General features: G+C 27.2%; 4 protein-coding genes across 4 annotated transcripts; 3 read left to right on the forward strand and 1 right to left on the reverse strand.

Moving 5' to 3' along the window:
• Positions 1 to 6641: 6641 nt before the first annotated feature.
• LOC145842172 (uncharacterized) lies at positions 6642 to 11900 on the forward strand. The gene is made up of 6 exons (XM_082949571.1): positions 6642 to 7024; positions 7259 to 7566; positions 8726 to 8998; positions 9324 to 9452; positions 9727 to 9980; positions 10323 to 11900. The coding sequence occupies exons 1-6, from the start codon at positions 6642 to 6644 to the stop codon at positions 10662 to 10664; spliced, it is 1689 nt and encodes a 562-aa protein (XP_082805697.1). The 3' UTR covers positions 10665 to 11900.
• A 917-nt stretch (positions 11901 to 12817) lies between these two features.
• LOC145842647 (uncharacterized) lies at positions 12818 to 15294 on the forward strand. Its single transcript, XM_082950120.1, has 3 exons — positions 12818 to 13127; positions 13469 to 13606; positions 14273 to 15294. Exons 1-3 carry the CDS (start codon positions 12885 to 12887, stop codon positions 14702 to 14704), a joined length of 813 nt encoding a protein of 270 aa, XP_082806246.1. The 5' UTR covers positions 12818 to 12884; the 3' UTR covers positions 14705 to 15294.
• An 8601-nt stretch (positions 15295 to 23895) lies between these two features.
• On the forward strand, positions 23896 to 34786 carry LOC145842547 (uncharacterized). The gene is made up of 13 exons (XM_082950006.1): positions 23896 to 24223; positions 24764 to 24879; positions 25489 to 25559; positions 25887 to 25990; positions 26245 to 26399; positions 27510 to 27672; positions 28059 to 28213; positions 31543 to 31687; positions 32544 to 32741; positions 33130 to 33332; positions 33641 to 33754; positions 34195 to 34335; positions 34680 to 34786. Exons 1-13 carry the CDS (start codon positions 23923 to 23925, stop codon positions 34776 to 34778), a joined length of 1965 nt encoding a protein of 654 aa, XP_082806132.1. The 5' UTR covers positions 23896 to 23922; the 3' UTR covers positions 34779 to 34786.
• Positions 28417 to 30071, reverse strand: LOC145842548 (SH3 domain-binding glutamic acid-rich-like protein 3). The gene is made up of 3 exons (XM_082950007.1): positions 29986 to 30071; positions 29213 to 29380; positions 28417 to 28542 (listed from the first exon to the last, which is right to left on the reverse strand). Exons 1-3 carry the CDS (start codon positions 30049 to 30051, stop codon positions 28480 to 28482), a joined length of 297 nt encoding a protein of 98 aa, XP_082806133.1. The 5' UTR covers positions 30052 to 30071; the 3' UTR covers positions 28417 to 28479.
• Positions 34787 to 72089: the final 37303 nt, after the last annotated feature.

The following is a 72089-nucleotide window of genomic DNA, read 5'->3' on the forward strand; positions in this document are numbered from 1 at the left end:
CTAAATAAAATATTCTGCGATGATTAGGGATTTTTTCAAATTACTGTTTTAAAGCAAAGTAGTTTAAAAATTAACATAAATTATTTTACTAGAACATAAGAACTCGTAATGCATTTGGGACGGTTTTTTAGTCAAGTAAATTTTATACATACTCTAGTCGTATTAAATTTACAGTTTATACTCTAAATTTATAAAAACTTCTGTAGTTGTGATGGTTGAATATAGCAATGCTTAGGATCACAAAGTAATGCTAACTGTTATAAGTTTCTCCATTGAGTTACATTCAAGTGAGTTTAAGAGTTTTAAGTGTTTTCTTTTGCAGTTGCTTTAATTGCAGTGGTTTTTTCCTGCAAGTTTGTGCAAACTCAATTACTGAAAAAACTGTTGTTCTAACTAACAGGTTTGCACTCTCTTTTATTTGTATTGTTTTAAAAAAAAATTTTTTTAAATGGTAGAACAAAATCAGAAGAACTCACTCTTCCCTCTGCAATGATAAATTTTCTGAAGGTTAAGGGAGTGAGTTTGAGCTCATCTTGTGTTATTCCACCTGCCCTATCTTTAAATTTACTAAGAAAATGTTTACCTTTTAATTAAAAATAAAACTAAATCTGTCTATAAACTAAAAACAATTTTCAACTAACCAAAAAAAAAACTATAAAAAAACTAATCCTAACCCTTTATTGAAAAACCCTTGGTGACACGTCATTTGGCAAACACTAACAAGGTTAAAATCTCAACACCAAAAACCACAAAGTGTGGGAAAACGATAAAGCTCAAATCCCCAAGTAAGTATCCGCAATAGCTGCAACAAAAAATATATCAACAATTCAATCATGTGATCATTGCTACCAGTGTGAGCTCACAATCAGCTGTTGCAAACTCAAATAAATCAATATCTAATAAAAAGTATTTAGTTCTATAAAAAACGAACTAGAATATTGAAATACTGTAAGTATATACTGTTTGTATTTGAAAAAAAAATCAACACTAAAATTAAGAAAATAATAAGTATTTTATAAACTTTTTAGTATTAAGGGCATAGGGGGGAGGGGTCCACCTTGATTTTTACAAGTTGATCTTATTTTAAAGAGTTTTATCTGAGCTATCAGTCATTTTTAACCGCTTGAAAAAATTCAAAGTATTTTTTGAGATATGAGCAAACAAAGTTGGTGACCTCAATAGGTTCCTAATGGAAGTTGCAAATAAAAAATGCAAAAAAAGACCATTTCACTAAAAATCTATCTCCTCTTTCATTTTTAAAGCAATCTTCTTCAAATTTTCACAGAAAGTGTATTATTAATTTAAAAAGATTGAATGCAGGATTTTTTTTAATTTTGAAAAACAAAATTTTTATTAAAAACAAAAACCATCAATTTTTTCTGTTTTTTTATCTAAAATTTTTATATTTTAATATTTTCAAAATTTCAACATTCAAAGTCTTCCAAATTACAAAAGTAACCTAAATATTTGAGGTCTCTAGCTCAAAAAATGAAGGAGAAGATAGGTTTTTAGTGATTTTTAAAATTTTTGAGAAAATTGACGTTAAAAAATTTGCGGTCCATATGTTTGTATCGGAAGCTTTTTATAAAAATTACAATATCCCAAAAGTTAAATAAGATTTTTTAATTCTATAAAAACTTGCTTGTAGTTTGTACTTTAAGCTTTCATATAAAATACAATGTTATTTTTAGTAAAAAAAATGTCAAACCCCCCCCCCCCCCCCCTATGCCCTTAACTTGACATAAATCTCAAAAAATAATAAAATATAACAAATATGTATCAACTTTATACTTTTACATCTAATTTCTAATATAAAAATTAAATAAATAAAATGAACTATTTTAAATCTAACACAGTAAGAAAATAAGAACAAAAAAAAGAACAATAAACAAAATTTATTTCAATAATTTATAATAATCACTCTTTCATTACCAGGACATTCATAAAATAAAAGACCCACACATCACAATCTAATGCCCATATAACATGAATCAAATTTCAACACAAGCAAAACATGCATGCAGAAGCACTCTAGATCTACGCCTTGTAGTTATTTAACAAAAATTTTTTATATCTAAATTTAAGACAATCTTTTTTTCAAGTTTTTAAAAGTTTTAGGGACACTAGACCAAAGCTTGGGACCTAAATACATAAAGCAGTTTAGGCCAAGTCTTGTTCTAGGTCTTTCAGTTATAAAAATCATTTTCTTTGAAAATCTTGTGTTTTGTGAGTGAACAGAGTTAGCAAGTGTAAATCTATTGTGCTCTACATCAAACCCTGTTATAGTATCACGCATCAATTTACACATCATTAAATTTTAGCACATAATTCTTAAACAAAGGGTTTGTTGTGGCACTTGTTCTTTTTGTATTTTGAATATATAACATCTTACTTCATCTTTACCACCTTCTGTAATTGAAGTCTTGTTTTGCTTTAATTTTAGAAAATTAGAGTTTTAATTTTTAAATATTTTTAAATATTCAGTAGACATGCCACAATTGATTCTATAACAAGTAAATGCCTAATATGCAGTTTTAAAGTTTTTTTTTTTGAAAGCTGAATTAAAACAACCCTTGAAACTTGAGCTGATATTTTTGTTGGATGATTGTTGGTTAAGATAAGAGTAATTTTTTTTTTGTTTTAAATAAACAAATGTTGGTAAAATTTAATGTTTGTTTTTGTTAAAATATATAAGTAATTACCATTTATTTATATTTTGAAACTACTAATGATATAAATAAATTTGACATTATCTGATACAGTTTAAATGTGGTTTATATAAAATTGCTTGCTTAAGAAACAATTTTATAAAAATTAGTTATGAATTAACTTTTAGATAGTTTTAAAAAAAAATATTAATACCACAATTTTATGCAATTTACTATTTTTCTCTATTTTCTTTAAACATTTTTCATGTAAGGTGTTTGTTGATAAGGATAAGTTGTCATGAAAAGGTATTTTATTTTGTTACTTTAGCTTTTGCTATAAATAACATCAAGTCTTTTTGAAATCTCAATTTAGAAAAATTACACAAAAAATGTATGTAAATAATTAATTTGTTACATTTTAAAAACTTTTATGTTATGTTTATGTACTATTTAACACTGTTTTTTACCTTAAAGTTAATTTTAAGCTTAAAATCCAAAAATCCAAAGACAAATACTTTTAAAACCCGGAAGAAATTTTGATAACCTCGAAAAAAATTGCCATTAATCAGTGGCCACTCTGTTTTTTTATTTGATTATAGGTACAACTTTTTACAGTAGTTTGCAAACTTTTTGAACATTATTCACATTGAATAACTCAAAAAGTAACTTCTCTTAACTCTAAAGTAATAAGTATTAAAAAAAAAATATTTAAAGGAGTAATGATGTTATAAAAAGATGAAAAGCAAATTTGTTGTTCCAATTAATTCTGTAGTTCATAATTTTATGTATCATTTTAAACTTGAGAATTTTTGTTAAGTTAAAAAAAAGTTGAGTTTTCTAAACAGTTATGAAGATAAATCTTTTAGTATTTGTCAGTCATATACTTTTTTAGTAGAAACTTATGTTTTGTGTTGTAAAACTTCAAAAAGAAACCTGCCAGGTTTACTAGGTAAAATATTTGGCTGGCAGTTGTAGTACTGTAAAATTTATTCAAAATCAAAAGATTTTTCCAAATAAAACTTTTACTAAATTTAATAATCTTTTAATTTTTGGAAAATCTTTTGTTAGTTGGAAGAAGTTTTTAAGTTTGTCTATTTTTCATTAGTTATTTACAAAATAAAAGCTAGAAACTTCTGATTGATTCACAATTATCCAAACCCCTGACTCAGGTAAAAGGAAAAAAAAAAAATACAACTAAAAAAAGTTAAGAAAAAACTCAAAATCCCTGTTTTCAATCATAATGTTGTTGCAACTGTTAGAGATATCATTATTTAGCTCTTTGGCTTAATAAAAAGAACAACCTCTGGATAATATAAATTTTGTAACTAGACAAAATTACATGTAAACAATCTTTACTGTCAATAAAACATTTTAATTTGATACAAAAAATACATTAATTTTATAATTATTGATAATTTTCAATATAGTTTTAGATTAAAAAAATAAAAAACAAATAGTTGTCTCATTATTAAACTCAAATCGACTATAAAAAGATGATAAAGTTTATTAACAATAATTACAAGTTGATTTCTGTCAATCAGTCAAAATTATTATCATTTCCTAAAATTTAAAATGGTAATTTTTAAATGAATATTAAAGCAATAAAACAAACAAAAAAATTTCTAGAATTACTTTTAATAAGTAAGAACATTTATTTTTATTGTTCAAAGATTTTATTTAGACTTTTTGAACTTAAAGTTTATTTAGTTTTCTTTGATATACAGCAAGTTACAACTTTTTATTTTGAATAGTTCTGCTTATTTTTTATTTTAATTTTTGTTTAAGTCTTTAAAAAAGTCATAGGAAGTATAAATATTAGATCTAACTTAGATACAAGATTTTTATTAATAAAATGGTAGTTTTGTCGTAAGATTTTATTTAAAGGCTTATATTTTTAGTAATTTTCATAAAAAAAAGTTTCATAAAAGAAATTTCTACCATTATTATTCTAAATTTTTCACTAATAGGGGGTTATGTTAAAAAAAAAAATTTTTACCTTCTAAAACGGTTCCAAATTGTATTTTAGCTCACAAAAAAATTTTGGTAGAGTTGTTGCACTCCAAAAGCTAGCTACCAAAGATTTTGGATTGGAGAATTGTCAAAAATTTTTAGGTCAAAATTTGCTGAGTGAGCAAATTTTTTAATTATTTTTATGTTATTTTTAATTTTAACACTAAAACTTATTTTTTTGTTATACTTTTGGGTAAGTTGGGATAGGGATAAGGGCATAGGTTTCAAAAAACTTGAAAATAACGATTTTTATTTATTTTTTTAAAACTTTGCTGACTTAGTATTTTGCAAGTTGGCAACTTTACATGCAGGTTTTTCAAGCTATCCCTAAAACCCATTATAGTAATTGTATTTTGTTTCCATTCTTGAAAGAATTTTCTAGTAAAATTTCACTCTCTGTAATGGTATGTTTAAACTTAATATAAAGCAAATAAAGGCTAGTCAATACCAATAGAAATGAAATACTTGGGAAACCTGTAGGGTGTAAAAATGGTTGATGAAGACTTATAATTTCAAAAATATGTCTGTTTCCACGAATAGGATATTGCTCATCATTTGTTCATAGAAAATGGAAAATATCAAAAGAAAAGTTTAAAAATCTAATAACCATATGTTATAAACACTTTGCCAGAATCTTGTAATACTAACAGACTAGATTCATATGTAGAAGCAATAGTTATTTGCTCAATTACTAAACAAATGATGATAAGTAACAACTCAACTATTGTATACTTCAATAATGGATCTGGAATAAGTGGAGTTGGCAATTTTGTGATTCAATTTGTCACAATTAATAGAAAGCAACGGACTTTACTAACCATGAGAATTTTTATAGAGTCTTGTGAAAGCTTAGCTGAGTTGGAGAAATCAAAAATAGAAATATTATCAGCTGCTACAGGCTACAAATATTTTGCAAAAGTCATAGTTGAAAAAGTTTATTCTGTAATGACTGATAGCACTGCCCATAATCTGAAAGTGTTTGACTCTGTTTGCCAAGATCTGGGAGCTCGGAGCTTTGTGTATATATTGCTGACTTTGGACAACTTTTGCCCAATAGAAGGACCCCTGGTGGCTAGCTTTTGAGGTAAGTAAACCCAACCAAGCTTTTTTTGTGACTTTTAAACATAATTTACAATACAAAGAGTAAGTTTTCCATTAGAAAATACTTTAAAGAATGGAAACAAAATACAGTTACTACAGCTGGTATCAGGGGTAGCTTGGAAAATCTGCAAATAAAATTGCAAACCTGTAAAATGCTGAGTCAGCAAAGTTAAAAAAAAAGGAAAACATTTTTTAAACTTTTTTTTTATGTATGGCCTTATCCCTAACCCCCCTTTTCCAAAAATATAACAAAAAAAATGTTTCAGTGTTAAAAATAAAATGAAAAAACAATTAAAAATTTTGCTCACTCAGCAAATTCTGACCCAAAAGTTTTTGACAATTCTCGAATCCAAAATCTTTGGTGGCTAGCTTTTGGATAGAGACAACTCAACCTATTTTTGTGAGCTTAAAACACAATCTGGAACCGTTTCAGGAGGTAACTAAAGTTTTACTCAAAAAAATCAAAAATAACACACCCCCCTGTTACTAAACAATACTTTTTTGAATTTTGTGTTTTTATGAAATTTATGATAAAGAGTTATAAATAAAAAATAGGGTTCTAAATGGTCAACTTTTGAAAAAATTTTCCACTTACTTTGTTCAAACTATGCTTGAACTTTTGTACAGTAAATTACCTATATAGCTTTTAGTTAACTTACAATAGATATAAATATTTGTATAAAAAATGATTCCTTGTAAATTATTTTTTTACCAAACATTTAAAACAAAGACTCTTTTTCTCTATACTTATCAAAAAACATCATAAACTTTAACACAGTTTACTTGCTTTGCATACAAGACTGATGTCAATTGACTCACAAACATAAAAACAAATATCTTTAAACAAGCAAATATTTTTCCAGACCAATAGTTTTGATAAGAATGATAACAATAGAAACGGACGAGGACCGAAGCAGCCTGATTAATTTAGAAAAGGACATCCAAGTAGGAGGACCGTTTGCATCATGCAACTTTCTCATCAGATTCCTGTACGAGTTTGCCCTCTTGCTGATAAGGCCCTCGTGGTGGGCTTTGATAAACATCATTGCCTCTTTCACTGGCTCACCACCCACTAAAAACGGAGTTCCTGATGTTCCTTCAAAGTTTGAAAGTTTCCTGAAAGTTGTGAAGCTAGGGCTGTTGATCATCTTATTCCTTGCATTGTTGCCGTTTGCCCTCCTTGCCGGGCTGATTCTTCTTCCCCTGCAGATGTCAAGGCCTAGAGCTTACTCTTATGTGGCCCCTCACAGCTCACGCTCAAGCAGGTTAGTAAAAAAAAAATTAAACTTTTTTATATAAAAATTAATTGAACCAAAAATTGTAGTTTTTGAAACATAAAGTTCTTTCAATGGTCTTACAAAAGTAATCTACAGAAGAAGTTTTAAACTTTAAAGAATTTTGGCAGCTACATCAAATTACTTTGCAATGTAGATTTAACAAAAAACTAGCAAATGTATGTTAATATATGTTTATAATTTAAGACACTTTTTTTTAAACAGATCAGGCAGCTACGTGCAGTTTGGCAGTACTGGCTTCCCTCACAACCAGGGTTTTCCCCTCTTACAAAACTCTGGGAGCAGGGGCAGCAGCGTGAACTCGCTGATGACAGGCTCAAATGTCAACCTGTTGACCACCAACTTGTACCAGCCCCACATAAAATTTAAAGTTGTCAGCGGCAACCTGTGCTTGGGTCCCAAGTTCATGTCCTATGCTAATAAGTTGAACACAAGCGATGAGAGGATTGGGAAAATTTGCCAGTTTTTCACTAGTGATAGTAAAGACAGCAGAGATCACGTTTATTCTTTGGGTTTGTTTGAAAGTTTTAGAATTTTTTTTATCAATTAAATTGTGTTGACTATTTAACTACGTACTGGTTAGTTTTCTAATTAATTTCAACTTTTTATTATTAGTTTGCTGGAAATGAATTGTGTTGTAAATTGCGCTTTTACTAATTTGTCTAGTTCCTATGACTTTAAATAATATTATATGAAAAAATAAAATGATGATATATAATCTCATAAGTCTTTTGCTAAATGTGTTGTTCTAGAAGTATTATTGTTTTATTTTCTAGTCTCATGAAATGATTTGGTTTGTATTGATTAAAATAGATATCTTTTTCAACATTTTTAAGATTCTGCCTCTAAGGTTTCTAATTAGTTAATTAACATTTACTCGTTGGGTTTGTTTGAGTTTTTTAAAAATACAGTTGTTGATTTAAAGTTATGTCTACTTAACCTAGTATATTATTTAATGTAGTTATTTTTTATTTCTTGCTTAGTATTTTAAATATACAAGTCTCAGTCTATTCGTAAATGTTTAGTTGTAAATTATTTTTGAGTTAAAAAGTGTAAGTATGACTTATTGTTTATAAGAAAAAGTTGAGAAAACTTTAGTTTTAATTAGTTATTCATAATTTTTAATATTTAGATTTCAGAAGTTTTGCTCATAAAAGGTTATATAATTGTTTTCTTACTACTTATATAAATAGCAGTATTTTTATGTTACCTAAATTAGGCGTTCTTTTCAACATATTGAAAATTTGTCTCTTAGGTTTATCCAATTTTTTTACAAACTTTGACTAATTAGAATTTTTGTAAAATAATGTTGTTTAAAAATATATAACTTGTCTCATGAAATGGAGAGCTGTAAAGCTAATTAATAATTTACTTAATGTTTTATATAAAATACATGTGTTTAATTTGTTTTTAATTTAAGTTATTTTCCTAAACTCATTAAGCAAAATTTAAAAAATGTTCCCTATATAAGTAGGTGATTAGTTACGCATATGTATTTATATCTTATTTGCGTGCTAAAGAACATCATAGAAATTTTCAAGTTTTGTTTTAATTGAAACAAATAACAAAAGTGTCAAAATAAATGATATAATTTTCTAAACAATAATTAAAAAGTCATCTTTAACCTGCTTATTCACTTATCTGACAATATGAACTTTTCTTCCCACACAGGTCTGGACAACGAGAACCACAACTCCAACGTGTCGGGGCTCGAAGCGTCGCATCACGACGGAGGATCCGTTTCGACGCTGTGGAGCGTGGCGAGCAAGGAGAAAGTCATCAGCAACCACTCGAGCGTGACCTCCGACTTCATCTGTTTGCAAGAGGTTTTCTGCCGCAAAGCTGCTCAGAAGCTGATTGATTCGCTGAAGGGAAAGTACCCTTACATAGTGCATGACGTGTCGTGGCCGGTGCACGACAAGAGGGTGTCCTTTCTCAATTCAGGTTCGCTTGTGTTTTTATTGTGATTGGAGCGTACAGTTGTATTAGTTTAAGATATTATTAGAAACGTTATATTTAAACTTTGACCTAATAATAAAATAAGATAGTGCTTAAAACGTAGATGAATAAGTTGTAAAAGCATTGTCAAGCACATGTAAGTTGTAGAGTTATTATTTTTTTATATTTGTCTGTTTTATTAACAGATAATTGATCATTATTGATGTTAAAAAAACTCTATCCGTTAGAAAGTACATTGTGCTCATTAAGCAGTAATTAAAGAAAACAAATGTCTTTTAGCCTAAATAAATTTGCAAGTAAAAAATTTCAGGTCTGTTCATGGCTTCCAAGTATCCCCTGATAGACGTCTGTTTCAGATCTTACAAGGACGGGCAGACTGAAGACAAGCTGGCATGCAAGGGAGTGCTCATGGCAAAGGTCTTCCTCGGAATTCACAAAGGTTGGGTTTAAAAATAGCTTTAAAGTTTTATGGATTAATTAATTAAAGTTGTGAACTTTTGGTCAGTACAGAATACAGATTATTGTGATAAAAAGTCAGGTTAATTTATTAGAAATATTTTCGCTAAACTATAAAAAATCAATGTTTGAGCTAATAAAACAAGTTTTGGGCAATATATTGTTTAGGCCTAAGAGAAATTAGTTCAACCCATGAAATTAAAATTTTAATTAAGTCCCTTTATTTGAGTATTTTATAACATCCATTTATTAACAAGGCAAAGACATGGTGGGCATTCTGTCAACAACCCACCTGCAGGCGTGGTCCAATCAGAAGGCTTCGAAGTCCAGGTGCAAGCAGCTCTCGTGCGCCCACCGGTGGATAGAAGAATTCAGACGGAGGAGTAGGAGGAGGCAGCGGAACGTGCAGGAGCGGGTGGTGTTCGACGTCGTGACGGGGGATTTCAACTTCGACAGGACGAGCTACTACGACAAGCACGAGCAAGACTGCGAACTGTTGAAAAACTATCAGGTTCGCAAGTTTTTTTGTATACAACACATTTGGTTGGTTTGTGTTAATTTTGTTGTAAAAACCACCCAAAACTAGTTTGCAAACTTTTCTGTAGTTGCCAGTTGTCTTTGTAAGTGGTTTTTGGGATGCAGTTGTTGCTTATTGTTCCTAAGATTGATAAAATACAATGTGTTGAATACTTGTAAGGTGTACATGTTAAACTTGAAGCATTTAAGTTTCAGGACCCAAGCATCTGGTAAAACGGTAGTAATTATTAAACACAATAAAAAATTATTCATAAATAAGGAAATGTTTCATGAAAGTACAAATAACAATTTACATGCAAAAAATTTTCCGCCACAGGATCCTTGTATGGACGAAAGCGGTCGTTTGCAAAACTGGGCCATCGGAACAGAGCTGGTGCAAGAAAAGATGCACGATGAGCTCATCGCCACACCTTCGAGCTTTCAAAAGATGCTGGTCAGTGAACTGGAACGGGGACAGTTCCTCGCTTCGACCAGATCTACGAAAGAGGAGAGGAATCAGTCGGAGGACGGGAAAAGGAAGATTGATTATATTTTGTACAGGGAAAACCCCCAAATAAGGACTCACGTGCAGGGGTTCAGGTTTTACGCCTCATTGGCGGGTTTATCGGACCACATACCGATATCGACCACTTTCCTCTGCCAAATAGTAGACACTTGAGACTGGTTTAATGACAATAATAAAAATATTTTAATGTTATTTTGTTCTTATTTTTTGTAGTTTTATTCCATTTTAATTTAGACTTCACAACTATTGGCTTAGGGACGCAATTTTTTATTTGGATGTTTTAAAATTAGGGTAAAAATATACTAGTCAAACATACTAAAGGTCTTTAAACATTTAACATCTTTTGTTATAACATTTAGTTTAATTTAGTTTTAATACTTTACTACTTTTTAATTTATGATTTATATAATTGGCATAAGTACTTCTTTACTTGAATGTTTTTGAAAATTCTGGTTAAAGAAGTCTAACGACCAATGGTTTTAAACGTAGAAAAAGGTCTTTGATAAATTTAATATACTTTTGCAATACTTCTTTATTTTATTTTGTTTTCATTTATTATTGTAGACAGCCGATAACTACATCCTTCTCTTATCAAGTTATTAATTTATTTGGCTCATAATATAAAGTTCATAAATAGTTCGTCCAAAAGAGCTTATAAAACTAACCTAAAACATTCTTTAAACTGAAAACTACTTTAGTTACTGCGTTAATTAGAAGGGTTGCATATAAAGCATCTATTAATTTCCATTAGTTTCTTAAAAACAATTTTTTCTAAAATGAATTACACAGAATTTTTCACGTTTAAGGTAATTTATGTTTTTAAAGGTTAATATGGTTCCTTTTTTAGTTTAAATACTTTATTGGAACTATTGTAAACTTTGAATTAAAGGATATTTATAAACTAAGCTTAATATAAGACTTATAGAAATATACGATACAGTTATTGAATAGAACGAGTATTTTGTAAAAATTGTTTAAATTATTAACAGAAGGTTATGAATATTTCAAATAATAGTAAAGAACATCCTCAATTTTGAATGACATTTTACCAGTTTTTATTTATTGACCATCAACATTAATGTTTCTGCTTTGCTGCCTACTTAATTTTTATTTCTACTGTATTACAGTACATATTTAACTTATACTTTTCATATTTAAAAGATCAATGTAGAATTTAAATGTGAAATTCCTAGTTGCACCCATGAAGATTTAGTACAAGTTCTATTTTCGATTAACTTTCTCATTTACTACATTACGCTTAATTAAAGCTGCTTTTTGTTTTAGCTAAAAAAAATACCTTACAACCAACTAAAGTCTTCATTTTATGCATTTTTTATTCTTACATGCGTTGTATACGGTTCTAACTTTATTACAGTTACTTGTGACTTTTCAAACATCAGGCTAGCTGGTTATTTGCAACCTTTTTAGTTGAAACTTTTATAGAAAAATTAAAACAATAACTTTTGTTTAGTCAAGTTTGCATTTTAATTGAATTTCAATTTATTAAATTTCTGTATTAATTGTAAACATGACTTGATTATAAAGTTTTTAGATTGCCTTTTTCATATTAAAATAATAAAATAGTTTTTAGACATGTTACTTTGAATTACTTAATATAATAAATTTACAAAATATTTTCAATTTTATACTATTGTTCTTTTTTTAATATATTTCTGTATAGTTATCAACATCTTTAATTTTTTTTTTATGAACTTTAACATACTTATGTAGTTTAATAAAAAACAATAGTTTAATAAAAAACAACTATTTTATACTAACTTTTCAACTCTGTAAAAATTTTGTAACTTTTTGGTGCAATTTACACTTACAAAAAATACTTACCTTACATCTGTAAATTTTTCTAGTATTACTATTTAAAGTTATTTATACGTATCTTAGTACTTATTTGTTGCTCTTTCTATTGCAAAAGACATTTTTCTCAGATAAAAATACTTATAAATTATATATATATATGTATCTGATTACAACAAACATTTGTTGCTACTTAAAAAAGAAAGTAAAAGTCAAAATGTTTCAATAAACTTAACTTATTACTCATTTAAAGTATTCTACTGATACTCATAAAAAAATATTGAAAATGTTTGGTGATCTTACAATATTTTGTTTTAAGAGAATAACAGTCAAATTTTATAGGTCTTAAGGAGATTGGTTTAAAATAAGACAATGTATATAATTGATCATTCGACTTTAAATAAACAACTATTGTAATGAGCATCAAATAAATTCAATATAAATTTTTATATATATTGTTACTTTAATTTTTTGACATACGTTTTTTCAGAAGCCCGATATTATATAAACGTAAAACAACAAACCAGAGACTTATAAACGAGAGAGTTAAAAACGAGAGAGATGTCGAGTAACAGACCGAAGCGAAGTTGCCAGCAGATCTACATGCTGATGACGAACCAAAAGGACGATTGCGATTGGCTGGAGGACGAGCAGTTGAGAAGGGCGTTGAGTTTGTCGCTGAAGGAAAAGCAAGTCAGAGAGGAGAAGAATGGAAAGAGGAAGAAAGTAATAAATAAGAAGGAAGAAAAAGGTGATGACAAAGAAGTGAATGAGGTGATGACAAAAAAAAGCAAGTCTGAAGAGGTAAGTATTTTATGTTAATGTAGTAATTATGAAGTTAAGGGGAAAAATAACTGTGAACAGTTGGTTACTGGACAAGGTCCTGTCTATTATATCTGAAGAAGTCTAAGCACACTGTGTCTTTAATCGTACATAAAAAAAGAAGACTGCTTTTATTAAAATTTAGTTGTTTTAATTGTTCCAAAATTTAAAAATTAACTATTGAAAGATTTAGTAATATATTTTCTTCACAGAAAAGTATAAGAATACTAGTTTAATGTTGTTATTTGTAAAGAGTAAATATAATTTTTTCATTTTGATGCTCTAAAAAATGTAAGTTTTGTTAAATTTATGTCTGGTTGAAGGATAAGAAGATTTGTGAAGTTGAAAAATCTTCAAATAACAAAAAAGTAGATGCCAAGGATAAAAAAGTATGTAAGAAAGACGAAAAAAGTGAAATTGAAACATGTAAACAGAAAAAACCAAGAAGAAAATCAAAAGAGGTGTGTACATTTATTTTCTTTTATATTCACTATCAATAATCAGCATCGCTTGTAGAAGACAGTAAAATTTTTAAAATTTGTTTTGTGTAATGTTTTATTTATACAAAAAATTACAAAAAAAATTTTTCATAAAAAAAAGTTATTGTATAATTTATTAAATTTTTATTAGAAATATGCAAAAAAAAAAATTCTTGGTAGTTTTTACAAACACATCAGACAGTTTTTTATTTTTAAAAGTAATGTGATAAACTTAAATTAAATTATCAAGAAATTAGTAATTGTCATTTATTTGTACACTTATTTATCAAAAACTGATTACTACTAAGCAGTTTCATCACTTCAGCTTTAACTGAATTTTAAAATCTAAATCGAAAAATTAAGTTTTGGGTACTTAATAATTAACATTGTATTGCTTCCTCAACGTCAAAAAAACTTTTGAAAGTTTTATAGGAAACGCAAATTGTATTTTTGACTGACTATGCAACAAAAATTTGATAAACTAATTTAACTTTTAAGATTAAACAAAAAAAAAAATGAATTAGAGCAAATTCTTACATTACTAACAGCTCCAATTAGTTTGTCAAGCAGAATATAACTTTTGTATAAATAAAAAAATCAGCCGTTAGAGGTTTTGGAAATATTTCAAAATAAAACTTAATTTCACAGAAACAGGTGGATACTGACGGTTACGTGCCTCGGCTAACCAGACTTCAAAAACAGCTCGTCAGCAACTACGAGCAGGAGCAACAAAAATCCTCTGAACTGGAAGTCGCAAATACCAAAGTTGCAGAAAGTAGTGACGTTACAGCAGACAAAAAATGTAGTGACGTCATAAAGGAACGCAAGCTTAAGTTCAGAGCGCAGAGGAAGTTCGCGGAAAGCTCCTTGCTGTCCAGCAGACCTAATCAGGTCAAAAAGCGGCAAAAGTCCCTGGTAGCTCCGAAGGCGGCTCCCAAATTGAAAAAGCCCAGAAAAGTTTCGTTTTACCCGCGCAAAAGCGCACCGAAGAACATTATTTGTAGCGGCACTGTGGACGCGACCACTTTCGCCGATTTTCTCTGCTACCGGGGCACCGAGTTCGAGCCCCAGTTGCCCTGAAGCTGTTGACGGGGTCCGTTGTAAATATTTGGTTGCTATGACGATTATTTTTTACTTTTTTTTTTGTTGCTAGCGCCCGCGCCAACGGACGTTTTAGTTTCAAAGGTCTTTTTGAAAAAAGCGCGTCTTTCAGACTAAGGCCTTATGACGACACAAAGTTGTAAAATTAGAATTAAGGATCTGTTAGCTTGATATATATATGAGCAAGGTAAGGTTTTTTAATATTTTTTTTGACTTTTTTAAAGATTTTCATAACACAGTATTATTTAAACAGATAACTTTACCAAGTTGTAACAAAATTCCTGTTATTAGTTTAAAATGTTTTTTTTTTTCAATCGAAAACATTTTTTTTTGTTTTGAATATTTGTGCCTTTAAATGCTATTAATTTAATTCTAAATTTAGTACTTTAAAGATTACCTGTACATGACATTTTAAATGTATAATACACAATTAAATAGTACTTACACCTGATTCAAAATACAATATGTTTTTTTTTTTGAGTTTTCTTTTTAACTGTTTCATTTTAACTACTACAAAACAAAAAGTTATTATTGCTTATCAGATATAAATAAGAAATTTTTAGCTAAATCCTGACTGAATTAAATTAATCATGTTTTTATTAAATTATATTTAGACCAAAACTTAAATAAAAAAATATAATATTTTTTTATGTTAAAAAATAAAAACAGTTGAAGTTTTTTGGCCGAATGAAATTTAACAACTTATTTTGCTGCTTAAATTTTGTTGCTTAATCATGTTTCTTTACAATAAATCATGTAAAATTAAATTAATTTGTTGTTTAATTTGTATATCAACTTATCTGAACCTATATATAAATATGCGTAAAAATATTTCTTAAAAAAAATCTTGTAAGTTTAAACATTGTTTTTAAGTGTATATTTTATTGACTTATCCGAACTTATATATTTATGGGATATAATGAATTATCAATAAATTAATTTGTTTAATATCATGTAAGAATGCTTGTACATATAAATTTTTATGTTAAATTTTTAAATAAGTTCTATTTTAATTTTCTATTATTTAGTTTAAATAATAATTCAATTATTATGTGTTTACTGAAATTGTTATAATTTACATTTCTTTCTACAAAATAGGAAAAAGTACACGTTTGTTAGAGAGTTAGTTAATATTAAAGTAGCTGTATAGTTTTTGTCTACTCAACAAAAACGTGATATTTTGATTGAATGAAAACAAAAAAATAGGCAGTCAGCTAAATTACTCATAGGATGTGTCAGTATACTCTCATTTAAGTAAAAACAAACTTTGATAAACTAAATGTTTTCACAAATTTAATTGAAACTTTTTTATTATAAGTTGGTTTCAGCCAACTTCCATATGTATTTTAAACTGATAGTATCTAACGATTAAACATTTTTATTTAGGAGGTAAGTTAATTTTTTCCTTATTAAGATGATTGAATCTTTAAACTTACCAAAATAGTTTCAAAATGCATACTGAGAGGCAGCAATCTGCTTGCATAAGAAAAACAGGCTTGAGTTGTATATACATGTTGAAAAATAATGTAGTTTTAATTAAAGTTTTAAATTTATTGAAGTTGATCATAACAATAAACCAGAAGTGTTTTTACAACTCTTGCATACTTAACTTTTGATCTTGATGCCATTGATATGGGTACACAAAAATTCAAACTATAAGTTGTTGTAAACTTTTATTTTGATACATTTATGATTTAATTTTATTACTACCTTAAATTTAGTTAGTAGACCTTCAAGAACATTTCTTATTATTATTTTGATAATTGCTTGAGATATGGCTAAAAATGATTTTAAACTTCATAAATTTGGTTATTTTTAGTTAAGTTACGAGCTTTCTTTTTTGATAAGAGTAAATTCTAGTTATCATTAACTATTTCTTGAAGAACATTTTAAAATTACTTTTTAAAATGCGGCCTTTATTTTTTTTATAAGAAGTTGAATTGTCATGAAAGCTTTAAATATAAGTCACAGCGTCCAAACAAATCTAACTTAGAATAATAAATATGTTTATTTCAAAATGTTTCCTTGATAAACAGTAGTTCATGTTAAATCAAATGAATTTTGTTATTGTAAATAATTTAGATAAAAAAAAAATTATTGTAAAAATTAAGAGTATTAATGCTGTTGGAAAAATGTTGATTATTTTTTTACTAATTTTAAACATTAAATAATGTAATGACAGTAAATAAAGTCATAAGTTTTATAATAATTTTTTCATAAAGATTTTACAAACATTTTAAGTATGTTTCAATTTATTGTTATATTTAGTTAATAATTCAAAGGTTGTTATAACTATAGTTTTAAGAGAATGTATATTTCAATTTGATAAAATGTCTTGCTTCTAGTTTAGAGTTTGTAATAAAATCCTTGGTTTAACTTTAACATTTTCGTTTACATAGTGCCTTAAAATGTTTTGTATTCTAATAAAAGTTATCTAAATTGAAGAATAAACTTACATATCCACTTATCTTAGTGTTTTCTGTTGAGTTAAACAATAAAAGCAACATTTTTTTACATGCAAGTGGGGTTAAATTTTTATGGGTACATCACGTTTAAATAAGTTATATTTGCTTCGCTTAACTTAGTTAAGTTTTCAATTTAGAAATAAAATATTGTATAGTTGAAATAAACAGTATCTAAACAATATTAAAAAAAAATATATATATTTTTATTTTTTAAAGATGAAAAATACCTGAAAACACACAAACAAAAAAATTTCAAGTTATCAATGCAATGCGTTAACTATTTATTTTAATTATTTAGAAATTTTATTTACTAACAATTACTCTAAATAAAATAGTTAATTATAGAAAAATTATCAAACTTAAAGTCATATTCAAGCTATTTTATTACTCATATAAATACAGAGGTTATTTTAATAGTTTTTCAAGCTATATTGAAATTAAACTAGCAACGCTCATCTAAAACGTTGTCGCACTTTGCATTACTAAAGTTCTAAGCTAAAAAACAGCAATTCAAATTGACGTAAAACGCTGTGACAATTACTTTGTGTTATAAAAAAGCATATAAAGGTATTGAAATAGTTGTCTTATTTTATGCAAGACTAATTTCAAGAGCCAGTTTTTAGGAAGAAGTTATTAAAAAACACTAACACACAAAGCCATTAAACCTTTGAGAACACCCAACAATCCTAAAAACGAATTTTATTTAGATTTGGAGCAAAGCTGCTATTTGACAGCGGATTTACAGCCAACTGATTTTTTTTCTAAAGTATTGTCATTATAAATTTCTAGCGATTTTAAAACATACAATTTTTGAATTTATTTGGTCAAGACTAGACCTATGAGGGTTGAAGTGTAGAATACTAAAGAAACAAAAACTGTTACAAAATTTTTATTTATGGCAATCATACCATGTTTGAGAAGTGATAACTCTGTTTCATCTGCTTTCATTCGAAGTTACTGTACTATGTACTGCAGTTGTCAGATTTGTTCTGAGCGTCTCGCTTCAAGTATGAACTTTTATCTTAGAACAAAATAATTTTTATGAACTTGTTATGAATTTGATATATATGAATATTCTTAAACTTTGGCAACCCTGTTGTGTACTTGTTTAGTATAAACAATTGATAAATTTATATTGGACAGCAACGCTACTGTACTATGTACATACAGATTATATAAACTCAACACAACTTAAAAAATTTTACTACACGTTCCCATCAAAATCTTAGCACTTTGGAATTGGTGTTAACAATTAAATATTTTATAGCACTTATTCTACTATGATTTGTTGCTTTGTAACTAGCTTACAACTTGTATTGGGTATTGTAATAAAGCTAGCTAATAGCTTTCAAAAGTGTACTTTATAAGTAAGTTCAGCTATCTATGATAAATTTAAAAATAGTTTAACTAACAATAGAACAAGTTTATATCTATGTATATACTTTATACGTTTTCCGTTTTGTATCTAAACTTTATTTAAAAAGTATAAAGCTAAACTAAAACTTGTCTTGATGAACGAAGATTTTTTGTCTGAGAATGAAAATAAACTCGAACCTTTCAATACATTTTACTCCTAATAAACCACTTAATAAACTAGCAACTGTGATAGATAAAACATTTGTTAGATTTGGATTAAAAAAAAAAATTAACAATGAGGTCAATACTGATTGCTGGTTTTAATATTACTATACTTGTTTTGATAAACGTTATTGTATAAGTTAATGTTCTATAATTTTTTCTTGGTATCGTGTAGATTGTAGTAAAGTAGTAATCATGACGATTGAACAAAATATATAAAGTTAAAAAATATGTACAAAATCTAGACTTTTACTATTTATTTATTTTGTAAAAGCACAGGTTGTTTTTAGTTTTTTTAGTCTTCATTACAGATTTTATTTCATACAAAAAAAAGCTTATTGTTTTTTTCTTAGTATAAAAAATCTCATTAAACAGATGCGTATTTTTACTAATCTTTCTCTTAATAAAAAAATCATAAAGTATTTTTTATTGGACACCATAGGTTCTAAACTTAAATAATTGTGATAACATTCAATTGATTTGTTTTTTCATAGAATTTTTATATGTACTTTTGTTTTATCAAAAGTACAAATTATATACATCGAGAAAGATTTTACCAAGTAGTTTAAAAGTTTTAAGTAAAAAGTTTAGAAAAAAATTACAGTCTTTGCATAAAAAACACAAAGTATTAGATACAAAGTGAAAAAACTAATTTGCTTTAACCAATCTTTACATGCATTTTATTTTTTATTTATCAACACACAAAAATTTTAAATAAGTTTTTGTGCTTTAAATATTCAGCTGAATTAAAAATCAGAAAAATGTTTAAATTATTTTATTTTTGAACTTTTTTACCTATCCAAACCTCTTACATCTTTAAATATAAAACTCTATACAATTATATAAAAACAAACACAGTATTTTAAATAACTTAGAAAATCTACTTATGTTAAATAAGATTATTATATTCTTTATACATTTAACAAAAAGGTTGATCATACCAATTCGATCATAAGACCACAAGCCTTCGGTAGACTGAAACCCGTTTCTTCCTTATTAGGACTCGTCAGTCAAACACAACCGAAAATTTCGGTAATATTTTGAATCAATAGTTTAACTGATCGATATTAAAGTATTTTTTGTATAAAGTTTTTGTTTTAGCTTCTGTTTTCTATACTCGATTGGTTATTTATATAAATATAATTGTTTACAACTTGTACTTTAATTAGCGGCAGTTTTAAGCTGAATGAAATAGGGTGGCTGATATAAAAACTAGTGTTTGATAGTAATATCATCTACCAAAATTTTATTAAAAAGGAATTTTGCAACAGTATCTGCAGCTAAACTAACTGTTGGTAAGATTTTTGAAAATTGGTAAGTTTTTTTTTCTATAATTAGTTATTTGAAACTAAAGATAAAAAAGTTTTTTAAAACTTATGTAGATGTTGCTCGATTTATTACATAAAAATGTAAATTACAAGTTGATTAAAAAAAAAACTACAAACTCTTTAAAAAGTTATGAAAATACTTCTTAGCTTAAAACTTAAAAAGGAATTTATTGCAAGACTAGAGTTAATTAAAAGTTTATAGAAGAGGCAACTGATTTTATACTGAATAAAACTACTGATTCAGAAATTTAAAGTACTTGCAAAAGTTTGTTACTGTATCTCAACAAACTGGCTTCGTCCAGATAACTATTTGAATAATTTTTATGAGTATAAGTATTTAACACAAAGTTGTCCTTTACAAATCTTTTTTATACTAAAATTTTTATAAATCAAAACGTTAAAATTTTCAACACCAGATGTTTGGTTTTAATTTTAATTTCAAATAAAAACTGATTTATTTGCCTAAATTAATCATTTTCAAGTAGAGTTTATTTTTAACTAAAACATTCCATTTTTAGAAAGCCACTCAGTCGTAGTTATAAACTTCTTTCCAGTAAAATAAAGCTTAAGCGCACTTAACTTTCACGCGAAAGCTATTTCCATTGTTTACAAACAATTGCCCGTTTTATTCAGCTTGTTTAGAAATTTTCTGTTAAATAAACGTAGGGTAAATTGGTAAGAACAGCTTTTACAGGTTTAGAAGTGGATTGTAAAGCTGTTAAGACGTTCAAAATACAACTAAACTAAGTGTTAGTTATTTTTTATTTGTTTTTATTTTTGATTTTGCTAGATTAATTTTAAAAGTTTTATGAAGTAGAATAATATAGTTTTATAGACTAGTTAATTGCAATTTTTTTTTTTACCACATAGAATAACTTAGTAATTTTAAAAAACACTTAAAACTAATAAAGTCTTTTCATAAAGGTTTTAGATTTTTAACAAAAGTCAAAATTTCAATAGATTAACATTTTTACTACTTAACTGGACTTGTGTACCATTGCATACTGTACAATAAAGTTTTATTAGTAATTTGATATTACTGATTTTAAGTTTTACACCTTAAAAAAGATCACATTAGCAAAATGTGTTCTAATAGCACAAATAAAGATCAAAATGTATTGTTTTTAAAGGTAAACGTTTAAGCTTTCTAGTATTTTATGAAACAATAAGTGTATTTTTGTACTCATTGAAACTTATTTAAATAGTACAGTTATTTTTATACCAATTAAAACTAAAGTGTTTATATACTACTGCAAGTTTCACTAAAAACACAACAAAAACGGAGATAAAATATATTTCTAAACCAAATACAACATTAAGTGGGTTTGGCTAATAACCACAACAAAGAACAAACTTCGTGTGAATGCTGAAAAGTCGCAGGTTAACATAAGAAATACTAGGAGAGAGAGTTGTTAATGCTGTTTGCTCACAGTGCAAACACAAAATTCACTCTTCCATGTTTACTGCTTTGATGTTTGTTAATCGCTTGTATAACATATTTGAAGTTGTCTTGTGAAGGTGTTGAAAAGTGTGAAAAACTTTATTTTATAAAATTTAAGTACTTTTTTTTGTACGAATTATTTGGTTTAGCTAGACAGAATGCATCACTGTTTAAAAATTTTCCTTTGATGTACACCTAAAGTTAACTTAATTTTTAGATGATTTTTTTTTGTTGAAGAACAAAGAAATACTGGGAGACTTATATCTAAAGCGAGAAGTGTTAAAAGTATTAAAGATTTAGGTTTTTAAAAATGGAGTTTGTTTTGTATTTTGAGTTTTTTACCTTTTTTTTTTGATGTTTGGTTAAAGTTATTTTAGTTGGTGATGTTTTTGCTTTAAAGTTGGGGCACTTAAACCAAAGTGTGATTTTTATCTAAACAATCTGTTTTGTGTTGATGTCTTCAAAATTGAAAGGTGTTACATATTCTTAAGTGCGGTGATGTTTGTGAAATGTTGTAGTAAAAGTATACAGAACTAGTTTGCTTAGTACAAGTATTAATCTTACATAAAGCCACTTGTGCTCAAGTACATCAATATGCATATAAAACGAAAAAAGCTTTTAAAAGTAGGTCATTCATAGTGATATTTAAGTGTTAAAAGGTTTATTAAACATTTTAAGTTAAAGTCATTTTTCTTTGACTTTTTCTGTGGTTAATAATTAAGTTTTTCTAGCACTTTAAAAATACTAGATATGTATAATTTTAAGCAAAAAAAAAAAACACTTTGTTTAATTTGTTTTGTAAAAAGAAGTTAAAATGGTTAGCACCAATCAATATTTATCTTCATAAGTATTTTTTAAAATTTCAAGCTATTAAAAAAAAAAGAAAACAAATAAAACTGATAATGAAGTGTAGCCTGAATAAAATTTATATAAGAAACTAAAAGTAGCGGTTTTAAAATTCTTATAAAAGCTCAAACGCTAACAAAGCAACAATGAATAGCAGCCAACAATGAAAAGTCTTTTGTGGGTTTTGTTTACTTTAGATATGCCTTGACAGGTGGATGTATAATGACATTGTAATTGTGCTTTAAATCAAGAATTAAAGAAATTTTGTACAACAACTGATTGTAATTGGGTTTCATATCGTACATTAACGAATGTTTTTGTAGTTATTTAGTTTTGTTGAAAGGTTTTGAGTAATGATACCATGCCAATTAAAATATAATGAAGTTTAATAAAAATATGTATTAAATTATAATTAACAGACAATATTGTCGTTTTGTTTTGTTCAAGATGACAACACATTGCCTTGAATATAAAATAAGCGACATTAAAAAGTTTATTTTTACTATAATAGGCGTCTACCAATGATAACTTGCCAATCAATATTAAAGTGTTAAACACAAACTGTTCGTCCGTTTACTTGGGGATTAAAAGCAATAAATTTCATGTTATTTGTTTTTCTATTGTCCAAGATGTCAGCACAGTTATTTATTCTCTTATGAAGTGATCAGCTTATTTTTATCGATGCTTGTGTATTACAATATTGACAACACAACAAAATTTTTTTGTTTAGTTTGACAGCTTAACCACAAATCAATGTAGATTTGTCATAATAAACTGTATTTTATCAATCTTTCTTTTTCTATCAGCCATTTTTAGTCTTGAACAAATAGATATTTTGTACGTAACAGCTTTATGATGGTTAATAGTAATATTTAAATTTTTTCAGTGCACAGTCTCATTGATGTTTGTGTAGTTAAGTTTCTTTATAGATACTTTTTTTTTGTACGCAGAAGTTGTTTTTTAAATAGAGATTGTGCTTTAAGAAAAACAAAGAAATTTTATTTTATAAAACATACTTTTTGTTTTTAAGTACCTATTTAAAACTTCATTACTTTTTTTGTATGGTAATAATTAGTTAAACTTTGTAGAATTAAAGAACAAAGCAATTTTAGTTTCACTTTTGATATCTTTAAAAACATCTTTACTGTTTTTATGAACTTGAAGTAAAGCAAAATTGTGTACTTGGTTACATTAAAGTTTCTGTAAGATTCAATAAACCATATTAATCAGCAATACTTTGTTATGTTTGGAACAGACTAAATTAAAAGAAATATACACAAGGATAGGTATAAACTTAGATTTTTATCCGAAAAAAAATCTAACTCTAACTAAGTATCTAAAATTTAGCCACTAAGTTTTATCGATGACCGAGAAGTCTTTTAGTGTATCCAGGTCCTTGGACCAAAAAATTTTGAGTAATTTTTCGTTTTAGCTCAATAAACCAATTAATCAAACTGAAAAGGCAAATCAAATTTTCTAAATCAAAACTTATCACTAAACTAACAGACTTCGAAATAATTTATTAAACTCCCATTCACAATGAGTGGCAGACGGAGATCTTCTCTGGTGAAGATCGCCCTCGAGGAACCGACGGCGCTCAACAGGAACAGCAGAATGAAGCAACAAGGAGGTGCGGGGAGCAGAAGATCCTCATTAATACCTCCTAACGAGCAGGGAGCAGGAGGGAGGAGATCTTCGCTGATCAGGGAGCAAAACCAGGGGCGGAGGTCCGCGCTGCTGCCTCCCAATCAAAGCAGGAGGAAGTCTCTGATGCCGGCTCAGATGGGGCAATTGGGGAGGAGAAGGTCCTCGAACGCCAGCAACAACCCTTTAGCTTACGGTGAGATTTGTTTTCAAATAATATATGTAAATATAAAGATAAAAGTATAAAGTTATATTTTACTGTTAAGAACGTTTTTAAGTACTAGCCTAAAATGAAATTTTTTAGTTACTTTGGTAAAAAAGTTTTCCGTCCTTACTGGTTTTTAAAAAACTCTTTTTTGTTAAAACAGCTTTTATTGCTCTAAAAATGTTCGTCAGGAAATATTAAAAGTTGATTTAATTTTAAACTTTATTAAGAAAATATTACTACTAATATTACTTATAAATTTAAGGTCTGTTTACTTTTACGATTAATTCATATTGTTTTAACATAACTATTTTTTTTGCATATGATTTTTGTTTAGCTTTTAGTTTAGCTTTTAGTTTAGGTAACGCTAAAGTAAACATATTATTTGTCAAACCTGGATAAATGTTAGTTTTCTCAAAAATTTAATTAAGGATAAGTTAATCTAAAAAAACTCAACGGTGCTGAAAAAAATTTCGAGCTTATAACTTTTTGTAATGTTATTTAACGCTGATACAACAAAACACTCATCAGGGCTGAAAAGTTTTTCACCCGCGGGATTTACCCCCGACCGGATGTCGAAAGGGAGGAGACAGTCGATGTTCTCAAGACCTAATCTGTTGAATGCAGTGAAACAAAGAAATATTCATGTATGTTATATACTGTAAATAATTTGCAGGCTAAAATAAAAATGTTATAAAATAAGAGAATTTTAACCTATAAAGACTAAACATTAGTTTATTAAAAAATTTTTAAGTCTCAGTTAATTTTATAAACAGGCTAACAGAAAAACTTAATTAAAAAATAAACTATCTTACTTTAAAGTATAAGCCATTACTTCAACAAGAAATATATTTTTTTTAGTTTTGTATCTTTTTTATTTGTACTAGTTTAACTATGTTTTGAACTTAAAGTAATAATTATGAGCTCGATTTTTAAAAACGTCAAGGACGAAAATTAAGAACGGTTATTTTAAAAATTTCTAAACCTTATTTTTTAAGTTCAAAAATTTTTTACGGTTTTTTATAAAAATTTACACTCCTTAGTATTTGTTTTTAAATTAAACTAAAATAAAACACAAACTGTAAGCTTAATAAATATTTGTCAAATGTGTTGGTAACGTACAATTTTATTCTAAAAACTTTTTTTAAACTTGTAAAAAGATAAGAAAACCTTGTTTGGCAGCTAGTCATTTCAAGCCTTAAGTTTGTTCACTTTTACTCGTTTAAAAGTCAGTATTTTCACGTAAATATTTACAGCTTCTGTTGAAGTTCAGACGAAAAGCGAAGCTGGTGAGAATTCTCTGCAGGGTTTTCGCAATTTGTAACAAGTGAGATAAAGTTCGTGTACCAAAAGTAAAAATATTTAGGAATAAAATGACTTGTACTGGTTTAAGTAAAATAGTCTAAATAACAGTTTTACTTTTTTTTTATAAAAACTGTTATAGTTTCTTTACGATTGAAAGTTTTAATTTTTAATTACTAAACACTTAGCTAGTTTAAGTTTAATAAGTAGTTTTTTATTTGTATAAGAATGACTTAATGGTGTAAATGTTAACAAATAAGGAAACATTCAATAATGTTAATGTTGACTTTAAATAAAGAAAATTTTCGCATATTATGACTTCTACTTAGATAAAAAATGTTTGTTTTTTTAGAGATTTAAACAAAACATCTTCAGAAGATAACTGGATGGCTTTAAAAGAAAAATTATTAAGAGAAAGCAACACTATACTGCAACAACACAACTTAAAAAATAAAAGTGTATTATTTTTTGTTAAACCTTATTATTTAAACTCTTAGGCAGTAGAAGAAAATAGTAAAATATATATATTGAAACACTTTAAATATTTAAACTATTTTTTTAAACTCCTTTGTCATAAAACGATTCCTGTATTAACTTTTGTGTTTTAGTTCTCTTTTACTTAAAGTACTAAATTGAGTTAACTTTTCCATATAACCACCTTAGTCAACTTAAATAAAAGAGCTACTAAAGTGACAATCAAAATTTTACAGACGATGAAAACCAAAAAGTTCGGTTGAACAACGCGACATTCGACGTTAAAAAATTCAGGAAACAACCCAAGAGTAGCGTCAGTTTGTTTCCCACCTCCGCCGTGGAACTCTTCTCAAAAAGCCCCCATCTCAGAACTAAGGAGGAAAATGATCAGGTGGAATTTTTTATTATTTTAAAACATTCTTGCTATTATCAAAAGTTTAAGTAGTGAAAATTTTTCATTTTTAAATAATTTGTTTAAAGCAGTTAATTTTTTTACCAGTTTTTAAACAAAAAATTGGTCGGAAAAGCTTATGTGTGTTTGTATAGTATTTAGGAATTTACCTTAATCAGAAGGTATTTATCTTATCAACTACATACTTTTTATGATACAAATAACATAATTATTTAAAAACATCTTTTAAATATTTTGTCTGCAAGAAGTGTGTTAAAATACTGTGACTTGTTACTAAGCAAGTAATTGTTTATAAATATTAAATATTTATGGTATTTAAAATTAGTAAGGATAAAAATATTCTAAAATGTGTGGTAACTTAAATAAGGTTAACACTAAAATATGAAATCGAATTCAAACTTCGCATTAAAGTTATTATTTTTGTAATTAACACTGTAAAAATAGAATCGATCCTGTTACTTATTTGCTAATAATTTTTTTTTTGAAATTATATGTGAAGGATATTGTTTGTTTTTATTTAACAAATTGTTTGTTTGTATTTGTAAAAAATAATTATTTTAGTATAGTTTAAACATAGCTTATCATTACCATTACTAGAAAGTAACAGATTTTCCAATTGAAGTACTAGAGTACTTGTTGTTTAATAGCCACTCGTCTAAAAAACTTCACAGATAATACAAAAGTTTAAATTTAAATTTAGTTGTTTCAAGTGCAACAATGTAGTGTTTAAACTACTTTTTAAGCTCATTGATACTATTTTAATAGATAGCTTGCACGCATTTAGGCTCAGCGACTTTTTTGTATTTTTTCTAAAACTCATAATTTAAAACAGCCTTTAAAAGCAATGCAAACATTATGATTTACGATTTTTTGAAACACTCTTAACTACTTTTACTGTAACGACATACCTATAGTAGTCATGTACTTAAAAAACACTTTCTGCCATGTCCATATGCAGGTAACTGTTTTTTTACAGATGTGTTTAAGAATGTAAAAATTAAAAATTTCCCACATTTTTTGGCCACTAAATTCTGTTTAACTGAATTCCGGACAACTGTGTTATGATATATCAATTACTTTTATTAATAGATTCTGCGTACGATGCAGAAGTTCGATCTGTTTTCCCGCTACCCAATCACAATTCAGCAGAGTTTTTCCGCCAATGGATGGTTAGAGCAACATCAAGCGGACAAAATTGTGCTGATGAAAAATCACCCGGCAAACTGCATCTACTTCGTGCTAAGTGGCAGATGTTTGTTTGATTGTTAATTTCATTAAAAAATACGACTTAGTAAGCAAACAAATCTTAAAAAAGCTTTTTATAATTATTGTTTTTAGTATTTGAAAAGAATCTGAACTGGTACTTATTTCAAATATAATACCGTTGCTTAATAGAATTTTTGTTTTTTTTTCTAGGTATGTGCTTTATGCTTATTTTGTAAAACAAAATACTACATATTCCATATAAAAAACCTTAAGATTTAAGAACTTCTAAATAAAAAGGCTTAAAGTTTCAATAGCTTTTTCATATTTATTTTAACTTTTGTTAAAATTGAATGGAATTGTTAAAATTTATGAACAATAATAAGTATAAAAACTGAATTATACAAAAAAGTAAATAAATCAAGTATATTTCAGTGGTTGCCAACAGCAAAGATTCCAACGGTAACCTGGCAACCGGGGTCCTAAAAAAGGGGGACAAGTTTGGGGAGCAGGACGTGGTTGCCATGGAAACCAGGACCAGCACCGTGGTTTGTCAGGACTTCACCACCCTCTTCGCCGTCCACAAAAAAGTTTGTTTTTAAATGAAAATAAAGTTTATAATTTTCTATGTCGTTTTGTATGTAGTGTAGATATTGCAAAAAAATACCAAATTTAATAAACGTTATTTGTAAGAGTTGAATAAATTAGCAGGTTTGTTTTAAAATAAAACTAAAGGTTTGTTACGAAAAGATTTATTTATTAAAAAAAAACTAAAGGTAACAAAACAAATAAATGCATTTAAGCAATTTTATTTTAAAGAATCGAGCTTAAACGCAAATAATAAATAATTAAACAATTAATGTCCCAAAAATTCAGCAACTTTCTTTTCTTCTACTGCTTCAAAGAATGCGTCGTAACCCTGTGAAATTGAATTAAATTTTATACACTCTGGTTTTTTACCAAATAAAAAAACATAAGAACATTTACACTTTGGTTGTGATTTTGTATATTGTAAAAGTCTGTACTAACGAATGCACTTAAATGCAGCTAAACTATAAAAACTTGTATAAATATATTTTTTAAGCATAACACTGTTCTAATAAAAGAAACAGTTGAAAAGTTTCATTAGTTTTTTTTTGCAGTTTATGCTGAAAAAGTTATTTTCTTAATGCAAAATATTATTTTCATACCACTACATGAATTTATTTGGCTCAGTTAGATATAGAAAGTTCAACTATACTGTTCTTATTCATCAAATAATTTGAGCAAAGCTTTATTGGTCAAGAAAACAAGTTGATTCAGTTAAGTAAGACACAAAACTTTTTGTTTTTGTTACTCTAATTATTTCTGAGAAAGTTAATACCACTGCTATTTTTTTGTAAAATTTAGCGAAAAAATAATTTTAAAGTTAGTATCTATTCAATCTGAATCTTGCATGGCTGATTCAAAATTCTCAACAAATTTTGGCACTCATTGAGAAAGCTTATCAATAAAAAAAGAAAGTAACTCAACAAAATCAAAATAATGAACAAGCAATTTTTGAATATTTAAACTTTCTTCAAATAAGTATACACCATAATATAACTAACCCCGCAGTATTTATCTCCCACAACTATCTGAGGTGGTATGGCGGTGTCGTTATTGGCGATTTTTCTCATTTCCGTCTTAACAGCGACATCAGTGGTGATGTCGACTTTTTCGTAAGCAACTTTCGCCATATCGAGTTGGCTCATAACATACGCTTGTTTTTTCCTCATCTGATATTTTTTAGATTTAAATAGTGTTTAAGTATGAAATATATTACAAACTATAAAAAGCAATAATATGCTACTTCGTCTAAGTTACTTTTGATGATTCTAAAAAATAAAGTTTATCCGATTTTGATGAACTCAAAGAACATATATACTTGTTTGTTTTTTAAATCGTATGAAGTAATACTTTAATTTGTTAATTAAAGTAAAGTTATAACTGTGTGTCAAACATTACAAGATTTTCTTCAAACGTGAGTTATATTAATCAAAAAGTTGTTTTCGAGATTACCACAAGCTTTTATGTACAAAATAAGTTATTAAAACAAACTAAATGAAAGTAATGTTCACTGTTAAAGTCTCACACAGTTTCAGAATTTTATCTTAACAAAAATCAATTACACTGTAGATAAAACTACATTTTTCTATAGCATATATATTAGGTCAAACATTTTGAGTTTTTATTTTTAAAGTTACTTGAAAGTGTAAACAATTAAAGCATAAAATAGAGTTAATGAATGAAAAACATAACATACTTTAAGAAATTGTTTTTACTGGATATTTTACAAGCATTTTAATCAAGTTAGGATTTTTTATTTATTTTTAAAACTAACTTCTGTGTTACTGCAGACAGAAGCATAATAAACTTTTACTACAGAGTCTTGAGTTTGTTGTGACATGTTTTGTTTGTTTTAGTTCTGAAAAACAAGTATTTTGTATAATTAGCTTAAGTTTACTCTTGTAACTTTGATACCATGCTCAATATAAATTATAAATACAAATTAAAACTTAGATGAATTTTAACTTTTTATATAAATAAACATAAGAATGATTTAAATGTTGCTAATAAAGTCCAAAAAACAGCTTTTATTACTAAAATTGAATATCATAACTACTACCAAAAAAATATTATATTTAAAAGTAAAAGCTAAACTAATCAGATTTGTAGAAACTTTGAAAACAGAAAGTTATAAAATCAAAGTTGTTGAAATCTACAATTATGTTTCTTTCTTTTGACTATTATTAACAAAGTAAAACCAGTAAAAAAACAACTAAGTTAACAACAAAAAATTTTCATGAGTTGTAGATTTCAGCTTAACTAACACGCGATATGACGTGTTAGTTAAGTTATATCCCGGAAGCAACTTTGTTAATACACTGTTTAACAAAAGCTTAATTTTCTGAAATATATATATACTCGCTAAGCTATTGATAATTAGTAATAAAACTAATTATGTTACAAAACTAAATGTTTATTAACTGACAAATTTTATTAGCTATAAATCAGGTTTTATAATAAAGTTTTATTAACAGTTAGTCTAAAAATAAACTTTAACAAACAAATTAATACTAAAGTGAAGTTTTTTCACGTAATAAGCTAAATGATGTTGTAAAACTTTTAGTTTTTCCACTTACTCTCAAAACTAATGTGCAATAAAGCTCAACAAACAAAATATTTGCTCAACATTAAACATTGTGAATTTATTTACTTTGCTATAAATAATATAACACTGCTTTACACGTTAGAAATTAAAAACTACTGTTTAAAGTTCTCAATTAGAAAGTTTTTGAAATACATCAACTTTTGTTCAACTTATAAACAGCCCACAAATCTTTAACAAATATTCACTTACATTTATTATAGAAGTAAACAACAACATTTTACTACTAATAATAAGTAATAATGGTAAGTATAAACACTGTTAGATAAAAAACCTTGCATTACTATTTGTTTTACAGTGACTAACTGTTACTGTTTTAAATTTGTTATTTACACTAAATTTCAATGCAAAACACTTATTGTTTTGAACGGTTATAATAAAAATGTTACAAAATAAAAGCTTACGTTGGTCTTGAAACTTATCATAAAAAAGTTACTTGTCCTATTCTATCTAAATTGATCAGCTGATAAACAGACAGTTAAAAAAAAAAAAATTCAATCGGTATATTGACTAATTTAGGTTCTAAAACAACTGGATAAAATTTTAATGGGAATCTTCTAAAGTATATGACTTGCAAGTCTCTGAGTTTATCTGATTTTTGTAAAAAAAAAGAATTAACAAAAGCACAGAAACTATAGCTTTAATAATCGCAATATACTATCTGAAAACAGCATTTTTTTTTGTTTTTTATACGCATTTCACTTGTGCTAACAGTTGTTACTTTTATAGGACTACAGAAAAATACTAAGAGAAGTAGCAACCAATGATAGCACTAGTTTGAACAAGTGCAAAAACCACCCGGTGTTCTACCACTGGCCTTTTGACAAGTTGCAGGAAAATTTGTACTCCTGGAACGTCCAGAACTACAAGGAAGGTTTTAAAGTCTTTATTGAGTACAAAACAATGCCATGTATATATAGGCTATAAATGTATTATGTAAATTTTACAAAAAATTAGTTTATTAATTTAACTTGTTGATATTTTTTTAACTTGATTAAACGAACGAAAAAAGTTAAATTTGAAGTTCTGTACTCTGTCGGAGGACAAAGCAATGTTGATTTTCAATCGGTTTGAAATAAACTCATCTAAACTTTTTAACACAGTTTTTTAAACTGAAAGCCTTGTAGAAATAAATGTCAGGCAAAATTTCAAAATGACTAAAATTTCTTATTAAAGTTAATGAAGTTTTACACAAAATACGTGTGTTGGCCCTAAAACTACCACATTAATATTTTTGATTCAAAGTCGAACTTAATAAAAAAAAATTACTAACTTGTTACGTATCAGTTACGTATAGTTTGATTTTGTTTGTAAATATACAAATAATAGGTAAATATTAAATATACGTTAAACATACAAAATAAAATAAAAGCATTAAAATTGCGGCTTGCTGCAATTAAGCCGGGGACATCAGTTTTGTATTAAATTATAAAATGAAAAACAACAAAACTGTTTTAAACGGAAGGTTGCTACAAGCATACCAAGCTTAATAGATTTATTTTTTTAATGTTGTGTTTGAAATAAAAACAAACTATAAAATATATAAAACCAACTTTCAAGAAACGTTGATTAAAAAGCTCATTTAGTTAATAATTAGCTACAATCAAATTTAATGTTTTACTTTTTGTTTGAAATTATAGATTACAAACACATCGTTTTTGTTATGACCAATTTATTTATTTTAAACTTTCACTTCACTTTTTATCTTCAAAACATTACATCTTTACCAGGATCGCTCATCTGCCGCGATTCGAACAATTCTGATTGGCTGTTCATCGTCCAATCAGGAAGCTGCAAAGTGGTCAAGAGTCTCCCCCTAACGGAAGCTTATTACGAGTACGAGGAGGAGCAGTTTGAAGAGGACCTGAGAAGGATCAGGCACCATCAGTTCATTGAGAGGATAAGCACTCCTAACAGCAGGCAGCAACGTTAGTATTTTTAAATATTTTTTATAATATTTTATAATATATTTTTTCCTAGAAAATTTATTTTATTTTTATTCTAACTTTTTTTTTTCTTTAAAAGTTTTTTAATTTTCAAAATCTTTTTTTTTTCTGACAACATCAATTCATTGAGAGGATCAGTACTTCCTACAGTTGGTAGCAAAGTGTGTTTTTATTGTTTTAAAAAGTTTTAATACAAATTTACCAATTTATTTAATTTTTTTTTTTTTACATAATCATAACTACCTTGGAACTTTTTCTTTCAAATAACTTTATCTTTTAACTAAAGAAATTGTTCACAAAAAGATAAAAGCTTGTACAAAATTTAAAAAAACAAAACTCTACATAAAACAAATTTTGTATACTTCACCAGTCAGAAGGCCTGCAAGCAGTGCTAAAATACAAAGGAGCAACCAGCAACTCACAATGAGCAGTTATTTCACTCCGCACACAAATGATCACATCGGGGAAAGACCCATGTCGTCACGACCTATGACGTCACACACGAACAGACCTATGACGTCACAGACCAGATTAACGTCACAATCGAGCAGACCCGTTACCAGGATGACTAACGTTAGTGTCTTGTAGTGGACAAAGTTCAATTTTTTAGATTTTTTTTTATATAAACACAAAAATTACTTATGCATAGTTAAAAGGTAAATTGTTACATGTGTTACTAATAAACTTCGAAAACTTTCACTTATAAAATCTTTTTTTATTATTAATGTATACTTCATATACTTAACAATATGAAATTTAAACGGAGTCTTGTTAGCAATATATCTGTTTAAAAGTTACTTCAAACAAAAGTTTTCTTGTTTGTTTTCTTCACAGCTGTTTCACCATGAGTTGGTATTTTAACAAAAAATTCCAACAAACAGTTTACAAACTTGACGTCACAAAGTTACTCGAGCAAATCTTTTGTGACGTCATTGTACGGAGGAAAGCCGGAGTTGTTCGTCGCGTTGGGAGTACTTCAGGAGGGAGACGGATTTGTTAGTTTTAATATGTTTTTGTAACTTCAACAAACGTTACAAGCTTTTTTGTAAGGAAATCCTAAATAGTTTAAACAGTTAAAGCTTTATTTATTTTGTGTCGAACTAAGTTGATTAATTTTGTGTATTATTTAGTACGAAACGTTCTAACTATGCTTCAAATCACCAAGAATATCTTGCAAAAATTTATGTTTGCATTTTATTTAGTGTAAACGCTTTACAATTTTAACTTGAAACGAAATCAAATTAAAAAATCTTAAGTCTATGAAGTGAATGCCAAACAAATATAAAGAATGTTTTTAGAAACTAGTTAATTTTTTTTTTCTTTACTTATGACTCATAGTTCCAAAAAAAAAATACAGGAACTTTTAACTACACATGTTTCTTGATTTACACTACTTTGTTCAATTATATTTTGTTACTTTTCATAATTTCAACAGGGATTCAGGTCATTGCTACCGAGGAAGGACAGAGGCGAGAGCGTTTGCCTGATAAGCAGCGGTTGCGAGATAATCAGAATAAACAAAAAGTTCTTCAAACGGCATTGCGATGAGACCACACAAAGTCTCATTAAAATGAAGGTTTGTGTTCGTTCTTTTGCAGAAAGTGGTTTTACTGAAATTCAAAGTTGTTTACAGTAAGAAGTAATCAAATTTTAACTTAATTGCAAGTATTGATCAAAAAATGAGTAAAACTTTTTTATTTACCATTTTATAGTAGTTTAGACATTTATTAGTAAATGTACTAAAACGAACATATTTTGTAACTTTTTTTTTGTACATTTTTAAACTTTTAAAAGCAACTTTTGTGTAACTAAAAAAAAATCTGAGCTTAATTTCTGATTTTAAATAGTTAAATTATTTAAGACTGACTCCGAACTTGGTTCTTTAAAACTTAATAAAAAATAGAATTTATTATTTTTCAGTTTTCTAACTACCCGAGCTGCAGGGAAATTTTAGAAAAGCTGAGAAACCGGTACAGGTGGCAAAAATATAAAAAGAAAACGGCTCTTGAAGTTTTCTGATTTTTAAAATTTTCATTACTGTTTATATGCAAACATTCTTTTATAATCATATGATTTTTTCTTTAATAAAGTTTTTTCGCATTTTGTCCCAAATTAATTTGAGATTCTACGTCAAACATTTTTATTTAACTTTTTGCTATCAACTTAAATAGACTTATTAGCATTGTGTAGAAAATTAATTGTTTGCTAAAGTAAAACTTTTATTTTATTGCTAATAAACATATAAAACTTATAACTCATGTAAATGAAAAACTGACCAATAAATAAACTTTGTAACGTAATTTATGAGAGTATTCTGATGATCTTTGTTATTCAAATTGTTATCATTATTTACGCGTAAAATCTTTCCGTAAGGTACTGAAGTAGTTTATTAAAGTCAAAGCATTTACAAGCGTTACTATATATCAGCAAAATTGAAACCTTAATCATCTATTGTCAGTGAGGATTATTAATTATCTCAAAACATATTTTTCAATAAAAATGACAATTTTAAGACAAAAAAAACTTTAAAAAACTACTTTGAGTTAAACATTTTATTTTAAAATTGAATGTATCAATTGTATATAATTCATGTAAAGTTTATACCACAACTTAATATCCAAAAACAAGTTGTTTCGAAAAAGTATATAAACTATTTTTTCAGTTATGAAGTTCCTAAGAAATGTATATTTTAAAAGTTATTGTTGAAATAAAATTTGTTAAAGAAGCAAAACTAATACTAGCTATAAAATAACTATATTAGCAACTGTTTTTAAAACTAATTTCCTTGGTAATGATTGTTGCCTACTTAGCTACAGATAACATATAATATAAGGTAATTTATAACAAAACAAAGATTAATTTTTGTTTTCAAATTTATTACAATGTTTGAACTGTAAACTAAAACCGCCTTTAACATGGTCGCACCAAACATTGTAAAAAGTAGTACTGAATTTAGAAAATTGAATTTGAAATGTAAACTTATGTAAAACGTTTTTAATAAACTAAAGCTTTTCTGCGGATTTTGTGAGATAGAAATATCTCATGTACGAAGCAGCTGTAAAAAACTGTCGTTTGTTAAATATTTAGCTCCAATTTTACTTTTCGAGCACTATTGACCGAAACTTAACAAAAATAAAAACGCCGTATTATTTGTTTGTATCACAACAAATAGTTATAACAGATACATTTCAAAACTAATAAGTTTGTTGTGCACGGGTTTTACTTTTTTTAGATCTTGTTTCTGAAACTGAAAAAACTGTATGAAAAATAAACTGCTGAAGTATGTAAAATACGCCTTTAGTTCTTTTCGATGCTGTAACTTTTTCATTATTTACAAATTTGCATGATTTTGAACTAAATACATTTATCAAGAAAGATAACACAAGTTTACTTAATAAACTGAATTTTTGTCTAGTAACTTATGTTGTCGATAAATAATAAATAACAACAAAAGTTATTAATAAAATGAACCATATATAACTGTCTTGAATAGTACAAAATCATGGAAATATACTTTATAGCTACTTTAAATCTGTTTTCAATAAAAAAATAATGATACAAAAAATATTAATACGATATACTTTTTATATGTCACCGAAATTTCATACTTTACATGTAAAACTCCAGGTTTTTAAGTATTTTTTGCCTTTACTAAAAAACTCTAGGTTTTTCAAGGATTCCAGGTTTTTTGCAACCCTGATTAGACCTAGTAATCGCAGAAAATTGCCCTAAAACTGCCATTTTGAATAATTTTAAATAATCAATGTATCTTTATATTAAAAAACAACTTACAAGTTAAATAGAATTTACGTTGTAATATCTTTAAAATACTGACACTAATGTTTAAATCTTGTAAGACTTTCAAAATGTACTGTTTCAGATTTCTAAGACAGTATCAGATTCTTTTACAAAAAGCTATTTTTAGTTATATTCAAAACTGAGTGTTAAACTTTTTGGTGAGTAATATATCGAAAATTGGCATGATTTTTATCTAGTCTGAAATCATTTACTTTACTGCAAAATTTTAAACTTTGTGTTTTGTACCTAATTCAAACTATGAGAGTTTCTTAAGGATTTCAGTATGATAAAAAAACAAATAAGAAATAACAAACAGAACATGACTGAAAAAAAAGTATAAACAAAAGTAAACTAAAAAACAAGACAGTTTTTGATTGTCGCTTTTTTCCATCCACTGCAGCTGGGTGAGAAGTTTCGGAATATTTTTCTCAACAATAATTCTTAGACACCCCTCCACAGCTATGAAAAATTTGTTAACTTGTTAAAATGTTAAAACTAAATTTATTAATCTTATTTACCTTTTACAAAAACACTTGTTATTTATTTGATTTCAACAAAAAAAAACGTCATTTTCATACGTAATGATAATTCTTTTTAGTAGTAAATTAAATATTATTTAAGTTAAACTAGATATAAATATTAATTTAAATCTGAAAGTATTTATTAATTGACATAAAGACAATTAGTTTATAAATTTCATGAAAAAGTATTTCTTTAGTTTTCAACAAAATTTCAAGATATAGAATTAATTATTTCGGCACTTCTTAAAACGATTACAATACTTTTAAGTCTTATAATTGTTATTCACTTAAGTTTTGTGTTTGTTTACTGATTCTCAAATCACTATTATGAATAGACAGCCTACGGAATTTAGTAGTATTTACTTTTGCCGGTTTTAAGAGAAAATACATACATTTTATTTTCTCATTAATTCAAAGTTTTTTGTTTGGTAATGTACTTGAAGATAAAAATATCAATATACTTGAAACTTTTGTAAAATATAAACATTTTCGCGTAAAATACGGAAATTCAACCAAGTTCGTAAGTGTTTATTTAATAATTTTCATACAAAAAAACTTAGCTACTCACTGTTTTAAAGAAAATACTTGGCTATTTAATATCCTTTTGTGGAAGGCTTAATTTAAAAAAAAACGGTAGCAGATAAAATATATTGAATATATTTTAACTTCACAAATTCCAGCAATGTTAAAACACTTATGATTATTTTTACTATTGGAAAAAACACAATTATATTAGTTTATTAACTTTTATAAAAACTTTTAGTATGTCAATGTATATAATTAAAATGAACAAATGTTAATTTACATTGACATACTAAAAATTTTGCAACCGGAAACCAAATAAATCTGTATTTTAATGTAAATTTTAAACAGTTGCAAACTAAAGTTTATAAAAATTAATAGAATGATATAATTGTGTTTTTTCTAATAGTAAAAATAATGATAAGTGTATAAACATTGCTGGAAGATGTAGAGTTTAAATATATTCAATATATTTTATCTGCTATCATTTTTTTTCCAAAAGAATTAAGCCTTCCACAAAAGGCTATCAAATAACCAAGTATTTCCTATAAAACAATAGGTAGTTAAGTTTTTTGTATGAAAATTATTAAATAAAAACTTACAAACTTAGTTGAACTTCCGTATTTTACGCGAAAATGTTTATATTTTACAAAAGTTTTAAGTACAATAACAGACAAAACTTTTTAATTAATGAGAAAATAAAATGTATGTATTTTCTCTTAAAACCGGCAAAAATAAATACTACTCAATGCCGTAGGCTATCTATTCATAAAAGTGATTTAAGAATCAGTACACAAAATTTAAGTGATTAACAATTATAAGACTTAAAAGTATTGTAAACATTTTAAGAAGTGCTGAAATAACTAATTCTATATCGTGAAATTTCGTTAAAAACTAAAGAAATACTTTTTCATGAAATTTATAAACTAGTTGTCTTTATGTCAACTAACAAGTACTTTCAGATTTAAATTAACATTTATATTTAGTTTAATATAAATAACATTTAATTTACTTCTTAAAAATTTTTTTTTATCCATCATTAAGTATGAAAACAGTGTATTTTTTTGAAAATAAAATGCTTATTTTCAACAAACTTTGAATTAATTTACTTAATCTGTTTAGTTTTATACAAACTCTGAAAAGTTTAAACTTATATTTTTTACAACTTCTTTTTTAAGTAAGAAGTTATGCTTTCCGAACATGAACAATGATAAATGCTTAACTTACTTGTGAATGAAAACATATTTTTAATAAATATTATTAGCCTTATAACTTTGTAAGTCTACTCTACACAATTGAAACCGAAGTGTTTTAACATTTATTGAAGTTTAGTTGATCAAATTTATAATCATATTTTAATGGCTAAGTGCGCATGAATTATTAATTGTTTCTTTTAACTGTATCTCATGTTCCTATAAACATTTTTAGAAGAAAAATGAACATGAGGTATAAGTAGTTTGAGCTAAAGTCGAAATATTTTCTAACGATTTGAAAAAGTACTCAGGATGACTCAAGGAAGTTTTGTTAACCTAAGAGTGACAACCCTATACCTAATTGTAAATGAACCAAATCGGATTTTATAGCTTAAATTTTTTTATCAATTTTCAATTAAAACTTATACAAAAGCGAAGTTTAAAATTATTTAGCTTTATGTTGTTATGAACCAATATATCTTGTGGAGTAAATATAGTATCATAACTCTAAAGTGTTGGGTACGCAAAATAAAGCTGAGTATACTAATTGGTGTACCTTCACAATTGTCTTATTAAATTATAACAGTTTAAAATATTTATAATATTTTATTTTTCTTTTAAAGTACTTGTTTCTTCTATTCAGGGTTTCAAAAAAAAACATAAATCCTGGAGTTTGAAAATTGAAGTAAAAATCATCCGGAAAACCCTGGAGTATGAGAAATTTAGAAAACAACCTGAAATACTGAACTTTTTTGTCATGTAAAACAATGAAATTTTGATTAGATACGAAAATTCTATGACATACAACAACTTTTATAAATATTATAAACATTTTTTTTTGTTTTTAAAAAAACTTAAAGTAGCATTTTGTTATCTTTCCTTGTTTTTTTCTCCTATTTAACTGAGTTTACCTCAAATTTAGTTTTAAACTAAAGATTAAGAAAATAAATTGTACTTTCAAAAACCAAAAGGAAGTCAGGAAACTTTGAAAAAAAATTCAAACAACCTTTGGTAACCCTGTTTACTAAAAGCTTGCACAGGTTATGACGTGGTTTGTTTAAATTACTGTGTTGATTATTTTAAACAATTATTTTCTTATTTCGGAATTTAATGAAATATTAAGAATTGCAATAAACATTTAAATTTTCTAAAGTTTTTAAAACAAATTCATCAGATACTAATTATGATGCTTAAATAGCAAGTTTTCTTAGAAAACCAAAATAAAAGTTTTATTTACTCAAAACTTCTAAAATCTGCTAAAAAACTTTTGCAAGAAAATTTAACTTTTCGTGCAATTAAATTAACTGCCGCACACTTGAGATTACGAGTCACAAAAAAGTTTTATTATTAAATTATTTTTAGTCATCTGTTTATTAGCAGCTCCAAGCTCAGTCAAGTGTTTTTCTGGGAAAGTTCATTTCGTTTGCAGTTTATTTTTTGTAAACAAGTAGGTTTTTAATGATGTGTAAAAAGAATTTCGCTTTAAGATAGTTAAGACTTTGTTTTCAAGTAATACTGTACTCTGCACCTGCTAGTTGTTTTCATTAGTTAAAGTTTTTTAGTACTTTATTTTTAAAATGTCTCACTTAAAGTACATAAGTCTTCATTAGAAAATTTAAATTACATTGACATTGAAAATAAAAATTATAAAACTAATAATTGTTTAGAAATTACTGAGTTTAGCCGAAACTATTTTTTTAACTAAATGTAAAACTTTTAAAAATTTTTATTTACTTAGTGTTTTTAGTATTAAAGTGGTAAAGTTACTTTAGAAAAATTGCTAAAATAGTGTGTCTAATGCTTTTTTCTTTTCCATAACTTTTTAAGTTTTTATTTAATAAGATATATATTGTGTTTAGAATAAAATGTTCTTTTGTTTACTGTATTTAAATGAAAGTATTGAACTTTACATACTTTTATGACTTTTTTGTTCACTTTAAACTTAAATAAGTAAACATTTTTTAAATAAACCTTAAATTTATAGAATTGTTTTGATTTGTTGATTGTGAAAAAGTTCTATAAGCTCTGTGAAATTAGCTGAAGAAATACATTAGCAATACTAATTCACATTGTTAAAAAAAATCATTTCAAAGCAAATATTTGTCAGTGTTTAATTTTGTTCAGCTGTAAAAATAAAAATAGCTTTTGTCTAACATATAATACAAGAAGTTATAAAAAACGTTATTGTTGTTTACAAAGTATATATCAATTGCCATGATAATTTTTATTAAACTTTTATAATATTATTGCACGGTGTACCAGGATAAGTATGTAAGTATAATTGAAATAATGATGTTGCTCAAAAGTGTAATAAATTCAGTAAGAACTCTAACTATTGTAGAAAATGAGCGATCTGGCTGAACTTGACGCGCTTTTTGACGCAGACGATAATGAGCAGTTTTCTCTCGGAGAGTTGTCACCTGAAATTGACGAGCAGCTTTCCACTGAAGGTTTGTCACCTTTTAAGTGTTTCAAGTGTCGTCATTAAGTTTTTCAAACATTCTTTTTCCTTTTGAAATTGATTGAACACAATTTTCATAAATTGCATATCAATGTTTTTAAAGAAAGCCTGACTCAGGATATTTTCAAAACTGTTGTAAGTAACGCTCACACAAACAAGTCTTCAGTGAAGCCAGACAACAAAAAACTAAATACTTTTGACACATCTTTGTTAATTATCATCGCACTGTTCGTGAAACGCGTATATTTTAACAAATGTTGTATTCATTGTGAACAAAGCGTGAACAAAGCAGAAGAAGATGAAACGGGTTTAAAAGGTAGCAATATACTTTGTTGCATATTGAACAAAACGATTTTAGTACACGGGATGCATACTTTAGTTTAGATTTTACAAATTTTACCAATATATTATACAGTTTTAAATACTTACTTATAGCTTTTAAAGTTATTTCTTTTTAGTGAATTTGATAGTTTAAACTTTTTCAGTGGCCTACAAATGGTCAGAGAAGCTGGCGATTTTGACTGAAATATAGAAACATAAAGCAAATTAAAAAAAAGTTCAAACTTTTTGGTAAGTGAGGCTAAAAAAGTATTTATTTTTCTAGCCCAATATGTTGAGTTGGAAAGAAAAACGGCCGAGTTGAAAAAGCAGATGATGAATAAAAAAGAGAAAGGTGATGAAAGCAAGCAATTGTCAAACACGCAGAAGCCCACTGTCAAAACGCTGCTGTCGAACGCTGCCAATGAAAACGGGTTGTTCGCGAAGGCAACCAATGAAAACGCTCAGAGCTTGACGCAAGTAAGATTTTTGTACTTTGGAACAGTTTAAACAACTACAGTGTGTATGGCTTTATGATAAATCAAGTGTTTTTGAAAATAGTTTTAACAGCATACTTTTAATTTAAGTTCGTGCTTTAAAAATAATAGGCAAATGTCATTTAAATAATGTTATCAATTTTTTAAAGCATAAGTGTAAAAGTTCTCATGTCTTGACGTTTTAGGTGCTACTAAACTACCTATACGGTCAACAAACTAATCATAATATATATATGAGAAGGTCATGTTAATAAAAAACTAATAAAGTTTGTTAAAAAGCCTATTGGTGTTACACGACAACTTAAATTAACTTGTTTGTTTTTTAAAGTCTTTTTTATTGTTTATTTTTATACGTGATTGACTTAAAAACCTACCTCCCTTATAAAACAAAAACAGCTTTTTCTGACTAAAGAGTATAGTTAGTTTTTGTATTGATAGGGCATGATAACTTGCGACTAAGGAGTTTAACGACTATAACTTTTTTACTAAAGAGTTTAGTTTTTATGTTGATAAGACATGGTAACTTGTGACTTAAAAACAAGTATCTAGATCAGGGTATCCCAAAGTGGGCCAAGTGGCCCCCTAGGGGGCCATTACAGATACTCAGGGGGCCATGAGTAGCAAAGGGGGAAGAGGGGGGGCCATGAGCAGTAAAGGAGCCACAGGGGGGCCATGAGGCCATAACTTGAAACTTACACTAGATATTCTTGAGTTGCAGATGAAGAGCAAAAAAAAAAAAAAAAAGGTCTTACGTGTACTATATTGTAGTTTATGAGTAATCTATATGTTGAAGGGGGCCATTACTTTTTCAAACTCTTTAAAGGGGGCCATTAGCAAAAAAGTTTGGGAAACCCTGATCTAGATCATCTTTAGAATAAATTTAATCAAATATTTTTTTATTATATTTTTATCTTAATAATGCTTCTAACAAAAAAAAAGATAATAAAAGTAGTAAAAGTGTTTACTTATTTTTGAAAAAAAACTTTTGAAATCTTTAAAAAGATTGGATAAGTTGACAATTGAAAACATTTTCTAGAATCAAAACTACTTTTAGTATGATTAGTCTGTTTTTTTTGTACTAACTAATAATATCTAGTTTTGCTGAAAAAAAGTACAATTTAATATTCAGTTGAATATATTCATAAATTTTTGACTGTTTGAATAAAAACATTTTATACACCATAGTGAGAAAGTATGCGTCACTTGAAAAAATATTCTAAGTAGAAATTGTCTATAAGATTCTTTGTACTGAAATCTACAATGTTTTCTTACTTATAAATATAATAAAACTGCTAACAGTATAAAAGTATTTTTGATTACATATTTAAATAAACTAATATTTGTAGGTTAAGAAATAGTGAGAATTTATAAAGTTTAAAAAAGTTTAAATCTATCTTTAAAAAATGAATTCAATCTTTTAAAGATAACATAGATAAGTAGCTTTTGAACTTGCGTAATACATTTTTCATCTATGCTTTTGCAAATAAACTATTTTAAGAGTCTTATACGTTTTAAATTTCATTAATTTTTAAACACTTAGATTGTTAAAATATTGACTGTAGCGTAAATTCAAAAGAGAAACAAAATTTTGTGTGTGTTTAATTTCATTCGTAAAAGAAATACTTTTTTTCTCAGAAATTAGTCCATAATCTTTAAATGTGGTTTCATCGATACAAATTATTGTTTTTTATACTTTTGTTTTACTAAAATTCTTGTTGTGTTTCATAAAAGAACAAAACAAAACTTTCTGTAGTGAATATATTAAATACACTTTTTTTTTCTAAATTACAAAAAAACAAACTAGTTAAACAATTTTTAGTTATTCCAAGACAGTCAAAATGCCATATCTTCACTTTTTTAATAATAAATTTCTACAAGTCTGTTTCAACTCCGCTATAGGCAGTAACTTGAATTCTGCGTTAACTTCGCCAGACCAGTTTGTAGTTGAATGTTTCAGAAGTTTAAATCGCGTTTTAACTTATCGAAATTTCGAATGATAATACAAAACTTCCGTGCAAAATTTGAAAGTCCAAGCAGTCATTTACAAGTTTTGCTAGTTGTTCAAAGTGCTATCTTTTTACAATACTTTGGTTTCACTCACCAGTAAATTAGTTGATGAAAAATGATTCTTTTCAAAAAACGTTCTTTTAATGTTATTGTTTTCGTTTTTAATCTTTCATCTAAAGTTGACGACTTACAATTAAACGAGATGATTTCACTAAAAGGTTTTAACATTCGAAAAATTTATAGCATTTTTTAATGCAAATTATGTTCGAAAAAGCTCTGCAACCAATGACCCGTTTGGGTGAAACGTAGCTTTGCAATAAAATCTTTAGCAATAATTCGCCGTTCTTATTACAAAAAAAAATAATACAACTTAACAACGAATTAATGACCATATAACTTGATAACGCGTAGACTGCAGATTATTGCTTAGTTGGCTGGTTTTCAGTTTTTTTACAACAAAACCACAATACAGTTTCTAATTTATACGAAATTACAGCCACTAGGTGGGGTGAAGAGACAGATGGGTTGCGCCAAGGAGGAGGTCAAGAGGAAGCAAATGAAAATAAGCAACAGTGACACGCTGTTCTGTGTAAAGAAGAATCCGGTTTAAAGCGTCAAAATTGACATTGAGAAGTATTGCCGCATCAGACTGAAGTTAGTTTAATTTAAAAGTTTTATTGCTTGAAAGAACTCAAACTTTAAACATGTGTATGTTTCTTGCATGAATTTCATACAATTAATACCATGGTAAGTTTCTGAAAATAGAAACATACACAGCCAGACCAATACTTGCTGTAAAACATTTGTTTAATACATATTTGATTGTATTTAAAAAACACAAGCGTATTTTTTTTTGCGTTCTGTATGTTTATTTGTCATAAGAAATCAAAAAAAAAGGATCTGGAAGAAACTACTCATGACAATAAATAGTCGATAAGTTGAGTATTTTTTAATTAAATTGAATGCACGTGCATGATCGTAAATAAATCAAAACTCAACTTTCGTCTTCGATAGCTCACGCAATAAGCTTTAACACTTAGTATGGTTGCAAAGTTCTGCTTTGGTATCACAGCCCTGTTCGTGGTTGCCACAAAACCTGGATTTTGATAATTTAAACAAATAACTGGAAAAACCTGGGGTTTGAGAAATTTGAAAAAAAAAACATGGAGTTTATTTACAAAAAGTAATAGAAAAATCTGGAATTAAAAAAAGAAAATTTAACAACTTTTAAATAATGATAATAGTAAATTTCAGCGATTTTAGCATTAAAAAAAGTGTATAACAAGTAATTTTTTATACAATAGAACCACGATAAAGTTTCTAATTCATACGGATTTTACAGCCACTAGGTGGGGTGAAGAGACGGATGGGTTGCGCCAAGGAGGAGGTCAGGAAGAAGCAAATTAAAACAACCAACAGTGACACGTTGTTCTGTGCCAAGAAGAAGCCGGTTGAAAGCGTTAAAGTCGACAAAGAAAAGTATTCCCGCATCAGACTGAAGTTGATACAGTAATAACAGTAAACTTTACCGTATTTAGCCTTAGAAAAAGTGTATGATGAGTTTTAAATTAGTAATTGATAAATTGTTAGTTAAGTTATTACTGTAAAAATAAAACTACTTTTTTACAATTTTTACTTATTTTTGATGTCAAGTATGTAGAGTCAGTCAAAAAGAAACTATTTCTGATGAGAAAATCAAAAACGTCTGATGCAATGTTTAATAGCCAATGTATAGTTATAACATATTAATCAGAATTTAAGAAAAAATATTCGAGGTAAGCCTTTTTCAAGCAGACAGTTCTAGTGTGAATATGTAGTTCCAGTAATTATTGTTTAGTAGTTTATTGTAAAGTTCTTACTTAATTTTATTTTAATATTTTTTATTTGAGTTCCAAATAGGTAAATATCATTTTAGTTTAAATACATTTTAAAACATCAGTCTCTTAGTAGTTTTTTCATTTCTAAAGTTTTAGTTACTTTTTTGAGCTCATATTTTTGTAAAATAGTTTTTACTTGGTAAAATATGTATGTATTTATATTCTAATCATGAAGTTTCAAAATTAGGTACCTCGAAGATAAGTCAATATTTCATTTGCTGTATTCGTTAAAGTTTTTTGTATTGTACAGAAGATAAGTAAGTCTTTCACTGGTAAAATTTTAATCGTACCAAAATAGCTGTTGTAAAAGACCAGTGTGAAGTGAAGCAAGTAGAAATACAGAATAAATTGTATTTTTATTAAAATTTAGTTATTATTATTTAGAAATTTATATTAGTTTTTGCACTTTGTTCTTAACATCATTTTTACTTAAAATAAAATTTATTATTTATTGCATATTTCAAAGTATGTACTATTTCATTAGATACCTTGTAAGTTATTAACAAAAACATAACAAATTGAAAGTAACAACAAATTTTAATTAAAATCGATGGCCATTTATGTTATATATCAACATACTAAAGGCTTTGGAACAATTAAATGAGAAAAAATTTAAAGAAATTGATTCTAAATTTTAGTACAGTTTGCAATAGAATATAACAAAAATAAAATAGTAATACAGTATCGTTTGAGTAGTTTAAATCTATCAAAAAACACTTTTTTTAGCTTAAAACTAACTTACTACTAAAAGTAGTCAAAAAACATTGTACTTTCAAAAACCTTGGAGAAATTCTGAAAAACCTGGAAAAAGTTTTGAAAGCCAGAAAAAAATTGCCAAACAAATGTTGAAACTCTGTCTACAGTGACTAACTTTTCTGCTCTAGAGCTTGTGCGTTACTCAAGGTGGGAAACTTTTCAAAATTAGAGCTCGTACATTATTTTTTTTCCACGTAAAACGACACATTGTTGTTTACAGAACTCGCAAGTTGGAAGCAAATGAGCTGAAGGAGAGAATGGAGGGCAAGCTGTACATAAAATGCTGCATGATTGACAAGATGAGGCAGCAGATAAGGAAGAACGACTGGGTCACCATCGGGGTGATTGTGAAAAAGTTGAACCCGCAGCAGAGTAAAAACGTTAGTTTGTTTTGTTGTTTATGATGTTGTATTTATTCAAAGTGTGAGTGTTTAATTCCTTTAAATAATAAACGGCCGGGTAACAATAGGGGAGGTTGTTAAGAATATGAACCTCCAACAGAGTAAAAATGTTAATTTGTTTGTTACTTAGCATATTGTTTTTGTTAGTTGAATTATTTTTTTACTTATAATAAATGAATGGGACACCACTGGAGTGATTGCGAAAATGTTGAAACAACAGAGTAAAAATGCTAGTTTGTTCTTTACAATTTTAGTGTTTGTTTGTTCATTTGTTTTTGTTTGTGTTAATATTTTTCAACTAAAAACAAATTGCACGCTGTATTGTCTGTTCCTGCTGTGTTTGTTAGGAATTTGAACATAAGTCCTTTTTGTTTAAAAAAATAAAAATTTAATTTGATTATTACATTTTTTAATGCAGTAAACTTATTTTTATTTAGGAATACACTCATTGTAGATTAGAATAATATAATTAATGGAATATATTTAAATAAACTACTGGTACATTCTGCTAGTATGTTTCTTGAAAAAAAAACTAGTAAAATTTATCAAATATAGATTTTTTTTCTTTGCGATGGCTTTGTCCTTTGTATCAGTTGCATTCGCTCTATACATTCAAAATGTTTTCAGATTATCATTCTTTGCCCAGATGTTTTTAATCATAAAAACCAGTGTTAATTTTAAGATAAGAAAACTTGAAGTATTTAACTTTTTGAAAGGTAAAAATGTGTGAGAGTGTGGCAACTTTTATTTTGTTGGTAAAATTTAGAAACCATTTGCTTTTGATTGCTGCCTGACTAATCTACATTCAAGCTATAATGATTTATTTACCTACTTTTTATAGTACGTTATATTTTTTTAAATATGGTACCTAGTGTTCTACATTTATAGGCAAAGTAAATAAAATATTTATTTTACTGATAAGATACTTGCTCTAATATATAAAGTTACATATTTAAATATATTTTTATAGTTAAACTTATAAAGTTGTGATCTCCTTTTAGTTTATTATCGATTCTTTTGCTACTCATTATGTCATAAAACATTACGCTTCTTAATTTATAGAATCCCTTCTATATGTCTAATCTTTCATTATTTTTGTCCTTAAAAAAAAACTTTGCAGCATATTGGAGTTATAAATTTTTTAGACAGAACAAATTACGCATATTTTGAGGTTAATCTTTTATACAGAACAAATTGAACATCAATATATTATAACTATTTGTCTTTTATACAGAAAAAATTGAGCATTAATATATTGTAGTTATTAATGTTTTATATAAAACACATTATACATAAATATATTGGAATTATTAATATCTTATACAGAGAAAATTATACATCAATTTATTTTAATTGATTATATTATACACACAACAAATTAAGCATCAATTTATTGTAATTGTAAATTTTTTATACAGAACAAATTATACAGCATACTGGAGTTAGCTGATTTAGACGAACTGTGAATACTGTAACATTATTTTTGTTCGGCAAAGTTCACTCAGGTATGTTTTTAGGTTAAGTGTAAAAAGTTGTACCAATTTCAAACGGCTTTGTACTTGAAAAAAATTACATTATAAGAAAAATGTATGCAAAAGTTGTGTCCAATATGGATCTATCAATAATAGTATTTGAATTATGTATTAGAATATTGTACTTTACATTGCACACAAATTTACATGACTTTTATGCGTTAACTAGCAATAATTTACAATCATGTATTATACATCAGCAATTATTTACACATAAATTTTGTATATAGTTATTTCAAACATACAGCTCTGTTCAGGGAAATCGGCGACGGAGACGTAGTTGGAATCCTCAATCCGACAATAATGCCACCTAAAAATAACAATAATAAGTTAGTTTGATTATTGTAATGCCTCCTAAATGTAATAATAAGTTTTTTAATTATAATACCTTCTTAAAATAATAATAATAAGTTTGTTTGTTGACTACTTTATATTACTTAGATCAGTTATTTTACGGAGCACAACTCTATAATGCAAAACCGTCATCAATAATTTAAATTAAATTGTTTGTATGTTTTAACACTACTTATTTTTCTTTTACGGGGGTAGTTTTATAATGCCAAACCGCTTTCAGTGACCAAGATTTCAAATATTAGGTTTTTTTTTCTATTAAAGAAATGTTTTTTTATTCTTAATTTCACAACGCCAAAACTCCTATATTATGTTCCCTCATGCGTTACACCATTGTACACGCTTAGAAATAAAGAGAAGAGATCGCAGAATAGTAGGGCATTTCAGTTTTCAAAATAATTGTAAAAAAGTACTTACTTTTCAGTTCTCGAATCGATTGCAAAAAAAGATTAGCTTTCCAATGCTCAAAAGAGATAGTTTTCAAAATGCCAGGTTTTTAACAAATGGTGACTGCCAGTGTCACTGGTGGTGACCACTCTGATAAGTTTTGCTCGTTTTGTTTTTACAGTGTGTTTTGTATTTTTTGTAACGTGTCTTCGCATTGTATTTACCTCGTTAAGTTAGTTTTACAAGTTTTCAAACAGAATTTAGGTTAGTATGATACAAAAAAATAGTTTTACAGAATACTATTTAGTTTACATGCAGACTCCTCAGCTTTGTTTACTATAATATGTACCTGAAATATTAAATTGTTCGGTATGTTTGAAACGGTAATAGTTTGTAATCTTTTAATCAATAAATATTACGCGGCATATTATGTGTCAAATAGTTTTTTTTACATTCTTTTTAGTTGAAACTCCATAAATCGTCTTATTTTGTGGTAAATTTCCGTCCATTTGTTTCAGAGAAGTTGTTATTTTTTTAAATAATTTAATGCAACCTGCTACAAAAATTGCAAAGAAAATGTTTTGGTGTTTGTTTTTATATTGTAATAGTTTTGTTTTAATATTTGAAGTTTTAATTGTTAGTATACCAGCAATAAAATAAAATTGTTTTCACAACTGTGTAAAAACACTGTTGGTTTTCTTGAATTTTTAGCTAATTTATTTAATATAAAATTACTTTAGTTTTTATTCTAAAATCATTTTAACTAAATAAAATCGGAAGCGTGTGGAATTCTACTGCTAAACTGGTGTTGTATCAAAAAAATAACTTTCATAAATTGTTCAAAAAATTTATTTATAAATCAAAAAATCGAATCCTTTATTTCTTTCCTCTGGACAAGTTGAGTGTCAAACTTAATCGAGTTGCAGTATTATTGTTATTACAACAGTTTTTATGAATAATTATTTTATTCAGATTTTGAAAGTATATTTTCTTTTTATAAATTATAAAGAAGGTAATACACAAAAAGTATATTATTATCTTTATATTGTGAAACCATTTTCTTTATAATGTGAAACCATTTTCTTTACATTGCGAAACCATTTTCTTTACATTACGAAAGAGACATTTTGTTGATGTGACGGAAATCCCCCAATATTTACTGAGTCATCATAAAAAAATTGTAAAAACTTTATGTTTTAATTAGTTTTTAATATGTATGATAAGGTGGGTTAGGGTTGAGAGTATAAATATAAAAAAAAAACTAATTGATGATTCATCAAATATTAGGGGAAACTCCTTTGCTTTAATATCGAACCCATTACGAAACAAATTTCTTTATATTGCGAAACTATGTGCAATGAATAAGACTTCGAATTTCAAACTATTTGTTATGTTGTAATTGCTTCTTTTTTTTTATTGAGCACAAGAACTATCAGTCGTTTTACGAGTGACAACTTTACAATGCCATATCACCGTCAGCAAGTGAAATTTAAAATGTTAAATTGTTTTTATATTGCAACTTTCAAATGCCAAGACTCCTTCCATGAATAAAGTTTCAAATATTAAGTTGTTTGATTAACTATTTACATTTAGTTTATTATTACACGATCAGTTATTTTACGGAGCACAACTCTATAATGCAAAACCGTCATCAATAATTTAAACTGAATTGTTTGTATGTTTTGATATAAGTTATTTTTCTTCTACGGGGGAGAATAGTTTTATAATGCCAAACCGCCTTTAGTGACCAAGACTTCAAATATTAAGTCTTTTTTTTATTAAAGAAATGTTTTTTTTAATTCTTAATTGTACCACGCAAAAAATCCTATATTAACTTCCTTCATGCGTTCAACTTTGTACACGCTTAGAAATAAAGAGAAGAGATCGCAGAATAGTAGGGCATTTCAGTTTTGGAAATAATTGTAAAAAAGTACTTACTTTTCAGTGCTCGAATCGATTGCAAAAAAAGATTAGCTTTCCAATGCTCAAAAGAGATAGTTTTCAAAATGCCAGGTTTTTAACAAATGGTGACTGCCAGTGTCACTGGTGGTGACCACTCTTGATAAGTTTTGCTCGTTTTGTTTTCACAGTGTGTTTTGTATTTGTTGTAAAATGTCTTTGCGTTGCATTTACCTCGTTAAATTAATTTTACAAGTTTTTAAACAGAACTTAGGTTAGTATAATACAAAAAATTAGTTTTACAAGTTAGTGTTACAGAATAGCATTTATTTTATTTGCAGACTCCTCAGCTTTGTTTACTATAATAAGTACGTGAAATATTAAATTGTTCCATTTGTTTGGAACGATAGTAGTTTGTAATCTTACAATTATTGAATTGTTAGCATAGTATGCCGCGTGTCAAGTGAACAAGTTTTTAACTTTTATTTCTTAGTTGAAACTCTGTAATTCGTCTTATTTTGTGGTAAACTTCCGTCCATTTCTTTCAAAGAAGTGTTTTTTTTTTTTTAATAATTTAATGCAACCTGCTACGGAAATTGCATAAAAAATGTTTAGGTGTTTGTTTTTATATTGTAATAGTTTAGTTGTAATAATTTTATATTAAATTGTAAGGAAATGTTTTTTTAAATTCCTAATTGTACAACACCAAAACTCTTATATTAAATTTCCTCATACGTTCCACTATTGTACACGCTTAAAAATAAAGAGAAGAGATTGCAAAATAGTAGGGCATTTCAATTTTCAAAATAAGTTGTAAAAAAAGTATTTACTCTACAGTTCTCGAATCGATTGCAAAAAAAAAGATTAGCTTTCCAGTACTCAAAAGAGATTGTTTTTAAAATGCCAGGTTTTTAACAAATGGTGACTGCCAGTGTCACTGGTGGTGACCACTCTTGATAAGTTATTCTCGTTTTGTTTTCAAAGTGTGTTTTGTATTTGTTGTAAAGTATCTTCGCGTTGCATTTACCTCGTTAAATTAGTTTTACAAGATTTTAAACAGAATTTAGGTTAGTATGATACCAAAAATTAGTTTTACAAGTTAGTTTTACAGAATAATATTTAGTTTACACGCAGACTCCTCAGCTTTGTTTACTATAATAAGTACGTGGAATGTTCGATTTATCTGAAACGATAATAGTTTGTAATCTTACAATCAATAAATATTACGCGGCATATTATGTGTCAAGTTTCTTTTTTTTTTATACATACTTTTTAGTTGAAAATTTATAAATCGTCTTATTTTGTGGTAAGTTTCCGTCCATTTGTTTCAGAGAAGTGTTTTTTTTTTAAATAATTAATGCAACCTGCTACGAAAATTGCAAAATAAAATGTTTAAGTGTTTGTTTTTATATTGTAATAGTTTTGTTTTAATATTTGAAGATTTAATTGTTAGTATACCAGTAATATAAAATTGTTCTTCATACTGTGTAAAAAATACTACTGTTTTTCTTGAATTGTTAGCTAATTTATTTAATAAAAAATTACTTTAGTTTTTGTTCTAAAATCTTTTTAACTAAATGCAATCGGAAGCGTGTGGAAATTCTACTGCTAAATTGGTGTTGTATCAAAAAAATAACTTTCAAAAACTGCTCAAAAAATTTATTTATAAATCAAAAAAACGAATCCTCTATTTCTTTGCTGTGGACAAGTTGAGTGTCAAACTTAATCGAGCTGCAATATCGTTGTTATTACAATAGTTTTTACGAATAATTATTATATTTAGATTTTAAAAATATATTATCTTATTACAAATTATAAAGAAGGTAATATATAAACGATATATTATTTTCTTTATGATGTGAAACCATTTCATTTACATTACGAAAGAGTCCTTTTGTTGATGTGACGGAAATCCCCCAATATTTGCTGAGTCAGCATAAAAAAATCATAAAAACTTTATGTATTAATTAGTTTTTAATGTGTTTAGGTAAGGTAGGTTACGGTTAAGGGTATATATATTAAATAAAAATTGATTTAATTTTTTGATAATTTAGCAAATATTAGGGGAAACACCTTTGCTTTAAAATCAAACCCATTACGAAACAACTTTATTTATATTGCGAAACTATGTGCAATAAATAATACTTCGAATATAAAACGATTTGTTATGTTGCAATTGTTTTTTTTTATTGAACACAAGAACTATCAGTCATTTAACGAGTGACAACTTTATGATGGCAAACCACCGTTAGCGAGTGAAATTCAAATGCTAAATTGTTTTTTTTGCAAGTTTATAATGCCAAACCTCCTTCCACGAACAAAATATCAAATATTAAGTTGTTTGTTTAACTATTTACATATACTTTATTATTATAAAATCAGTTATTTCACGGAGCACAACTCTATAATGCAAAACCGTCGTCAAAAACTTGAATTAAATTGTTTGTATGTTTTGATATAAGTTATTTTTCTTCTACGGGGGATAGTTTTATAATGCCAAACCGCCTTTAGTGAACAAGACTTCAAACATAGGTTTTTTGTTTTATTAAAAAATTATCTTTTTAATTCTTTGTTGTACTACGCCAAAACTCCTATATTAAGTTTCCTCATACGTTCCACTATTGTACACGCTTAAAAATAAAGAGAAGAGATTGCAAAATAGTAGGGCATTTCAATTTTCAAAATAAATTGTATAAAAATACTTACTTTTCAGTTCTCGAATCGATTTCAAAAAAAGTATTAGCTTTTCAATACTCAAAAGAGATTGTTTTCAAAATGCCAGGTTTTTAATAAATGGTGACTGCAAGTGTCACAAGTGGTGACCACTCTTGATAAGTTTTGCTCGTTTTGTTTTCACAGTGTGTTTTGTGTTTGTTGTAAAGTGTCTTCGCGTTGCATTTACCTCGTTAGATAAGTTTTAACAAGTTTTTAAACAGAATTTAGGTTAGTATAATACAAAAATTAGTTTTACAAGTTAGTTTTACAGAATAACGTTTATTTTATTTGCAGACTCCTCAGCTTTGTTTACTATAATAAGTACGTGAATAATTAAACTGTTTGGTTTGTTTGAAACGATAGTAGTTTGTAATTTCACAATCATTGAATTGTTAGCATAGTATGCCGCGTGTCAAGTTGTTTATTTTAACTTTTACTTTTTACTTAAAGTTCCATAAATCGTCTTATTAAGTGGTAAATTTTCGTCCGTTTATTTCAAAGACATGTTTTTATTTTTTCCTTTAATGCAAACTCCTACAAAAACTGCAAAAAAATGTTTTGTTGTTTGTTTTTATATTGTAACTAATGTTTAAATACTTTTTTTGTAATAATTGAAGTTTTAATTGTTAATATACCAGTAATATAATAAAATTGTTTTCTATACTGTGTAAAAAAACTACTGTTTTTTTGAATTGTTAGCTAATTTATTCAATATAAAATTGCTTTAGTTTTTATTCTAAAATCTTTTTAACTAAATACAATCGGAAGCGTGTGGAAATTCTACTGCTAAACTGGTGTTGTATCAATAATAAAAACTTTCATAAACTATTCAAAAATTTTGTTTAAAAATCAAAGAAGGCGAATCCTCTATTTATTTCTTGTGGACAAGTTGAGTGAGAAAATTTAGACGTTGAGTGTCAAACTTAATCGAGCTGCAGTGACGTAAGTTCCTACCGTTTATGGTTTTATACGAGAAGCTATTTAATTAATAAGTATTTAACTTAAAGAAGTGTATGAACTCTTAATTGAGGAATTAAAACTCTAGATAAAGTGTAGGAATAAAAATAGATTGTCCGTTAAAATAAGATAAGAGCACGATTTTTCGATTAAGGCTTTGAAAGTGATTGTGAGTAAACTCTTATCTCTGCTATTTAAAATAAATTTTGAAGTTTATTCTTAATTTTTTTGTAAATAAAAATGCAACTAGTTAAACGGTTTGTTTAAATGTTTAGTTTTATATAAAAGTTTTGCTGTTAAGTGTGGTGTAAAAGTTGTCAAGTTTTTAAAAGCAAACACGTAATTATTAGCTGTTTTTAATCTTAAAAAACTAAAACTAAACTGATATCTAAAATAAATTTCAATTTTTTCTCAGAAATTCCTCCCAAACTAAGTTGACCGCCGCATTTTCAAACAAAAATAAATCATCAATTCAAAAATTCATGAATGCCCAGGAAGTTAGATTTAGTTTTGTTATTTTTTCTTGTATTTAAGATTATTTCTATTATTTGTTAGTTTACAGAAGTTTTTAACTTTACAAATGCATTTTATGATTTTAAGAATAAAAAGCACTAACTTATATTTTACAATAGAAATATGTTGTTAGAAATTTCATTGAGTAATAATACTAAAAATATATCTAACAGTGAATTTATTACCAAATTTTAAATTATTTATACAATCATAAAAAAGGACGACAGCTAAAATATGATAAAGAAGAATGAAACACTTGATTTTAACTAAAAATTATTTCATAGTATCTACTTTAGTAATATTAAACCTAAAAATTTCTAAATCAAAGTAAAAAAGGCAAGATAAAGTATCTTCAAATTAAAAATAAGTGTGTTACCCATTGAATTCTACTGTATAGTAAGCAAGTGTATATGTACTCTGCTTTTAATGTGGGCAGAGTATGTGTTTTTTATATTTTTCTATGAAAACACTTAAACTTTTTGTAAATTTGTAAATACTTTTAAGCAGAATGAACTGAAGACGCATGCCAAAGTGATGAAAAGTTTAGCCGGTTTGGAAGAAGGTCAGAAATTGACTGGATGTTCTAAATCTTTGTTTGTTTGTTATGACTTATAGATTATACTTTTATTTTAAATTGTCACATAGTTATAAACAAATTTTACATGTAAACGTAAAATAACGAAATTAGATTTGATACGAATAACCTATCATATACATTTAAAAAAATCTTTTAAATACTTTTATATCATTTAAGAGCTTGAATTTAATTTTATACTAAAAAAAGAATAAACAATTTCTACTTTCAATAATCTGGAATTAAAAAAAAAACCTTTGGCTACCTTGTGTTAAATTTTTTTCTAAACCTTGGTTCTGGAAAAAAATATCTTAAAGTTTCATTTCATTTTTAAACTTAGTTCTGAAAAAAAATATGTAAAAGTTTCATTTCAAATAAAGCTCTTCTTCAAAATTATTACTTATGATTTTATTTAAAAAAATTATTCAAACGATATGTTTTTGAATTCTAGTACCTTCTTGTTCATACGACATTAATGAAAATTACTTTAAAACTCACCAATTTACATACCCATAATCAGACTTACACAACCAAATAAAATCTAAACAACTTTCAGCGAAGAAATGCTGGTGAGTGGGGACAACTCGGCGGGCACCAAACTGTACCTGAACTTCCTGAAGAAGAAAATGGAGAAGGAGCAGCAGCAAGGTGGCGAGAAGAACAACTCGAGCACAATAGAGAAGCTCAAGCAGCTGAAGAAGGAGAGGCTCGCAGAGGTGAAGTTTTGATTGTGTTTTTACGTCATAATTGTTGTTGTATGATGCTTATTTTTAACTTTCGTTATTTGTAAACAGGAGAAGAGCAAGTCCACTCAAGCGTTGGACAAAATAAAGCAGCTGAAGCAGAAGCGGCTCGCAGAGGTTCGTTTCAGTTGGTTATGTTGTCATAATTTTCTTAGTTATTACTCTTTTTGTGACTTCATACATGACGTTAGATCAAGTTCCGTTTTTTAAAGTAAACTTGTCTTTTTAAGAGAATTATTCTTGATTACTAGAGTAGTGACGTATTTAAATAATTTAGTGTATTGTTTTTATTATTTTAAGTCAGCTTTTCTTTTTCAAAAACACATAAATTTCTTGCCTTTAATTGCTGGTGGTTGTATTTGAATAAGAAAACCCACTACAGTAGTTTTTTAATCTTTATTTATTTACAGTTCAAAGTTTAGGTCGAAAATGTTAGTTTGCATCAGGGACGTAGCTAGCTCAAAAAAGTTACGAATTTCCAAAATATAAAAAACAACAGGGACGACGCGTGATGATGTAGTAGGGCGTACAGGGCGATTTAAACTACCTCTATTGTTATTACCTTTTATACTTAAGTATGTCTTTATTTTAAAACTTCAAAAGTAAACAGAATTTTGATGTATGAGAAGTAACTGTATTCAAGGCAGTTTATGTTGCTACACAGCAGTGGCTTCGCGTGGTATTTTTGTTAGGGGATGCATAGATTTTAAAGAAAAATTCCTAAACTTCAAACTTTTATTTATAAAATTTTAAGACCGTTTTACATTACAACTACACCAATTTGTCAATGTAACAAAATATTTGTTTTCTAAAAAACCCACAGGATCTTAAAAGAAACTTGATGTAAAAGATAAATTTTCTAAATAGTTCTAACTACTTTTTTTCAAATTAAATTTGCTTGAGTTGCCCCTGCATGAGCTGTAAAGGGGCCACAGAGGGGCTATGAGGTCATAACTTGAAGTTTACACTAGATATTCTTGAGTTGATGAAGAAGAGCAAAAAAAGAAAAAAAGTTCTCAGTGTTTTTAATGGTAGTTTTAATGGTAGAGTAATCCTGTTGGAGGGGGCTATAGCTTTTTTAATTTCTTTCTAGTAGGCCTTTTGAAAAAAGTTTGGGAAATCCTGCCATAGACCCTACTGTAAGTATATTAAAACTAAAACTCTGCGAAAGTTTCTAAAATAATTGTAATCTGAGACTTTGGTTTTGCTGAGTAGATTAAATGTTATTATGCCAACCTTAATAACTCCTATATCTTTTCTTCTTTTTTGTTACTAAAATTTAAAAAAAAATGGTAAGATAGGGAAAAAACAATATATGTAAAACAGTTAAAACATAAGAAAAGCAAGGATTTAAGCAACAATTCTGAAAAAAAGGAAAATACAAAAATCAGGAACATTCCAAATTCGAAAGCGTTCAAAGTTGCAACGCAGCAGCAGAAAAGGTTGGTAAAAGAGAGAGAGATGAAGAGAAAATCGCTGTGAGTTTGAAATTGTTTCACTTATAACAATCAAATAGTTTATTTTTAAAGTGTAAGTGGAATTTTTATTGAACGCAAAGTAAAACTTTTACAAAATTATAGCCAAAGACCCGACCTGTTGTGAGTTTGACTTTGTAACTATATTGCATGCTTCACTGCTTTCTTGATTATATAAGAGAAGAGATTGCAAAAAAAAGATTGATTTTTCAATGCTTGAATATAATATTTTTCATAATACATGGCTTTTGGTAGAATGCTTTTGGCTAACTCTTTTTTAAGCTGAGTATTATTTAATCGACTATCATTTTTATGTATTCTTCATAGTGTGTATTTACTTTTTATGTATTGAATTGTGTAATAAATTGTAAAACCCATTGAACAGTGTTTAGGTTAATATCACAAAGAGATGCTACTTAGAATGTATTCACAAGCTTTTTATATAGTAATACTTGGTTTATGTAAGGAATCCACAGGTCCTCTATCGCTATATGGTAACCACAGAAAAATTACCAACATTTCGATTAGATCAGTCTGAATTAAGAAAACTTCTAGTGAAGAGTAAAACAAAACAGCAATAAAAGTTCTTGAATTTTTCCTTAGAAAATCAGGTATTAGATGTTAGTAAAAATTATTCATACACTTAACGAGAGCATTTACTATTAATTTTAACAAGTTTGTAAGAACTTAATATAAGTTTTCTTTTGTTGCATTTCTATCTACGATTAAGTCATAAAAATTGTTGTTAATTGTTAATAAAAACCTTTTATGCCTTAAAAATAATGTTTTAACTTGTTGACATTATGCCTGTTTGTTATAGTTATAATGTTTTAAGTAATCAATAAGGTTACCACAATTTTACAATACTTAAACATCAGTAAAACGCAGAGTAACTCAGAATATTTTGAACTAGTTTTTCAAACTCTGGTTGACTCATGCTAGTTTCTCGTTTAACTCAGGACAGATTAAGATTTCAGGCCGGTTTTTTTACAACTTGAATAAGATTAGTTTAAATACTTTGTTATTTTACAATCAACTTTTTTAAAGAGCTAAGTTTGTATTGACTTTGAAAAGTTTAATTTTTGTATTGAACTTAGGATGACTCAAGGACAGTTTAAGGTCACTCAGGGCAGTTTCTGACCAATCAGGATAGTTTTGAATCAAAGAGTGGCAAACTTGTTCAACATTTATGTTTTTTGTTTTTAATTTTTTTTTCAGTGTTCGACTTTTAGTACTGTTCTAATAAAAATATTTTGTTTCAAAGAGTAGCAACCCTTGTGCTAGACAAGTAAGTTTTATTTTTGTTTCAATTTATTTCAATTTCACTTTTACTATTTTTTTTATTGCAACTGACATATCTTTTACTTACAAAAACTTGGATTTCTATCTTTCTTCATTTATTAAATTAAGCCAGACTTATGTAAATTTTAATACAACAACAAGTTTTGAATAATTACAGTAAGATATTTAATTTACAGTATAATACCACCCTAAAACTACTGTCATATTCTAAGATAGATAAGATTAAAGTCATTAAATAAATAAAAGTTTATCAAAATTTTTCTACTGCTAGATTTTGATATAGTTTTTCAAAATGTGTTTAATTAGGTCAGAAGTAGTTGATAGCATTTAGTTGCTTTAAAAAACAAGATTGTCTTATGATTTTTTTTAATCATGCTAACACAGGTTTGTTCGAATTTTTATTTAAACATGTATCTTCGTTTTCATATTGTTATTTTTTTTAAATTACCTTTATCTTTAATTGGTAATTTTGTGTATTTGTTAAGTTTATTAGATATTTTATACATCTAAGTTTATTTTTTTGGCCAACATTATATTTATTATTTTTTATCATGGTTAACTTGATAAATCTCAGGCTGGTTTTTGATCAATCAGACTGGTTTTTTACTTCAAAGAGTGACAACTCTGTTACAAATTCTAAATCAATTTATTACATTTACTGATTAACTTAAATATAATTTTTTATAACAAATAACTTGTTTTCATCTTTCTAGTCAAGATACTAGCTTTGAATATGTCTAAAGTAGCTTAACTTTAAGGTTTTATTTTGTTTAACAGAAAGAAATGACAGTATTTTACAACCCTGAACTTCATGGAGCGCAATATTCAGAGTACTATACTTTCAACATCAGATACGCAAATTTTGGACTCATGAATATTGTACGGAGAGCAACAACATATATATATTGTTTTGAACTTAAAAGTTTTGCTTTTTGTTCAACATCTTTTTGAAATACAGATAATAATCACAAAACGAAAAATCATAGAGTCAATTTAAGTATGTAGTTAATAGTTTATAAACAATTGAAAGAGTTCTGGGGATTTTGTAGCGATTGCGGAGACATGCAAGTTTAATAAGTTTATATTACATACCACTGATAAAATATTGTCGAAATAAGTTAAACTAAATAGAATGGTTTTTTTAAAATTGGGTTTACTTATAAAAATACTTATAAATTTCAGCTTTAAATTATATAAGGTATGCATGTATAAATAAACAAAAATTTTAGTGATTTTAAGCACAAAAATGAATTGATTAAAGTATTTACGTGTTCCGACCACTAGTGGCGCTCACTAAAACTAGATTTTGAAGTGCACTAATTTCGTTTTTGAAGTTTGGTGTACTCAGATTTTGATTAGCTTGAAGACCACTGATTAAATCACTTATTATGTTTATACACACTATAAAGAATACACGTCATCGACAAGACGTTAAAAGGTATCCGTGATGTGCGACTCGATGACCGAAAGGTTTTTTGTGCACCAGGACTTAAAATTAAATAGTTTGAGCAAAATTTTTACTTTGTGTATATTGTACTGTGTAATAAATTATAAACTTATTGAACAGTACTTAGGTTAGTATTACAAAGAGATGTTACTTAGAATGTATTAACAAGGTTAGCTTTTTATATAGTAATACTTAGTTTATGTAGGGTAAGGAATTTTCAGACCCTCGATCACTATAACTTTATTACAGGTGGAGTTATCTTTTAAATATCCTATTCTAAACAATTTAACTGGTGGATCCGTAAAACCACGAATTTGTTTGAGTTTTTTAATATAAAAGATAATATTCAATCACTTTAAAGTAAAGCAATATAATTCTTCTCAATTTAAAAAGCTTTAAAAAGCTTTAGATAAACGATTTAGTGATTCTAACTTTATTTCAAAGCTAGAGTTTTGCATTCAGTGATTCTAATGTTTGTTTTGACAGAACGGCACTGGTAGTAGTACCACTGCCAAACTCTAGTTTTGAAATAAACTTGGAATCACTGAATCGTTAATCCAAAAGATAATCTCAACTAACTATAAATTAGACGTTGTTTGACGGCATATAAAAAAGTAATGGGAAATGTGAGGCCGACCCACTCTCGAATAAGTAAACCACAATGTAAACAATAAATTAAAACGAGTATTAAACAACACCATCATTAACAACAAATATTATGAAGTTATCACTCTGAAAAGGACGATTACAAGTCGCACCAGCACTTGAACAACATATGGAGGCCGAAGAACGCAGTCGACCTGGACAAGGTCGCCGAAGAGGTAGCCAGGTTGAAAACGGAGCGGATGGTGAAGAGGAAGTTGAAGTTCGAACTTTTTTTTATAGATAGTTGATTGTTGGTTGAAAATTGTTTGAACTTGCTATCGTAGGTATTTTGCCAGCCTACATTTGTTGTAGTGAACTTTTCGGCAGAGTTTGCGTTGTTGAATAGTTTTTTTTAAGCTACTGTTAAAAGTAGCGATTTTTAGCTGGAATTTAAATTTTTTAACCAACTGATTTAATTGTTCATCAAAAAATTTAAAATTTTCATTTTTAGCCACATAACATTTTTTTCAAATTCTCAATAACAAGCTTTTATTAAAGTTATGTCTAATTTTGAACAAATCTGTGCTAACTGCTGCCATAATTAACTTAGAACAATTAAACTATAAGAATTCGAGCAAAACTCATAAAACCACTTCTAAATAAAAAACTACAGGCAATTGCAAGATAGCAAAGGAGAGTTGAACAAGCGAAGGCTGACAAACTCTAACGGGGTTCTTGCCGAGGTTACACGGCTTAAGAAAGAAAGAAGATTTCAAATATACAACATGTATGTGTGCAGTTACAAGTTAATACATAAAATTTTCTCCATCTCTCTTTTGCTCAAAGTATCATGTTTAATTATAAATTTGAAAAGCTGTAACTTGCATATTAACTTTTTTCATTGCAAAAATAATTATTTTCTTAAAATTCTGTGTCCTCGTGACCATAATGTTCAATAGTTTATAGCTGAACTTATTAGTTGTCATGCGTCAGCTTTTGTTATTCACATTTTACAAACAGGCCAGCCAGTATGGCGTGCAGCAACATGATGCAGTCGAAACCGACTTCTGACTTCATAGAAACGGAAAAGTACACGAAATCGCTCACCAACGCACTGGACAAAATGACCAAACCTAAAATTTCCGCCGTTGCTGCCTTCGCGTTGGTGTTTGCGTAAATTTAGATAAATCTAAAAATTACTTTTACATATTTAAAATGATATTACATTAATAAATAGTTGCCATTTACTGCATATTTTTATTAAACAAACAAACAAAGTTTATAGATTCATCATGGAAGGCGCAACTTAAGAATGTGAAAAAAAAAGAATATTTCACTATATATATATATATCTCCTACAGTTTTTGGCAGTGTTTTTATTAACTTCTTTAGTCAAATCTATATAAAACTATAAAAAAACTGCAAAAAAAAATTGATAAAAAATTAATTTTTAAACTTTTTTTTTATTACTTTTAATATCAAGAACAAATTCTGAATTTTCTAATTAAATTTCTTTAAAAATGTAAAATGGTACACTTTTAGTCATGTTTTTAAATCCAAAAATATCAGTCATAAAATAATATTTTCTATTAATTTGTAGAAGAATTTGAAACAAAACAGACTTTTTCCCATAATTTTATTGATTTTTTTATTGTAATAAAAATATCTTTACAAGTGTACTTAAGACTTTCAAATAAGGGTTAGTGTTGATTTTTAAATAAAATTCTGAACTTAATAAATTTTTTTTTTTAATATCATATCTTTTTTAGTTTACTAAAGTTAGTGAAAAACTCAGCCTATGAAAATTTTTGTAGATAATTTTAAGTAATTAAAAGTTTCAAGCATGGTTTCCATAAACGTTTTTATTATCTTAAAGCTTACCACCCAATTTTATCAAAGTTAAAATCTTAACAAGTTTTGATTTTCAGGTCATTAAATTCAAAGAAAAACGAAAATTTTGTGAGTTTGGCTGGTGATGGTTTCAACAACGGGTTTTCACCGAAACCGAAAACAAGAATTACACTATCTGAATTAAAAAAGGTAGTACATAAAACTATATTTAAATTTGAATAAAGTTAAATTTTTACGACGTTAATAACATTTACTAAAAGCTGTTAAAACTCTGCTGTAAGACTCAAATTTTTAGTAACAGGGTTGCCAACAACCCTGGAAATACCTCGAATTTGACAACTTATACAAAAAAGAAAAAGAAAAAAAGACTTTAAGAAACTTTGAAAATATCCGGAAAACCCTTGAGTTTTAAACAATTTTACAAGTTGAAATTTTGACAACATAAAAAAATCTAAGATAGTTTTTTTGTTGTATAATTTAAAATTTTATTTATTATAAAACGAATCTGTTATACTGTATCTTTTTTGATTGTTTTTATATTATTTAAGACAGTTTTTACCTCGAATTAAATTTTATAATATAAATGGACAAAAAAACTTGTACTTTCAAAAACTTGAAAGAAATTCATAAACGTGAAAAAAAATTCATAAAAAGCTTTGGCAACCCTGTAGTAAGTAGTTGTTAGCTATAAATATTTTTTTATAATTGTTTTATTATTTACAAATGTTTATCATATACACTTTGCGTTACAGTTTTAACTATAATAATGATAGTACAATCTTTTTTACCCTAAACTTCAATTAATTTTATTAGTATGTAGTTAAACAACATAAAAAATTTTAAAACCTGCTTATTAAAATCAGAAAACTTAACAACAAAAAAGTTTTTATATAAATTTGCTGATTTTTTTTTCTAATCAATATTCAGTTTAGCTCATGTTCATTAAGTCTTTGATTTTGAATTGAATTTCATTTATACTTGTTGTCAAAAGTCAAAGTTTTTTCTATGTAAAACACTGGATAAAATAACAAAAAATGTCGTTTCTTTGAGTTAGGCATTATTAACGCACTGTGTTTGAAATAATAAAAGTTTATCCTTTGAAAAACAAATTATACTTTTCAAAAATATTTTTTTATAAAACTATGAAGAATATAAGAAAATTGAATACAGTTTTGTGAATTGTGCATCCTATATGTATTATCAACTAAAAAAGTTGTAAATACATTTAATTTTTTTAAATTAAATTAGTCCAAAGATATTTTTTAATATCAAAGTGTATATGCAGATGCGAGCGCTAGAAAAACTGAAGGACAAAAACGGAAAAGTGAATTTGGAGGTCTCGGAGGAAAAAAGAAAAGAGAAAATCAACAAATTGTTTGAAAACGATGTTCGTTTGAGCCAGGTTGGCGGCAAAACTCATCTGAAAATTGGCGGGAAACACCAAGGCTTGAGTTTGGGCGGTGAAAAGCTTGAAGAAAGAAAAGTTGTCGCGAAAAAACCATCGGCAATAACAAATATGCTTTCAGGTAACTTGATATTTAAATTAGCTATCATTTGCGTATTATTGTTTCATGCTTTTATTTCAAAACGTGAATAAGTTTTCATGTTTAAACAAAAATAAAAACCAAGTAAGGTTGATAATGCTTTTTTGTGATTCAAAATGTGTATATTTGTTGTATTGGTAAATTTTGTTTGTATGTGTTGTTAAAATTAAGAATGTTCGTAATAATTTCTGGTCTGACTGACAAGTATGGTTAAGTTGTTTTTGTTGTACAATTTTTATCTCACTTACAATAATTCTGGTAAGCTTGTAAAGATGCAGTATTAGTGATTTAGTTCTTACCTATGTGAAACTTAAACTTAAAAAGAAGAAAAACTTAACTCAGTTAATTTGAAATTTTTTATAAGCTAAAAATGAAGAAAATTTAAACTCTCCGGATGTTTTTAGTAAAAACTACACCTTAAACTAGTTTTGTCATAACAAATAATATTATATACCATAAGAAGTTAAATTGAGTAGTAAAGTCATTATAGTATTAACAATTACTTTAGTACACCTGAGAGTTATAATTCAGATTAAGTTGGTTATCTCAAAATACAGGGATGTTTATGGGTACTAGGGGATAGAAAGGGTACAATAGAAGACATTTACGATTAATTTAAAAACTAAATGAAGACTAATCTTTTATTTACATGAACTAAAAAGCACAAAGATACATGATAACTACATCACACTATACTAAAACTACACTTGAACACATAAGATGGAAAAAAAAATTAATAAGTATCTTAGAGCTAAGTCAAAGAAGCATCTTAAATCTAACGTGTTTGTAATAAAACATGCTATAGCACATCGTTTTCACTAATTACTGCCGAATGCCCAAAACCTTCAAAATGTTGTCTTTTTTATATTAAAAGCAAAGGATATTTTTTTTTACGCATTCACTGGAAAGAAATTAACTTCTTCAAATGGACAATTTAAATCGGAAATTTGGTAAAATGTTTTGGAAAAGCGTAGAGAATTTTTTTTTTACAAGAAATCACATATTTGTTCACACGCTTTGAAATTATAAAACGAAATGTTGATTTCATTACACTATTTAACTTTAACTTTCCAAATTGGTAAATAAAGCCTGGTTAAATGATGTTTAAACTGTTAGAATCCTATTTAACTTTAAACTTTTACACAAGTGTTAAGAACGCGGATCAAAAAAGTAAAAAACAGAAACTTATTATATCAACATTTACATATTATATAACAACTAAGATAAAATTAATCACAAAAATAAGTATAAATGATAAAATCATTGAGTTGTCTTTGACCATTCTCTTTGGCTTTTTGTCCCTGGCCTTCGTGTCCTCCGACTGCTTCTTTTACGGTGGTTTAGTATGGGCAGGAATCCAATTGTTTGTTCTTTTCTATACTTCAAATTCAAAGTATCACCAAATTTAATTGTTGATATAGAAATTATTCATCTTTTCATTGTCCAATACTGTACTTATAAACAAAATACTTTTAAATTTTTAAGCAGTAGCAATGTGTTGGGTGTGCTAAAAGCTGTGCTTATTATGCAATTTTTTTTTTGTATCAAACGGCGCTCACAAAGATAAAAACGCAGAAAAATTTTAACAGTCGACTAAGAGGGGAGTTAAATAATCTTAACTTTCTCTATTGAAAAAATTTCAACACAATTTTATATTTGAACTTGACTTAGTAATAGAAAATTGCGAAATGACTTTGTTGCAATTTTACGAGTAAGTAGAGGTTTGAAATTTGCGATGAACAATTTTCTTTAAACTTAGGAAAAATTCAAGTTCAAATTATTTTAGTAGGTGAATTGAAACATATCTTTTAGAACAAGCAATCAGTAGATCAAAGAAATCAACTATTAGTAGTAGTAGTAGTAGAAACCAATTTATGAAGTTTGTTTTATCCACAAAAACTAAGACGTTATCGAAATTTATTATTCTGCTGTTAAAATAGCAAATGCTTTTGCGGCTCTTAATTCACGTTCGATGCTTAAAAAAGTAACAAGTGCGCTCTTTTTGGCGACTTAATAAGTTGCGATTTCCCACTAAAATACTGCGTCCCCTAACGACTTATGCGAATTGCAATATCTTCAATAAATCATTGTGCACTTGACTAAAAATTAGGACCAAAATACTGTGCCCCCATGCGACTTATGTTAGTTGCAACATATATTGTGCACTCATAAGTAGAAATACTATGCTCGTTAGCAGAAAAAATTGTGCACCTAAGCACTAAAAAATCATAGATAAAATTGCAAGTAGAAATAACCGCAAAACTCAAATAGTATTTTTAGCAAAACATTCCCGGCATCAAGCATCTCTTATAATTAAATTTAGTAAACCACTATGATACACTTGTAGCTTAATTGTAGACTTTCTATTTCAAAATAAAAAGTTTTTACGCAACCTTTTTTTTACTATTGTCATAGTAAAATGTCTCAAAGTTAAACAATATCGCAATTTATATTGTCCAGATTTTTAGCTCGTTAAAGTGTTGTTCAGTAAATAAACTTAATAAATATTTTTTGCTGCGTTTTTCTATTTGACTCCCAATAAAAAGATTCCTAAAGTTCAGGCCACTCTTGGTCTCCAATATTTAAAATATACAGGGGTGTTTATGGGTAATAAGGAAAAAAAAAGGCTTTAATAGAAGACATTTACGATTGATATACAAACCGAATAAAAACTGATTTTTTGTTTACATGTACTAAAAAGCACAAAGATACATGATAACTACATCACACTATACTAAAACTACAGTTAAACACAAATAATCAAAAAATATTAAAAAGTATCTTAGAGCTAAGTCAAAGAAGCATCTTAAATCTACCGTGTTTGTAATAAAACATGCTAAAGCACATCGCCTTCACCAATTACAGTGCTTATTCACTTATCCGGACACATTGGGCAAGGTTTTTCTGTAAACATGTCCGGATATCCAAAAATCCGGATAAGTACTAAAAATCAATGTTTCATATAATTATATAATTTCTGCATATAATGCAATGCATAATAATATGTTATGGTAAAAACAAATATATAGTAATTGTGAGTAATTTATAATAAAAATGATAAATAGTAAAAGCTAAATTGAAGGTTAATTAATTAGTTTATTTCTAAGGTAGAAAAACATCAGACTTATTAACTCTCTGTAACTATATACGTTTTTTGAGGGTCAAGCAAGTAAAATTTATCATTTGCAATTCTACCTGCCCAAACTATTAATTAAAAAAAAAAGATTATTTTTTGTTTAAGAGAAAATACAAATCAAATTTATCTTTAAAAACAAAAAATAATGTAAAGGTATCTCTTAAATGAAAAAAATAACTTTTTAAACAAAAAAAACAGACATAAAGAAAAACAAAAAACTTTGACTAAGTTTAAAGTCTTTTAATGGATAAATATCACTCCTAACAAATAGTTTTTAATGGAAGTTTTACTAAAATAAGAAAGAGTAGACGTTTGTTTTATAGGGTTTTCACGTTTTTCAGCAGAAAACTTATTGAACTTAAAAAATTGTGAAGTTTTTTGAATGAACTTTTGTTTAGTTATTGAAATTTTTTGAGTTTTCTTCTGACCGAAATGTCCGGATAAGTGAGCGTCCGGATAAGTGAAGTCCGGGTAAGTGAATAAGCACTGTACTACCGAATGTCCAAAAACTTTCAAAATGTTGTCTATTTTGAATAAAAAGCAAATTTATCTTTTCTTACTTGTTCATTGGAAAGAAATTAACTCCTTCAAATAAACAATGACATATTAGAAATTGGGTAAATGTTTTGAAAAAGCTTAGAGAATTTTTTTATTTTTACAAAGCTCCCATGTTTATTCACACGCTTTAAAGTTATAAAATGAAATGTTGATTTCATTACATGGTTCTAATTAGCTACAGTTGCTAGCTTTTTTGGGCAGAACAGTTGTAGTAATAAATTATTAGATTAAAAATTTAAGTCCTTCGTTATTCAAAGACAACAAACAAACAATCTTCATATAAATATATATATATAATATCTTTTTTAACTTTAACTTGCGTGTTTTATTAACAAATTTGATTTAAGTATGTTTAAAACAGTTGATAATAAATAAACAAACAAACAGATTTACTGGGAGGTAACGGCTTAGGAGTTGAAAAATTCAACGAAATTTGCAGGGCCATATCCAAAAATAAAATCGCTGTCGATCAGGTCTGTTTTCTTTATTTTTAATAAATATAGTTACGTCATAATGCATTAAGAGAAAAAGTTATAGTTTAAAACACTAAGTAATTTCAAGGTAACACATTTTTAGACTCCATGTGTTTTTTGCTGCTATAGATTGTTTAGGTTTGAGAATGCATATTTTGTATTAGAACTGAAAGTAACAAGCAACAATAAGTTTAACTTTATTTTTTATTTATAACTTGATCAATACTCTTTTTTTATCTATTTTGATGTTGTTTTATAAAAAAAGCTGTTTTAGCAGCTTTATGTTTTTGCGTTATTTGCATATTTCAAACTCATTTGAAACATTCAGTCTAATAAATTGTTCAATTTATACAAGTTTTATTACTTTAACTATAATTTGAGTTTTTACAAAATAAGTATAAAGTATTTTTCAGGAAGAATTAGTATTGGAAAAAAAGTATTTCAACAACAGAATTAAAAAGGACACTTCTGAATTGCAACAACAAAATTTTATGGACAAAAAATTTAAAGTATTGTAATAAAACAAGTTTATTTTGTCAAATAAGTTAACTAGAAAAAAATATTCTAAACTATTTGTAATATACAAAAATCTAAAATTAATAACCTAGAAACTAGTCCTTTTATAATTTATACAAATCTTCTGTATTTTTAATTTAATAGTTTTATTCTGCTTTATTAGCTTATGATTTAAAATCCAAGTTATTGTTTCAACAGGCAGTGAGCTCTAGCTTATTTTGCCTACTAGTTTGATTTAACCACTTTTTTATAAAACGTTTTTTTCTAATATATTTTTTTCTTACAAAAGCTATTTCTGAAAAATAAAATCAAACGGCAGTGCGTTCTAAGACAGTTTAGAATCTATTTCAAGTTTTTTTTTTCAAATATTTTCCTTCATCAGGTAATGACGTGTCACAAGTGCAACTACACCTTCTGGTCGCCACGTCACAGTTGCCATGACAACCACAAACACTCCATCACGTTGTTACCATTTTTTTGGTAAATGAACACTTCTTATTATATTTTGAAATAAAAAGTTAAACCTAACTGTAAAACTAACTAAATGTTTAAATACAAAGTTGCCATAAAAACTGGAGTATGAGAAAAAAAAAACCGTACATTTCAACAATTTATACATATAAGATAAGTTTTTATTAGTTATAAAAAATTTTTTACGAACAGGATTCCCACTTCCCTATAAATCCCTAGAAGCTTTCAATATTCTGAAAATAATCCCTAGAAAAACTTGAAAAAAATGTGAAAATCCATAGAAATTACGTTTTATTTTGTTTGGTGATCGAAATTTTTGTGATATTATAACTATATAATACTTCTGATTTTAAAATTTTTATGAATTATATGCACTTCTTTTCAGAGTGCAAAACTGTGAGTTTTAGCAGCGTTGCCAAAACAACTAGAAAAACCTGGTAATTGACAGTTTAGGCTAAACAACCTTGAATTTTGAACAAAAATCGCTCAGAAAACCTGGAATTGTTAACAATTTTAAATGCTACGTAGTAAAATTTCGATTTGAGCCTATAGGTAAATTTTTTTTGTCATCATCAAACATTTTTTTATTAAAAAATACATTTAAAGTAGCTTTACAGTCTCTTTTCAATGTTTTTATACTATTTACCACATTTTCTTACCCTAATTAAACTTAACTTTAAACTAGAAATAGATCCAAAAATGTGTACTGTTTAAAAGCCTGGAGGAAATTTTGAAAACCTGTAGAAATTTTGCCAAAAACATTTGGCAACCCTGTTTTAGTGAGTTTTTTAGCACGTAAAGTCCGAAAGGCATCAGATAGCTAATCCAAACAAAAAGAAAATTTCAAAGTAGAGAAAATTATTTCCTTCTTGTTCTCAATCATCTCCAGTTTTCAATCAAAAATAGTTTTGTTTTCTTCTACGTACTGTACAGCAGCTGAAATTTGTTGGGTATTAAAAACAGTGGAAAGCAACTATTTTTTTAACTCATCAGAGGATTTATCTGAACTATTTAAAACTATGTTTCATGATAGCTCGACAGCTAAAAACTACCAAATGAAATCTACCACATTGTCATACATCTGCAGTCATGGCATTGCTCAACACGCAAAAAGTATTTTGATAAAGAAAGATCAAGTGAGCACCTGTCATGCTTATCTTTTGATGAAAGCTTCAATACCCAAAAACAACAAACATTATTGTCCGATTTTTTGATGGCAATAAGTTAAAAGTAATTAATCAATCTAATAAAGTGTTTGTCTTCTGAGTTTTTGACGCACTGCTCATCGAAAGATCTTCTGTACAGCTTAAAAAAATCATCTGAAGGTTTTGGCCAAAATAAATTGGTCCAACTATTAATCCTAACTATTAATGTGAGCTGTTTATTGTTTAAAACTTTAAGTAAGGAACGTGATAACCAACATCCTCCAAATCTAATAAACACAGGTAGCTGTAAGCTGCACGTTCTACATGGGGCATTCCAAAAAGGAGCAGAAACAACGAGCTGGAAATTAAACAAATTGCTTAAACACTTGCACTCTTTATTTCACAATGCTGGTGCTCGCAGAGGAGATTTTTTTCAAAGTGACTGGCTCACAACAGTTTCCTCTTCCGTTTCGCAATGTAAGGTGGCTTGATTTCAAACCTGTCGCAGAGCGAGCAGTTGAAATATGGCAAAACGTTAAGAAAATTGTATTTCGTTGGGAAAATTATAAAAAACCGTAAACCAGATGGTATGTGTTATACTGCTGTTGTGTCATCTGTTAATGATAAGTTTGTTATATTGATACTGCATTTTCTAATCTTTGTCGCAAATGTTTTACAGCCTTTTTTAAAGAAGTACCAATCTAGTGACTTTCTTAAACCTTTTCTTTTCAATGATATTAAAATACTGTTCTTTTACTTAATGACTCTTATCTACAAAGATAATTTTATCGGTGAAAAATCTTGA

This window comes from Thalia democratica, chromosome 8 (assembly GCF_965202585.1).
Source record: "Thalia democratica chromosome 8, ktThaDemo2.hap1.1, whole genome shotgun sequence".
In the NCBI taxonomy this organism is placed as follows: Eukaryota; Metazoa; Chordata; class Thaliacea; order Salpida; family Salpidae; genus Thalia; species Thalia democratica.

What these genes read in the sequence shown, in the direction of transcription:
- LOC145842172 (XM_082949571.1), top strand. Translation starts at nt 6,642, where the DNA reads ATGATAACAATAGAAACGGACGAGGACCGAAGCAGCCTGATTAATTTA. An exon ending in CACAGCTCACGCTCAAGCAG is followed by an intron (nt 7,025 to 7,258) that starts GTTAGTAAAAAA and finishes TTTTTTAAACAG; the next exon opens with ATCAGGCAGCTACGTGCAGT. An exon ending in GGTGTCCTTTCTCAATTCAG is followed by an intron (nt 8,999 to 9,323) that starts GTTCGCTTGTGT and finishes AAAAAATTTCAG; the next exon opens with GTCTGTTCATGGCTTCCAAG.
- LOC145842647 (XM_082950120.1), top strand. Translation starts at nt 12,885, where the DNA reads ATGTCGAGTAACAGACCGAAGCGAAGTTGCCAGCAGATCTACATGCTG. An exon ending in AAAAAAGCAAGTCTGAAGAG is followed by an intron (nt 13,128 to 13,468) that starts GTAAGTATTTTA and finishes GTCTGGTTGAAG; the next exon opens with GATAAGAAGATTTGTGAAGT. An exon ending in CAAGAAGAAAATCAAAAGAG is followed by an intron (nt 13,607 to 14,272) that starts GTGTGTACATTT and finishes TTAATTTCACAG; the next exon opens with AAACAGGTGGATACTGACGG.
- LOC145842547 (XM_082950006.1), top strand. Translation starts at nt 23,923, where the DNA reads ATGAGTGGCAGACGGAGATCTTCTCTGGTGAAGATCGCCCTCGAGGAA. An exon ending in CGTCCAGAACTACAAGGAAG is followed by an intron (nt 31,688 to 32,543) that starts GTTTTAAAGTCT and finishes CATCTTTACCAG; the next exon opens with GATCGCTCATCTGCCGCGAT. An exon ending in TTCAGGAGGGAGACGGATTT is followed by an intron (nt 33,755 to 34,194) that starts GTTAGTTTTAAT and finishes TAATTTCAACAG; the next exon opens with GGATTCAGGTCATTGCTACC.
- LOC145842548 (XM_082950007.1), bottom strand. Translation starts at nt 30,051, where the DNA reads ATGTCACAACAAACTCAAGACTCTGTAGTAAAAGTTTATTATGCTTCT. An exon ending in CTGTCTGCAGTAACACAGAA is followed by an intron (nt 29,381 to 29,985) that starts GTTAGTTTTAAA and finishes AAAAAATATCAG; the next exon opens with ATGAGGAAAAAACAAGCGTA. An exon ending in TGGGAGATAAATACTGCGGG is followed by an intron (nt 28,543 to 29,212) that starts GTTAGTTATATT and finishes TCAATTTCACAG; the next exon opens with GGTTACGACGCATTCTTTGA.